The following is a 67136-nucleotide window of genomic DNA, read 5'->3' as shown; positions in this document are numbered from 1 at the left end:
GCTGTATACAGAATACATGTTGATCATACACTGTGATAGCAGCTGGCAGCTGATTAAACAACAGAGCTGACCTCTGTACATCCAAAATGTTTGCATCCATATGACCGTGGCTGGACCTCAGACAAACACAACATTCTCTGCATACACCAGCCAGCTGCATGGAGTAGAGTACTCCATAGACCCTATCTAGACCCTATCACTAACAGGATGGCTGGCATTGCCTATGGAATGCTTTTGTCTTGGTCTGCGCATTACTGTGTGTGGGAGGTCATATAAGTGACCTCCACTCATGGCCTTCCGCTTTCACTCAGTCTGCTACAATTGTGCATTTCAGCGCAAGACCGCCATACTTTGTCTTTCAGTACCAGCTCTTGGAAGGATGGTTAACCTGGTTACTTGAAAGGCTTGAGCTGGAGGTCTGGTGGGGGCAAGAGGAGTTGGACACCGGGGGTGGGATATCTTATCACAGCCATCAGAAATGTCTTGTCGGCAGCCATTCAATGGGCTTGGGGAAAATAAACCAAACTGCCCCCCCCCCACTCCCAAATGTCTGAGTTAGACAGATAACAGCAAACCAAGGGGTCCCCTCTCTCCTTTCCCCGTCTATCACTCTAGCGCTCCCATCTCTCTCTCTCTGTGGCTCTCTGGCTGGTTTTATTGGAGAGGAAACAGAAAACAGAAAGCCTCAGTGTGGGAAGCCACTTGTTATCTGAGAGTCTTGGGAATCGAGACCTCGGCAGAGGCTTCACTCAGCACACTAATGAAAGCAAGACGATTTGGCCACTTTCGTTCCCAACATAGTTAGACCCCCCATCCCCATCTTAGTGCAGGTACTCCTTCTGCTTCCATTTGCCTCCCATTCTCAGTTTCCTTCTTCCTCTTTAGCTGCTCCACACCTTGACCTCTGCTTTCCTTTTGGGTCAGAGTGACCCAGTAATCCCCCACATTGCTTTTGTATGGCAAATCTTTTGGAAAGGATCACCTGTTGCTGTAATGCCACTTGTAATATAATAAGAATAATAATTTGAATTTCATGATAAGCGAGATGGGCAGGACCTTCACTGAAAACAAGCAGTTGCATTATTTTTATGTGTGAAAATCTTGCCCAATATCAATTCATGTGATAACATTCCTAATAGCATAACACCAGTGCAGTTTCTGAAAATGTAATTTGACTGTCTCAAGCTGATCCCAGGATGAACTGTGCACAGCCTGTTTATTAGGCCTGCCCCTATAGAAAGCATGATGGACAGGTTTTTTAAAGTCACACATGGCCCCCTGAACCATAGAAAATCCTCTCTATTCAACAGTTCATTAAGACTAGAAGATTTAAGTTTCCCCAACTAAACAATGCAACAGAGATCCAATAAGTTCACCTTTGTTTGCCACATAGCTGAGGTTTACCATCCCCAGGTGAGCGACTGAGAGCTCCTCTCTGTTCTGATTCCCTCCATGCTGTGGCTCTCCCAGTGGAGCCAGGGCAGGGAGACAGCAAGGCCATGTGAATGCTGTGTAGTAAGGTAAGACTTGGCCGCCGGGCATCCGGAGAGAGGGCTCAGCTGCCTTTGTGGTGGATCCCTGACAGGTTGGGGCGAAGCACAGACCAAACCCTCCCATCCACTTTCACCTGTGATATTGTCCCAGGTGGAGGGGTGGAGGAGGAAATAGAGGGATGGGTGGAGGGGTTGCAGAGGAGGCACTGAAATGTCCCCATAGGGCATGGCTTCTGTGTAGCACGATATCCCAGTGGCTTTGCCGGCCTCCAGAGAGAGGTTAAATGAAGCCAGGGCTGTCTGATGGACAAAGGCCGCAGGTCAGCACCCAGCCCTTTGATCCATTCCTGCCCTCTTCAGACCACAGAGCCAGACCTTTTTGTTTCACCTTGCTTTTCTATCCCTAGGGCTAGCCCCCTTTTTTCCTCTCAATCTGCTCCCGACAATGGAGTCACTTACAAAGCTCTGAGCGTTGTATGGTCTGCCAGTCACCAGAGGGGAGAGGTTTCAAAGGGAAGGTAGTGGGGCTCAGTGTCTCCCAGGTCCCCAGTGAGGAGATAGATACTGGCTTTTTCAGTCCCCAGCACTGGGCCACAACCCCACAGCTGCACCCAGCACTTTAGAGGCCTTGTCCAACAAAGGCACAGAGAGGGGAGTTCATTTATGGGGGTAAACAGTGGAAAAAAAGAAGCAGGGAAATTCAGTGACACATGCTTCACTCCACCTCTGCACCTTACTGAGAGAGGATCTGTAAATTTTTTTAAACTTCAGTTGGAAGTGTACGATAATGACAAGCAGACCTAGGGCAAATATACAAAAGTATTACGAGGGTTATAACTTTGCAATTTCACTGCCAAAAACAGCTTACTGAAATATGACTTTCAGTTTTGTGTTTTTTTTCATTTCTCTCTAATGGTCAAAAGGGGGAGGAAAGGATTTATCTTGGAGCGGCACATGCTCTTCAGCAGATGTAGAAAGACAGAGTAGGGCTAACATGTTTGGAGTTTGTCTCCAGCCTGTTCTTCGGCCAAAACACTCAGGTGGAGCCCTGTTCAGAGACCACAGTAGTATAAAAGCCCAGAAGTAGCTGACACTTCCCCCCTCCTCTGCCTGTCCCACTGTGCCTGAAGACCTTGAAGTGTCAGGACATCACCGCCTCATCGGAATGGCTGGCTTTCATGTTGGCCGGGTACCACCAAAAACAAAAAGTGAGTTCCTTCTGAATGGTAGTATTCATAGGACACAACATATTTTGATTTTTTTCAACTTTATTTTATTTCCCAGTGGTATGAGGTTGACCTTTTTCATCACACACTAATATGCTGGGTTAAGAGAGATAACAGATACTTCACCTCAGCATCTACTGCACTGTCAATCAAGAAGTATGTGACATGGAGTCAAAAATTTTTGACAAAATGACTGCTTGGCCCTTTATTGTTATTAACATTATTAAAACAATGACAGGAACTTGACATTGTAGTTCACCTTGAAGTACATTGGCAACCAATATATTAGGATATTCTCTTAAAGGTAAGTACTGATGAGGCTATGGCTAACATTTTATTATAATTTTTTGTTGTTCATGTATGTGGTAGAACATTAGCATCATTTTGGTGTCTCCCATCAAAAAAGGTATAGATGTGTGTGGCAGGGGCCCCGAGTGAGGGCCACAGGGGCAGGAATGTAAAGGCTGCCCTGGGGGCCTCTGTGGTGCTAATGGATTAACAGGCCAGCTTGGCATGCTAATGGGGATTGTCTGTGATGTAATGAGCTTCTAATTAGGTCACCTCTGAGCTTGACCCTCTTGTAATGAGGAGGGCAGAAGGGAGAGGAGGGGCCGGGGCTAGTGATAGCACCCTGACCTGCAGGTGTGAACCGGCCCGGGCTGTAAACAGGGCTGGACATTCCTGGCATTCTCAGCTCAGCATCCCCTCCCGAAACTCCCCTCCTCCTGCCTGCCAATAACCCTTCTCTAGCAATACGGGTGGATTCACACACAGAGAAACAATTGGAGCCACATTTCATGCTCCAAGGTGCTTCCCAGTTTGGCTGAAAGGAAAAAAAAAGTTCCCTCAAGTTCAGCTATTCTTTGATTGTCGGACAGTATTTTTCTTTATGATATTCCTTTCACAGGGGTGTCGCAGTATTATGCTGTGACCTGGATTCAAATGCTAAAGAGATCTGCAGGAGGGGAACTATCTAATTAAATGTAAAATAATAATCATCCTGTCTCATTCTGGCATCTCACCCCCTCCTGACTGCCCTCTGCTTGCAAGACTGTCATTAATCATTCACTCTTCGAAACCTCTTCTTCCTCAAACTGTCCCACTTGCTCTTTTTCTCTGCCTTGGCACAAAGTGGCGCACTGATACCACCACAAATTTCTTTTCTGACAGAACAAAATGCCTCTTTATTTCCAAGGAGGAGAATAATCCCTAGTGTGCAACCCATGAGCAAGTGAAGATCAATCAATCTGCAGTTATTAGAAGTGCCCTGTGAAAGGATTCCAGGACTACTGCCAGCATGTTTATTGCACTTTTATTTACAGGCATTGTATTATTATAAGTATTGCATGATAAGTCTAACAGGGATTTTACAATGTGCTCTCGAGGATGGTGTTGGATAAAGTGTAAATTAGTTATTTTTCTCTCCTTTTCTACATCTTGAATGAAGTTGAATTATTCATAAAGCAGCAAACCGAGGAGCATTTGGTTCTAATCAAGATTATAGCAGTGTGTGGTTTGTGAATGCGTGGGTATTTGTGTATGTAAATACTTGAGCACACTTACCACAGGTGGGAACGCAGGCATTTGCACGTGCATGTGTATGTACGTTTAGGGTGACTTTAAAAGAGCTGGTGTCAAGATGTAGCGTTTGTTGTTCTCAGAATAGAGATAGGATCAGTGTGGTTAATCAGTCATGGTGGGCGGTGACCAGCATGCATGGAGCTTGAGGGGTAGTGGCAGGACAAATGACCTACAGGAGGTCATCCCTCTGTTTCTACTGTGGGACTGCTGAGGGCCCATCCAGTCCCTTGGTTGGAATTCAGTTTTTGACTCTGGGGCAAAAAAGTGTGAGTTTTTGTGCAGGCTCTTCAGAAAATGATTAATTAAAAATGAATGTGGGATGACTTCAAGCAAGATGTGAAAATTGCAGGACCTGTTTAAGAACTTAAGCCTTAAGAAAGCAATCAGTGGTTTTGATGTGCATTTGTGATCAGAGGCTAATGTTATTTAAGTACCACGTTTATTCTACTCCTTAATTGTATTAAAGGTCACAGGGAGGTCTGAATACATTCCAACACATACACTGGGGTAAAACAGAAGCACTGCGGACAGGTCTCCAAACTCACACACTTGTGACATGAGTCTACAATCCACATAATGGTTGCTTCATTGAAATAAGGGACTTCTACCACAGGATGAGCAAATTCCACACAGATGGCATTGTTAATAAAAAACAGAATCTTCCCATTGGGAGCCAACAGTGCTAACCGAGGTAGACAAAGCTTTTAGGACAAATAAATTGACTTTTGATTTGTAAAATGTAATTTCTGACTATGCTCTGTTTGGACTGGTCACCATGGCTGTGTGATTTTTATGAAGATTGTGAATTTTTTGACTAGAGCTCTGAGGGCAGGGAGTTGCAGAGACAGGAACCCCAAAGTAGTAAGTGGACACTCTCTTTATCAGTCCCTCGTTCTCTCTCTTCTTTTAGTGGCCTAGACTCATTAAGCCGTCTATAAATGGTCCAGTCTTAATGAGGAGGCTTTTATAGGGTTCTCCCTGGGCCTCCAGGGGATAATCAGACTCCAGTAGGAAGTCGTCTGTCTTGATAGCCTGCCCCTTTTCCAGCATACAGTCACACCGCCCATCAACCTCCATCTCAATTTCTTTCTCTCTTTTTCTCTCTCTCTCTCATTCTCTGTCTTTGCCATTGCCCGAGAATGTACGTAGTTATTTCATGACGATAAAAATCAGATAGTGCCCAGCGCTCAGGCCACTTGCAGGTCTTTTAATTGCCTCCTTCCTCCCCCTTGGCCTAGCCGGCTGTGGGTCTTTTACGAGGCCCAGGCCCCGGACCCACCGGCTGCTACTCACCCCTTCAAGGGTCTTCCTTTTCTCCCAAGGGATGTCCTTCTGTCTCCTGAGGCACAAAGAATCCTATTGTCTCAATTTTCAGACGATACCAATAGAACTGTACCAACACGAGATTGAGGACAGATAGAGGAAGTGATAGTTGCTGATGTGGTTAGAAGTGATGAAGAGGAGTTTGTCCTGAAATATACTGGGACGAAGTTTGACACTCAACGTCGCCCCAGACTCTTAGTATAAGAACTCTGTGTAAACCCAGTAAATGGATTAGAGAATTCACAAAAACTGATCATAAACTTTAAATTTCTGCTTAGTTTGTGTCAATTAAGCTTGCTTGTACAGCTTTACTTGTGGTTCTGGTACTCACAAGTCAGCAGTGTTTACTTAGTTGCTTAAGTAGATAATGAAGATTTATTTTATGTGTTGTTTTTGGTGATTAAAAGCGTATTCATCAATGCCATATCAGGCAGTGTTCGAATGAGGGTGAAAGCCTATCCCTGAACAGATGTTTACCACATAGGTCAGAGAGCATGCTGTGTTTACATCAGCGGGTTTAGGACAGACATGTTTAGAATTGGAAATGCTGCTGTAGGCAGCGACTTTAATCAAATTACCTTTTTCCTTTCCTCATCCTTTCCCCTTCACTCTATAGTTGCTCTTAAGAACTTTCTTTTTGTCTTACAAGATTCAAAACAACTGCTGCCTAGCGTCATTGAGTGTATGTCACTTCCTGCCTTAGGGTGAGTGTGGCCTCTCCACTTCCTTCATTATTCATTCCAGAGGAGGGCTCTGAAATGCTGCTCCATCTGAGCGAGGAGAGGGCCTTGTTTCAGCCTCGGGGCTCTCAAAAAGGCATGCAGTTTGTGATTTTGAATAAGATATGTAAATCTGGATTGGCCTTTAGTATGTTTCTGAGAGGAAAGTTACTCAGCAGCTGCTTTTTGTAACTGTGTCTAAAGTCATTCCTTTTAATTCTTGGCAAGAGATACAAAGAGGGGCTGCGAAAAGAGGAGGGAGAGGCATGGCTTATGGGAAATGGAATGATAGCTCAGACCAAAACAAATTGTTTCTGGTTTCACTTGGACCCGACCCTATTATCAGGCTGAGTGTCAGATCAGACAACTGCTGGAGCAGAGACAGTCCAGATGGAGGAGAGAGAAAAAAAAGACCACTTGGAGCCTGTTTGCACTTGTGTAAGTGGTAATGCTGTTTTAAATTTTAAATACAGATACTTATAGTCTGTGTGTGTGTGTGTGTGTTTGTGTGTGTACTGTGGAGGGCCAGTAGGTTGAAGGTCAGGTCTAAGGCCACGGCCCTCACTGGGGGGGAGGCCGCCATTACCTATGAGTTGCGGACATGAGGGAAAAGTGAAATCCACTCTAAGATCCTAATGATGTTTTCTTTTGGAGTGAAAAATCTAAACATGTCCATTGCTCAGTAATGTGACCCAATGTGGGGTCGCAGTCTGGTCACTGCAGGAAAGGCTTGTGTTTCAATTACTGAAGCTTGAAAGAACACATTTGCTGGGTTAAATAAAAAGAACATGCATGTGTCCATATGTAGGCAGAGAGGTGAGGAAGACTTGAGAAGCCTCTACCTCTATCTAAAAATCACTAGATCAGAGGTTATAGAGCTACAGTTAAAAATAAAAGATAAAAAATGTATCCAAGTTCAGTGCCAGTGTGTTGGGTCCGGATGAAAAGAGTAGCTGTGTTTACAGGGATGAGCGGGGCTTACAAGCAGTAAGTCATGTCAAACACCAGCCAATGATGTTAATTTATCGCATTTTAATTGAGGGGTGAACGGGTGTGTGGGATCCCTCTCCAAAAAAACCCATGTGGTTGTAAGTGATACTTAAGTGAGAAAAGGAACCACTTTTTTCTGTCTTACTCTGTTCCTCCCCTCTCCTGTTTTACTCCTGTAATTGCATCATCACACCATGTCTTCGCTTCCTTCTTCTTGGTTCTCTGGTGACACCTCTGCCTGACTTACAGTGATACCTATGTGGTGTTATTATGGCTACTGAGCAGAGCATTTGGGTGAGGCCCACTCTTTGTTGTTGACAGGATAGTGGTGATTAACGTGCCTTCTCCTGACCCCAGCTGCAGCCTGCTCCCTCAGCCCTCCTTCTCGGTCCCTGCTGCTCCTGATGCCTGAATCTATGGCCCTAGAGACAACCTACTCTGTGTGTGTGTGTGTGTGTGTGTGTGTGTGTGTGTATGTGTGTGCTTGTGTTATGTTTGGGAGGCAGTAATGATGTGTGAGAACATGGGGGGGGGGGTTGTTTAGGTTGCTTAATTATCAGCTAATCGCTTCCTATAACTTTATAGTGTTTCCACTGTTTTATGGAGAATAGCTTCAGCCGTTCCTTTTTTTCTTTCATATGGAATTTGCCTAAATGGTGTGATGTCACCCTTCTCCACCCTCATCCAACCCACCTTGGGGCACCATAGACAAGGAAAATTAGAGGGTAACTTTCACATATAAGACGAAGGCTGGTTTCAAATTGAATTGGGCGATGCAAAGGAGAACAGTTATTCACCAGCCAGATTAATTTCTGCTGCTCAGTAGCGACAAATTCAGTTTTAATTACAGAAAAAACATCCTGGAAGTCATTTCATTTTCCTGCCAGGCGCTGTAATCAATTTCTCTTCAGTGTGGCTTGGTGGAATGGTAGTTGACCACAAAGCCTGCAAGCTAGGACTTGGGGGAGCTCCCCATACTGGCCGTGAAACCACCCACTGTTTCTTGTGTAGTTCAACTGTATGTGGGTGGAGATGTGCATGTAAGGTGTGTGTGCGCAGACGTGTCTTGACATTGAATGTCTACGTCTGTGTATGCAAGCTTACGCAAAACCGCCACTGCCCAGACCGAAATCCTTACTCACCACTACAGGCTGTGAGCCTTCTTGCTTTTCCGTCAACCCCTCTCTTCGCTGTTTGCCCGAACACAACCTGAGCTTTATTTCATGACAGAAAACAAATATTAAGTGCAGAGCTTTCTGCTTTACTTCTGCTACTGTGTATCTGCCTGGCTCTCGCTTGCTTCTGTTCCTTCACGTCCCAGATATAATTATAGCTGTCCAAGGGATGATTATATGTTTACTCTGGAAGCTGGCCGACTGCCTGTCCCCAGTCCCTGAGGAGCTGCCTCTCAAAGGGATTCCTCTTGAAAAGCACCACAAAAGTGGCTTCAGCAGTGCTCATACACATAAGGGAGCAGATAGAACGACTCAAGACGGAGAGGAAGGGACAGCAACAGAATGAGGGAGAGAGAAAGTGGCGGTGCCTTTATGTTATAAAATCTATTTGAACTGGTCTATACACCACACTTGCTTCTCTGCTTCTTCACTTGAATGGAATGGTTAGAAGAGTCTGGCCAACAAGCAGCAGACGAAGGGTGGAATGGAGGTTTTGGGAGTCACGAAATGAATGCCTTTAGTAGACGACAATACATTTATATTTATACAGACAATGCATCTAGCATGCTTTGGAGTTGTATGTCATTGTTAGTGTGAGGCTAAGTGAGAGAACAATGAGCAAAAGCTTTAACAATACTGTTCATTCTCGTTTGCACAAATAGCTTTTGTTATTTTTGCATTGTTTAACATGTGGCAGCTTTTTAGTCAGCAAATTGGTCACTAAGAAGCCACGAGCAACAAACTATCTTTCATTGGGGCCTTACATGTCACTTATTTCGGGTAATCTAGATTAAACAAAATTCATGTAGATAATATTAATGGTTTATATCATAGCTTTACAGTCCACATCTAAACACTAGATGTAGTTCTGGTGTTGGCATGACCAAATGAAGTGTAATGACTTGAGACAGGATTTGCAGACCATTTGTTCATGTTGCCTAGCAATACCTATTAATCTCTCCATGGCTGCTATGCATAAAGGTCCATTTAGGCAAGGCAAAGGTCATCATTCCACACCTAATTAACCCTCCCCACACTTTACTTATGCACACACACTAACACACACACCTCATTTACACCGAATGCATTTTCTCTAAATACAATCACATAGCAGCTTGTACGAGGGTACAGTAGAATGCAGATCTGCAGCAAAGCTTGACCAAAATATGTGCTTATGTCATGCTTTGACTTGTTTACAGTTTGGTATTTCTGATGGCAGGCAGGGCTGACCTGTAACTGTTAGTTGACGGGTAATCCTTGGGAATATGCAACAGCTAATCACCTCAGCTCTCATTACATGCTCAGAACTGTGGGCCAGTTTGACAGGAATAACAGCAAAAATTGTGCACAAAGAAGCAAGAGCAGGAAATTCGGTGACTGCTATCAAGTCTTTTCCAACAGTGTATACACAAATGAATAGTTTGTTGCTGGGCACTGGGAGGACGGAAGGACAAGCCAATAGCTGACTTTGCAACATTATTTTTCTTGAGCTGTGATCATCAACATAATGTTTGCCTGAGGGGTCCACAGAGTACATGTTGGCTCCAGTAAGGTTAAAAGTTGGATGTGCACAGCTTGTATATTTGTGGATGCTTGGTTGTAAACTGCGCTTGGTTTCCAGTTACCTAATTTCCTGAATGAGAACAAATAAATAAATACACACTTGCATAAAGAGACTTTAGACGACTAAGCACACTTCGGTTTTATCGCCATAATTCTACCTCCCCTGCCTCTTTTTTTAGTGAACACACATCAGTTAGCGGATGAGCACACACGCAAGTATACACACAGATACTCCTTTTAGCTGCAGACATACCAAAGCCCACGCATCCATGCTCGCCTCAGTGCTGTCCTTGTAATGGGCGGTATCAGTGCTCCCTGAGCCCTGGAAGGACGATAAAAGCCAGGATAGCTGGGTTTTATCTGCTCTGCTGAAAGTCAGCTATTGACACCATGCACTTTAGAGGAAGTATCACTCAGTAGGAGGACCCATCTATCCTCTCATCTCCTCAGTGACAGTTAGTTCCCCTTTCTGGGACAAGATTGGAATCATATTTATTCACCAAGTACATAAAGGCAGCCATATTGACAGCTACTGCTATTGAATATTTTACTGTTTTGACAAATTTTAATATTTGGTGTGAAATTTCATTATGGACTCTTGGAGTTGATCAGTAACTCTACTTTGCTGTGTCTGTCCGACAGATATTGAAGGAAAATTCTGGTTTCATGCAACCAAGTTCTTATATTTGTCATTCACATTGATAAAAATGCTATTGTACTTGAGAAGTTAAAAGGTGAGATCTGGGTACTCAGTGACATTGCCAGAAAGAAATCTGGGGTAAGGAACATGAGTATCAGATGGTCATGCAGGTTTTAAATCGCCAACTTAGTCAAACTTATGTGGAGTTGAAAATAAAGGCAAAAGCTGAAATGAATACCCAGACTGTCTGTTGTAAACATCCACTACAGTTTACAGACCAACTTTCTCTGTCAAATCTGGCTTTTTTGTACTTACTGTCATTGATGAGTGTACAGTTTTTCAGCACAAATTAGCTCCAGACTGCTGCCTTTAACAGAGCGACTCTAAATGATGTGGGAGGTGTAGCGAGTTTGAATTCTGCATTGACAGGATAGTGTGTGAAATCAAAATGTGTCTACTGTACGGTGTCCACATTGGCTCACTTAAAGCTAACAATGACTCAGTGCCTCCCATTTAGGCTATTTATCCATCCAAACTGGTTGTTTTTTGTTAGAATTGCACTGAATTTAATTCTTTAGCAATCTCCCACTTCACCAACGGCAACCTCAACAAAACAGTGGATCACCGACAGCGCCTATTTTTTACCGACAGACAAAGGGAACAAAACCGGAGTCGGTGGGTTTGTCCACCATAATTTGATTGCTGACAAGTGAGGGGAAAAAGGTCTGTCAGCTTAGCGACGATACCCAACAAAGGCCAATCTCATTGTAAACGTTGTAGCACTCAATTGCTGGATGATGGGGCGCTGGACAATGGAACAGCAGGCAGCACTGGGCATGGCGAGGGCCCTTCCTGCTGCGCTCGACTGCAGTAATGACAGCCTAAGTGCCAACAGCAGGTGTCTTCCATTCAAGGCTAGGCAGGTTAATAAAGTTTCTCCCTGAAAGTCAATAAACAAGAGGTTGTTCACACACTGGCTAATTGTACTTGTTCTCGTCCGTGCTCTCTCTATCTCTCCCTCTTGCACTGCTTTCAGTCTCGATCCATCTCACGTCCTCTCCCTGGACGTCTTCCTTTGTGTGGAGAGGAAAGACATGAAACAAAATAACAATATAGAGAAGTGAAGAGAACCTTGACCATCCAGGTTCAATTCCAGGAGTAAGTACCCAGTAAAAAACCAGGGCCGTTACCTATTTCAATCATAACTGTTACAGCATGACCTCGTATGTCATGTGGTTCACTTCATTTAACTGTGTAAAATGCATTGTTATTCAATGTTAATGTTTTAGCAGCCTTTTCCCAACACCATTTCCCAGAAGGCCCGGACTGTTGCAGGTTAAACATCACTGGCTGACACAGAAGCCAGTCACTGCACTTTTTGTTTCTTTCAAATCCAGCATCATCTTTGCATCAGAAATGGTTTGTAAATGGGGAATATGAGTGTAGGGGTTTGCCTATGTGTGAGTGTGAGAGTAAGGCAGACAGTGATGATCAGCGATGCATTCACAGTTCCAGGTGTTAGGTGATTGGGTTGTTGGATGGGAATGTACTGGATAAGAACTGTGACCAGAAAACAGTGGTTGCCTTTTTTTCATAACACAATCTTTCCCTGACCTTTCCCAAGTTTTCCAGTTTGCTAACCTTAACTGTAATTAATCTGCCATAACCACAATATTTCCCTGACTTTAACCATACCCTATAGTTGACTTGATCAGATATTGTATTTAAGTATTAAGGCTTTGTTTGGAAGCCGGTGGTAGTGAAAGTAATATAGTAACGTAACAAGTAACCTAACTAGTTACTTTTATCACCCTGTAATAAGTAAAGTAATATTATTACTTATTATTAAGGAGTAATAAGTAACCAGTAACTTATTGCCAACCTGTCAAACCTATTTGTAATCCTCTTTGCGTACACTGATCGTCCTCTGTATTATGGATATCAGTCACTTACATTTTGTTGCCATTCTTTCTCTGCATCACCCTAACTAACTCAAGTTTTAGTCTTGTATTCATCCATAACAAGAGCCAAGTAAACAACTCCTTATGTTGGGGGGGGGGGGGGGGGTGATGAGTGGAGCAGCCAGGAAAGTCAGTGGAAAAGCTTTCACAGGGAGAAAGAAAGAGAGAAAGGAGGGATGGAAGAAAAAAAAAAGAAACTCCCACACCACAACCATGCAGCAAATTGGTTCACTGCAGTGAACCTGTGTTCTAATGTTTGGGCAGGCAATAAGCAAAAACGGGGGAACATGAAATGATATCTCAGCGCATTTATCTTGATAAGAGCAGAGGATGTTGAGGCGTAATAGGAACAACATGGCTGGTAATGAGAGGAACAAGGCTTGATGGAGGAGTAGACATGGATTACCAGCATTCCTCTTGATGGGGTTTTATGGAGAAAAAAAAAAGAATTGAGCTCCCTCGTTTATTTGATTTTGGAGGTTGTGGTTGGGGAGAAAAAGCTAGATAAATGCATGTTTCATCAGGGCTAAATATTTCCACCCTGTGAAAAAATGCCGGAAAGCAAACACAAGCCAGATTGTGGACTAGTGGTAGGACGATTGTGGGTATTTGTTTACATGTTGCTCTGTGTGTGTGTGTGTGTGTGTGTGTCCTTTTACAAATAAATACCAAGCCTAACCGCTCACCATGGCATAGCAGGTGCTTCTAAAACAATGGTAGCTTAATGTTACTGTTTACCAAAACGGCGCCCACTACTTTTACTGTGAAGTGTTTAACAAATAAAAGAGGGGAGGGATGAGCCAGACGATTGATTTACAAGTATTCAAGACCTGGGAAGGAGAGGGGTGGACTGCTTGAGCATGAAGTGAACACATTCGTCACTGACAGGTTTGCTAAAAGGCTTCCATCAAAGTGAAATATTTTTTCATTATCTTCCCTGTCTCTTCACATGCCAAAAAATTGATAGCTCCCTCTGTTCTGTGTTTGCTACTCGTAACTGCAGATTCTCAGCAGTAATCTCAGATCTCTAACTTTCTTTCACTTTCAGCATCATCTTTGCATCAGATATGTTTTGTAAATGAAAATACATGAGTGTGTGTGCGTGTGTGTGTGTGTGTGTGTGTGTGTGTGTGTGTGTGTGTGTGTGTGTGTGTTTGAAGTCAGACAGGCACAATGATGCAGCTCAGTGGTGTGTTCACAGTTCCCGGTGTTAGGTTTAGTCAATCTCCTGTTGTATCCACAAAGCAAGCAGCTCCCTCGCATTTCTGGAATGACTCACATTTCTTCTCTCTCTGCCCTCTTTTTAATTATTGCTGATCTGCTTATGGGTTCCAAAGCCAAGAAGCCCCCCACCACCTCCCTTCTTCCCTCCTGGCTCGTCCTTTCTGCCCTGTCACTGTCAGAAACTGAGGTGAGTTCAAGAGAAAGCAAATCCACCGAGCTGTGGGGAAGAATACTCCCGTTTCAGTCATCTGGGCTCCATTTTGTTTCCTTTAGATGTTATCTTTTTGTCATAGCGCTTTGCAATGAAACAATAAAGTGGCAAGATTAGGGAAAAGAAACCTGTCATGTGAGTGGATTAAAGTGTTTAAAATAAACAGGATTTGTAAGATGAGAACTATTAATTTTCTCAACGCTACACCACCAGTGCCAAGTCTTTATTTCATAAACAATATTAAATACCACTTGAAACATGTTTTTCCCATGCCCTCTGACAGCAGTGCTGGTATACAAAAACAGATTCATGTCCAGAAAGTGGAGAGGGGAGATTTTATCCCACTGCATGTCTGAGCACAGAAGTAGTTGGTTAATTGAGCTGCATTGCTTAAGATGAAAAGAGTGGTAATGTGGTTAAAACAGATGAGGAACATCTTTTTTGTTATTAGGTTTACGTAAGTTTATTTTATGCATTAAAGCCAAATTACACATTTTAAGTCAATAGAATAAATTGTGTTTGCCATTCAATGTAAATCTAAATTTGAATAATTTCAGAGGATTTACAGGATATTAATTGAAATATTAATGGCTACAGAAATGATTGTGTTTGAAGGATATTGCTAAAGTTAAATTGCTACGTCCAACATGGCAAAAAACATGAGCGGTCAGAAAATCAGACAGGTTGTAAACAAACCAGCATGATTAGCCAGGTAAGCTACAGGGTGCATCCAACAGTTTTTGTAAATTTCTGAAACTGAAACATTTAACGAGCATGCCCATATCACACAGTGATTGGCCAGGTGTGCAGAGGTGAGAAATTATACTGGTTCAAACTTTTCTCTCAAGTTTACTCAAATGTCACTTTTGTATGAACTGGTTTGTTTGAAGCATTAAGCTCTTAACTTAGTTAGTTAGAGTTATCATGGATGAGAAAGTTTGAACGTCTACAGTTCCATGACAAGTGAGCAAAAACACAATGTGATACAGTCGAAAGCTCCAGACCAAGCTAGTAAATGGACCTTGAGTTGAGACTGCTTTGTCAAAGTTTTAATGAACCCTACTTATCCTTTGAATTCTTTAACTGCACATCATCTGTAATGTTCTTGGTTTTTTGGTTAGTATAACTTATATCACAATTGAAGACTGCTACTGTGGCCTGTCATCTACCATTATCCATTATCTGGCTAAAGCTTAGATCTGAGTATCTCAGCTAATGCAGGAATGTATCGTTCGCAGCAGAGGCCGATTAGCTGGAATCTCACCGGCACATTTATTTTCTGTGAGCTGAAAGTTGGGTGACAGAAAGTAACTCAATACTAATGCACATTATTCTTATCACCCCAGATTCAGTTAAATCACCACCCTAATGGCTGCCATGTTTTCCAAGCTCACCACCATCAGTTATTTCTTTCTCTCTTCTCTCCTCTGTCCATCGCCCCCTTCTTCCTGTGTCTCCAAGTCAATGTTTTTTTTCTCTTCTTTTTCCTTGATTTCCTCCAATCTGCCCCACGGAGACTGAGCCAGAGCACCTGCAAGTGCTCACTTTGAAAGATGTTGCAGGCCCAAGAATGCGCCCAGTAAACACATGAGCGCTGTATTTATAATAAATCAGCTTTATGGCCCTCTGATGGAGGTGATATCAGTGAAATTTATGCTAAGAGACCTCGCCGTCCTGAGCAAAACAGCTGCGAGATAGCACTACACCCCCCATCACCACCACCGTCACCCCCTCCCTCCCTCCCTGTTACCCATCCTGCCCCACCCCAGCGAATAGCCCGGTCTGACTGGGGTTAGAGAGCCCAACACAGTCCTCTCTATGTGGTGGGGCCTGCGGTCCCTGGAACGGTAAAGTCCAGACTGAAATAGAGTGTGGGCAGGGTGGCGGTAGTGGGTAACAGTGTGTGTGTGTGTGTGTGTGTGTGTGTGTGTGTGTGTCTGTGGTTGTGTGTATGTGCAGACATACATGTATTTAATGTAGGCTGGGTTGCACAAATAGCAGAAGCATCGTGGAAGAGCCCGGACGAGTCTTAAGGTAGATCATCGCTCAGTGACTCCAGACCCGTGTTATCTTTGTGTTTGGTGAACTCGACATTCACCCAGAACATTAAAGCTCAAAGTTAAAAGTGGGCTAAACAGCTTCGTCCCAGAACGATCATCTTAAAACCTTACAAAGGAACCCAGTATACAATGTTAAGTAAAAGTGGGCTTAACAAATTCACACATACTGTACTGTATATGCTAACACAAGCACAGATACACACACACACACACACACACACACACACACGCAAACTGCTACTCCCTCGATCATCCAGCCTTCTCCAACCGACCCATATGGTTTCTGTCACTGCTAGTGAGTGGACAGAAAACAAATCGAAAAGCAATGAAGTCACAGTCATGTCTGCGTTGTAAGGTTTCACCTTACAGAACCCATTCCCATCATTCCATGATGAAAGGTGACCACCCGCCATTATTTGGTTTTCAACAGATGCCGGCAGTAATAACAACGGTTGAAGCCCCGATAGTTAGAAGTGTTCTTAAAGCCTCTAAAACACTGTGGAGTTACACATAATCAAGCCCCAAAATAAACCATGTAAACAGTGAATTACTGTGTTTTCCTCTGATGTCATCTCCTGCTCATCTTGCCAAGAAGGGTGCAGCAGCTTCTGTAAATGTTTGTTGTCCTTTTGTCAACAACCCCTCTTGAGAAGCCCTCATTCAAACATGTTTGCCAATTTGGTATTATGCCGAAATGACATAAAGGTGGATGAGCAAAATATGAGAGTGAGTCACCACAGCCAGCATTATGCTATACTCATTACATAGTGGAAGAGTGTTTAATCCTCACTGGGGAAAATAGCCACATTTGTTGGTCTCTCCCATCCTTTAGCAACCACTGTTTAAGTGCCTTTTAGCATGGCACCAACTAATAATTGCTCAGTAGTTGGCAGCAAAAAATGGAGCAGCACGCAAAACCTCCAGGTGTGAATGACTCTGAATGAATGTAAGCAGGACATTACAGGAAAAGGTCACATATTCTAGCTTTAAAAAAATGAAATGGAGGTCATGTCCTCTGTAATATTTCTGGGAAAATGGGGGTTTTCATGACATGAGGAGTTTACATTCTCCCATCACACAAATATTGCATATATTGTTTTTTCAAGACAAATTCTGATGGTTTTTAAAAAAATAAAAATATCATAAAATTTGACTGTTTTGGTGACCTGACTGAAATTACTGAGAAGGCTGTGTTCAGTCTGAATATGGCCTTAAAGTTTGTGTATCATGTGGGATAAATAAATAACAGCTAACTAGAAGTTCTGTGATGAGAGAACAGGAAATCCTGGAGAACTGTGGTGTGACTTTAGCAGCATAAGGAGGGATGAGGATCTCTGAGTAGTCACTGGGTTGCCCTCTTTCCCCTCTTCTCGTTTTCCTCTCCTCCTGCCCACCCTCCCTCTCTACTCAGTGTTCTCACCTCCTCTCCCCTGCCGCGACCCAGGCTCCCTGTGGGTGAGGTAAAGTACTGGAGGGGAAACCGGTGGAGCAACGCAACAAATTTGGCAGTTAACCCAACACCAACCACAGTCATGCTTGAGCAGTTGCCATGGTGATTGTCGGCCTCCCGCAGCGGGGATCGGGCTTCCCGTTTTTCACACCTACGGATCCCGAGGAGCGAAAGCAGCTTGGGATGGAAGGTGTTTGTTACAGGAACAAAGAGGATGGAGGGAGGGAAAGAGGTTCACATGCACTGTTTTTTTTGTTCTGTTTTGTTTGTTCTGGTTAAGATCAAACTCAGGATAATATGTTTATTCATATTCTTTTTAGATCCTGCTCCCGGATATCCCCACGCATATAAATAAACAAAACATTTCAAATGAGCCCTCTGATACCATTTAAAGTGAGCCAAACCACTAAAGACAACAATAACTGGAATAACATGGACACATGCATCATTGTCCTGGCTAATATCACTAAAACTGTGGTATTTCTATTTAACTTTTCCCCCCAATAAGCTTTTTATTTCATGACTTGGATATAAGTTTATTTGGATTTTTGTGAAAAGGATACGATGTTTGCATGCGTCAACACAGAAATGCTGTTTCCTGAATGATAAAGGGATATTGATGTGCATATAAACACACAGTCATTATGAATTAGATTTTTCCAATGGGGAGAACTTTACTGTGAGACTAGAAAGGAAATCCAAACGTTTACTGTTAGCAGTATCATTCTGTGCTCTAACCCAGCAGGCCCCTCGAGGGCTTGGCCCCATCAACGCTATAGTCTGTGTGTGTGTGTGTGTGATCTCTAGCTGCAGCCCTCAAGAATGCTCTTGCAGTAAAAAAAGCACAACCACTCTTAATGCTCCTGACTCATTTTGGAATCACCAACCCTTTGTTTATTTATTTATTTATTTTATTGTCAGCGGAAAATTTGTGTCATGTCAACTGGCCCCAGGGACCAGTGGTGAAGCATAGAGAGGAAATGTGGCTTCAGTTAGTTTGATGCCTTTCCATGTCTCTGACTACAGCAGATAAATCGTACTGCTTTTTCCAGCTTTATTTTTGTTTAAACCATGTTTGTTTGTAGTGATTGGAGCACCTTTTACTACACAACCATAGTAATAATACTCGCATACTCCATTATACTGGCATTACAGACTCTCTTCTCTGAGGCAGGCTTTCAACAAGAAGCTTGATTTGATGTGGAATTACAGGTAATATGACTAAGCATGCTTTTAAGAGCTTCCCAGAAGTCAACAACTCAAGGTACATCTGGCCTCGTAACTATCTGATTTAGGATCGGCACTAGCCCACCAGAAGAGCAGACTGTAACTTTAACTACAGAGAATTAAAATAGGCCTGCAGATTCATACACTGACCAGAAGATTCATCTCAGCACTGATATGAAATGAAAGCATAATTCTGATGATAATCTATATTTTTCTTATTAACAACAAATCACATGAAAAGACCACAACCGAAAATGAATGGATCCTATTAACAAGTCTCTTTGCCATAGACCACAGTTGTCCTAAAATTATTAATAACACATCAACGAGCCGCACCGCTGTACTGTCATGTTACTTTAGTACGATGAAAATGGGTACTGTGTTTTGAGTCGACCCCACACACACCGTCCTGCTACCGTAAATACTCACTAGCACCACGCCTGAGAAAAGTTTACTATTTACTCCAGTTTGAGTAGTATTTGCTAAAACCTTGCATAACCCCTTTGGGAAATAGCATAAAAAATAATGTATATTTTTGACCTGTTACTTACGTCTTTAGTAGGAAGAAATGGACTTGGGGCAGATCCTCGGACAGGCTGGGGAAGTCGGAAAGTAGGAAGAGACAAAATAACAATTAATTGGCTGATATTTTCGCAGGATTTGTTGACAATAGGAAAAATACAGAATACCCACGGCTATATCATTTAACAGGATGACCCCTGGTCACACATGCATGTGTGCATGTCTGTGCATGCACATACAATACAGCATGTTGGGTTAGCGTGCCTGTGTAAGTGTATGTGGGGTAAACTCTATCCCACCCCTGAGCTTTCAGCTCTCAAATCAAGGCCCTGAAAGTAAACAGTGCACTGCCAGAGGACCTTGTTTATCAAATCTGCAATTGCACTCATAGAGCAAAATGACCTACAATTACAAGCCCAGCTAGAAATTAAGTTTTCAGTCAGCCATCCAGAAAAAGATCATAGGATATCCTGCAAAAGGGAATTCTTTACTAGTCCTCTTCTTCTCCTAGTACCTTTCCCCCCCTAGAATGCCATACTGTTGTGGCTGTTGAAGTGTCTTGCTTCTTAAATACGTTCCTCAGTTTTTCTGAGGGTTTATATAGCTACCATGTACACTAACACATGGTGATTGAGTGTGTATATGTCACATCATGGTCATATTTGTAGAATGCCCTCCCAAAACAACCACAACAGACTCATACGTCTAAGCACGAGAGCTTTGTTGCTACCGGCTTCGCCAAGATATTCCGACCACTCCTAAAACGTCAAGCGTTCCAGCAAAAGCAATCACATGCCCCTGCCCTGAAAGCAAGTGGAGAGGTTCTCTCTTTTAAGTGTGTAAAATTCCCTCCTAGTTTAATTATGTGGTGCTGGGTGGAACCTAGAGGTTACCCTCTCCAATCTGCTCTAGCTCACTCCATGCATTTTTCATGGCACAAGCATGCAGCATATCGGTTCCCACAGAGAGATCGGAAGCACGGCAGATCCCAAAACCTGGGTTACAGCATTCCTGGATCTCTGAGCAGTGTGGTGACCTAATCGCCTGACCACCTACTGCTCCGTGCCAAATCCCAAGCAGCAGGCCAGACACCCCTGAGAGTAACATCCGACTGCACCATGAAATATTACGTCAGGAGTGAGTCATTGGATACTGAGCCTTGGTTAGAACAGCGTTACATACACACAAACACAGGAGCTTTACTCAGACTGGATTAAGCTGGTGAATAAAGCGTGTCACTGAAAGGAAACTTGTCATTTCTGGCAGTCATATTATTCCATTTATAATGTTATAGTACATTTAATGGACACTGTTAAAGACACTGTTAAATATGCAAGTTTATGGTTATGCACTGAGTGAAAGAATTTCAAAATCAGTTTCATGTGCCACATTGAGGTACAGACATGTGTACTGACACCCGTAAGTCAATCACAAATATATTTCTTTGACTAGCTGCACTGTCAGAAATTTCTCCCTTCCATTCTGCATACAGCTGTAGTGAAGTGTTGACTTTACAAACAAATTCACTCTGACAAATATCCAAGCTGGAGACCCCGAGTTTGATAAACAAATCGGTCTCTCCTAATAAATCAATTCATGTTGCTTTTATTAGTGTTTTGACGTATCAGTCAAGCACATAATCAGTCAGTGAGTTGATTGTCCAGCACGTGTAGATAACCCACAAAGCAAGCAAGACTATGACTATTGACCAGTAGTCCTGACCAAGGGTCATTCTGATTATTTTCAAGCTTCTGATTAAAATGTGCTTGCATTTCCCCTACATTCAACTCAAGTCAGTTTTTGGAATCCTGTCTAACACAGCCCATAAACAGACAAACCAAAAACGAGCACCTAACCTCAGAAGATCAGAATTGACAATTTGCTAAACCCCTCCCCTGAACAGATATTATCCAATCGTAGCTTGGGAACTGTAACTAAGGATGGCATTGTCAAGCACTCTTCATTTAAAGAGGGTGGTGTTGGTTTTTGAGCTTGTAAGGAAGACATTACACAGTAGTTAGCATTTTCGGCTAGCTACTACAGTAAGGCCAAAGGGCTAGTTTTTGGGTTACAGGGTATGTTAAAAACAAGCCTTTTCACAACTATCATATACACTGTGCAATATTTCCTCACTGTGTGAAAGCTAGGGCTGGGTGCTTTCAGAGTTTAGCATAACAAAAACAGTCTGATCTTGTGTTTTTCCTTATCATTCTTACAATATTGGGACAATCTAGCTCTACACTGCAATACAAGAAGGATTCTGTTTCTTTATTTCCATGTCTTCTACATTGATTATTAACTGGTGATGATGCATACTTGTAGCTTGGACCATGCTACGCAGAGGCTACGTCGTCGATTTGCCGCATAAATAAATTGCACTTTAGCCTCATTCGTTTAGCACAATACCCATTTAAGCCATCAAGTGCATGTGTTAAGACTCATTAGAAGGTGGTGGCTTAAGAAAGCTTAAGAAACTGTTGATTCTCTATGATGGCAAAAAACATTCAAATCAGAGCCAGGTTCAAAAGAATATCACTGAATATATTTGATTTTCATACCTCAAGTATTTTGTCTGTTTCAACACTCTCCTTGCCTCTCCTGTTGCCCATGGTTCGCCCACACAGGGATGTTAGCATATTCCAACTGCTTGGAATTCCTTTGTGCCGTCTAAGGAGCACACACTGCATTTTAAAACTTGTCGGGCCCTTTCAAGTTTTATTTGAAAGTATGTAATTACATTCCTGAAGGAATAACAGGTCAGTGGAGTGATTTACATGCTGTATTAAATATCATGGTTCGAAAAGATGCTGTTGTCTTGATATCCTCAAATGATAAGACAGCTTTGGACAATAGAGATGCAGTGAAAATACAACATAGATGGGTGGTTTGGAAACAAGGGCAGAGGCTTTGACTGTGCTTCACCATTGTAAAGTCTTGTTGATGTCTTACAGTGGTTTGTTGGGATGGATGTGGCTGGTCTGTAGTCCATTTATGATTTATCAGGTAAAACCCTTTGCCTCTGATAGAAATAAGAACTTCAGTGTATGTGTAACTTTTTGAACTTTTTGTCAGGGTCAGATAGGGTGGATTTGAAACATTTTGGAAAATGTCTACCTTTATACTTTTCTTTCTAGTGAAGGTAGAATAATACAGATGGTTTTTGGAGAACAGCAGCTTTATACAGTAACTTCATAACCTGATTTTGAGAATACTACAAACTTTGATTTGCTCAAAAGGGATTCCAGGTATTCAATTTTGCAGGACCCTGCATCAGAGCTGCATTTTAATTATGATCTATTCTGGTCAATTTCCATCTATTCAAGTCGAATCTATTCTAGTGTTTTCTCCCAAACACCAGGACACAACACTTGTGAGGTTCTCTATCACAAAGCAGCGTCATCGCAGGAGAATTGATTTGGGTGCCTCTTAGCTTGGCCTCTTAGGCGCTGTGGTGTGGGCAAAGTCAATTCCCCTCTCAGATTAAAGGAGTGTCTTCAAGTGCCAATCCAAATGGTGATAAAAAAGCTTTTTAATCCATTGAGAAAGTTTCCTGGTTTAACCCCCAAGAGTACCAGCATCAGGCGTTGCCCCACTCAGGCTGCGTCTGGACAGTGTTGAAGCCCGAGTGTGTCTCCCTGCGCCCTGACAGAGGGAGAGAAAGGCCTAAAAAAGGCCCCCTCCGCCACTCACTTGACCAGCTCCCTTTGATAACATCTGGCAGGGGCAGGTTTGCACCAGCGACAGCAGGAGATGGAGGGACATTAAAGCCCTGTCACTCACTTGGCAGGAAGGCAGTCAGTAACTCCACATCATTTGGCAGACCGAACCTCAATCGCTTACGGCGGAGTGTCACTGATGATCTCTCTTTCTAATGGGTCTGATGATATTCTCCAGCAAGAGTGTTATATGAGATGATGGCTTGGCATGGCTGCTTTTTATTCTGAAGTCAAATCCCTTTATCTTATCATTAAAATAACTGAGACAGCTGATACCCTCTTAGCTGTTCAGGCCAATCATTTCTTTCCAAATCTATTTTTGACCACAGAACAAGACCAAAACCTGAAGAAAATCTGCACTTGAAACCTAAAAATTCTTTGTAGAAGCAAACGTATAGTGTTTATCTAAACAGTGATGTCTGTTGAAGGGGATGAGCCGGAAAAAACTTGGACATATCTTTGTTCTGGTGAAGGGGGAGTTTGCAAGCAAGTTTAGAGGGGGCTAAATGTGAGTTTCAACACTGCTCCCCAGAAAGGTTCAGGCCAATTCAACATCCATCCCTCTCAATTTTCTTTCTGTTTACTTCTAGGTTCATGAGTTTACATGTCAATTCCATTACAGGGATTAAAATAGTTTGTCCAGTCCATTCTCAAACTCTTCTTCCCTTGTCCTTCTCCCTCCTTTAACCCCACACACCACTTACAGGCTTTCAGGTCCCAGGGCTGGGTTAGGGGATTACAGGACAAGCGCGCTGCAGCCAGAGCACCCAAAGAAACACAAGGCGGCTGTGTTGAAGAATGTTCCAATGAGATGTTCGAGCATTAGTGAAAGCTAAGGTTTGATCAATGACTGTGGCGCGTGTCTGCACAAGTGAGCACTTCACAGAGTGTCTGACATAGAAGAAAGAGAAAATGAAGGTGTGTTGTGACATGGGTTTAGGCGGCTGGGTCACTTTGAGCTGCTGCTGATTAAGGGCTGGCGTTCACAGGTGAGCGGCTCCGAGCAAGATTTTGTGATTTAGTGCACAGAGGTGAAATCACCCTAACGTCAAAGAAGCAAAGTAGTTCTGGACACCCCCCACCCCCATCCCACCCAAATGGCCAAAGGCAAATGTCAGAAGATAAGTGAGCTCCGTGAAGAAAGTGATGGTATAGGCAAACTTTTTAAAGTTTAATGTTTTTAAGTCACTTTTCAAACATGTAATGTACACAAAAAAGGCAAAAGAAACAAAATTACATGTAGATGGTAAGAGGCATGTAATACTTCTGGTCAGGTATTTTTGAAATCTTTTCTCATCTACACACACAGAGTCCCAGACTGTGAGATCAGAGGTTCATATCACAAGTAGTGAAAGTCAGTCGCTGCCTGTGGGTCCAAGCCACCCACAGTTGGTAATCTCCTTTGGAACTGGAGAGGCTCAAAAGGGCTAAGCCTGGGCAGCACCTAGGAAGGGACATCCACACAGTATATCTTCACTGCTCCCAGCAGCCTGGCTGAGGCTTCCTGTTTGGAAGGAACTCAGCAAGGCTCTTATGCCGTTACGTGATGTATTTTGTATGAAATGGTTATGACCCCTTTTATACCCGTTTCCAACAAGATTATATTTACACTAAATATTGCTTCAGTATACATTTTTATTTGTTTTTATTCTAATACTTCGTAACATTTTGTTTGTGTGGCATTGTCACCCTAAAACAAACTGAATTTTATGTTCAGAAGTGTCTGAATATACATATTCCAATTTTTTTTTTTGTAATACAAAAAGTGTCAACCATTCTTACCAAACAATAACCTGTAGCTACATCACATTTGACAGGTGAGATGGTGTACATTAGATGTTTCTTTGCTTCTTCAAACTACCATCTTCCATCACATAAGGTACATGTAGTACAGGTTGATGTTGGTCTTATCTGTCCAAAACAAATTGCTCCATAACTCTTGTTGTTTTGTTGTTTTTTTACGTAACTGAAGCTTATCTGTGGTTTGCATCTTGTGGCCAAAGGTGATGCTGGCATAGTCTTGCTGGGTTGCCTTTGACACATCTACAGATTACCTACATCACAATGACGTAACATTGCAATATCTCACACATCTCAATAACTCAACAACATCCTGTGAAATATAACATGTTATTTTGTTTGGTCACTTAAATTTGGTCGTTAATTTCCCTAATACAGACATTATAGATTATATTATAATTTCTCTGTTACAGTGCAGCAATGTCCTGTCACACATTTTATGCACTGTGATAGTGCAACAAAGGGAATTAAATGAAGCAAAGCAATACAACATCACATGAACAAAAACTTTGCAAATGTTTTAAATTAACAAAAAAATGACAACATCTCAGTGATGTTAAGCTACAGACAAATTCAAAGAATGCGATATGTCATATTAACAGTGTTGCCATCAATGGAGATTATTAAATGACCTACATTGAAAAACACAACCTTGAAACCAATTCCAGTATTTTTTGACAATAGTTCTCCAATGTTAGCAGTAATTTCATAAAAGTAATATTGTAAATATTATGCATAAACATCACATCTAATTTTTAGTATCAAGTGCCAGTGAGCTGGGCTGCTGTTTTAGAACCTTCAGCTGTATTCAATAAGAAATTGTAGCTCCAAGCTCTTATGATATCAAAAGGCAATGAGGCTTACAAAAAGGAATGTTTGATGCAACATCAGGTCATCAGCATGATTAGTCGCAGTCATTCGAACTTGAAAGTGAATACATGAAATATGGATCCCACAAGAAAGGCTGCAAGTTTGACCAAAATTAAATTGTCCATGACAAGGTCGCCATCAAAGAGACAAGATACAAATGGTTTTAGTAATACTGTGGAAATTAAACAATCACAGCTTGAGATCCAGCTTCAAGAGTCATGCAGAAGGTCTGAAGGTGAGGAATATTAAGTGGCCTCCTGAGTCACAAAGAACATCCCAAATGCCACACACAGATAAACTCGCATGAAAGCACACACACACACACACACACACACACACACACACACACACACACACACACACACACAGCTTTGCAGCTTTTGCTAAACTTTTTGCACTTTAAGGCCCAGCATTCATGAGCTAAATGGGGCAAATTCTTTGCAACCAAGGTAGGGGTGACAGAGGGGATCATCAATATTGATTAACAAAATAAATTCTCTGATTCAAAGGAGCCCACAGTGTGAAACATAAACTAAAGATACCATGACAAACTTTATTATTTTTGCATCCCAGATCTCCTGATCGGCGTAGGCCATTGTTCAGTCCACATGACCTCACAACACACAAAGGGTTTATCTCAGGGTTCTTACACAATTCAGCAATCCAAAGCAGATTTAAAGCATGAAAGGATCATTGGAGCCAATTTATCTCCATGTGTCAGCAGTAAATAACAGAGTGTCATACCTATAATCCTTCTTTAGGACTATTTTATAGTCAGAAGCTGTCATCAAGTGAATAACATTCATACAGTAATATCATGAAGCATTTATGCAGAAAAATCATTTGTCTTTTTAGTATGATCAGTAAAATAGCAGTCTATCTCTCAAAGACAATAAATGGTGGTAACAGGTGTCAGATTAAGTGTTCTAATGTCTGCAGAAGAGAAGACTGCAAACAACACCAAACATAGCTTCAATTATTTTCAAGTAGTAAAATGTTGTAATGTGTTTGGCTGTTAGATGGTCCGACATCACTAGCAGCAGAAAGTAATGGTTCAATTTTTGTTTAGGGAAAACAGATTTCTTTCTGTCAAACAATAATTGAATCAAACAGGAACTTATCTGAGAAATGTTTTTGAAAAATATAAACAATATTAAAGATGCAATTTTGAAGCAACTTTCAAGGTGAATGTGTATGATTATTATGTGTATGTGTGATTTCCAATATATGACAACATATTTACATGAATTATTATTGAATTAATTGATTGAAGTGTGTGTGTGTGTGTGTGTGTGTGTGTCTTCACTGCTCCCAGCAGCCTGGCTGAGGCTTCCTGTTTGGAAGGAACTCAGCAAGGCTCTTATGCCGTTATGTGATGTATTTTGTATGAAATGGTTATGACCCCTTTTATACCCGTTTCCAACAAGATTATATTTACACTAAATATTGCTTCAGTATACATTTTTATTTGTTTTTATTCTAATACTTCGTAACATTTTGTTTGTGTGGCATTGTCACCCTAAAACAAACTGAATTTTATGTTCAGAAGTGTCTGAATATACATATTCCAATTTTTTTTTTTGTAATACAAAAAGTGTCAACCATTCTTACCAAACAATAACCTGTAGCTACATCACATTTGACAGGTGAGATGGTGTACATTAGATGTTTCTTTGCTTCTTCAAACTACCATCTTCCATCACATAAGGTACATGTAGTACAGGTTGATGTTGGTCTTATCTGTCCAAAACAAATTGCTCCATAACTCTTGTTGTTTTGTTGTTTTTTACGTAACTGAAGCTTATCTGTGGTTTGCATCTTGTGGCCAAAGGTGATGCTGGCATAGTCTTGCTGGGTTGCCTTTGACACATCTACAGATTACCTACATCACAATGACGTAACATTGCAATATCTCACACATCTCAATAACTCAACAACATCCTGTGAAATATTATATTTATAAAAAAATATAAACAATATTAAAGATGCAATTTTGAAGCAACTTTCAAGGTGAATGTGTATGATTATTATGTGTATGTGTGATTTCCAATATATGACAACATATTTACATGAATTATTATTGAATTAATTGATTGAAGTGTGTGTGTGTGTGTGTGTGTGTGTCTTTTTTTGTGTGTCTTTTTTTTTTGAAGAGCTGTCCAATGAAGTTTCAAATAAAGGCCTTCTTTTACAGCTCTACATGTACAATAGGAATCATTCTAAATAGATTCTAGCACGTTGGTTTTCTATGGGATTAGGGGACCATTGACGGTCATGTTTTTGGGGCGGAAGCAATCGATAATTTGCCCCCCAAAATGTGACTTTGACTTTATTTCAGGGCCAATGCCAAACGGAAACTAATGACTGAGATTAGCATCAGCTCAACATCAATTTATTGCAGAACCGCACAGGGATCATTATTTACAGCAAAATTCATCAAGTGTTATTTTTTCAATTGAGTATTAAATTTTTTATAAATCATTTGCTTGTTTACTGCGTACATCTTAAAAGCTCAATTCTTAAACTTGGATATAGCCAATTAACCAATTGTTTACATGTAGGCACATGGGTCTTTTTATTTAGAGTACCACGACGTGATCGTGCAACAATAGGTTACTGCCTGGATCCCAGCATTTAAATGCAAATTCAGTCAATTGAGCATTTGCCCCATTGGCCGTTATTCACAGTCAAATCACAAATCTCACATAATTTAAAAGAAAATACTGCGCGCAATGAGCTGTCTTTATTTAACGTGGAGGAGGAGAGAAGGGGGGTTATCCAAGGTGTTTGAGACGGATGAGAAAGGTGGGGGTCAGGGAGGGAGGAGGAGGCAGGGAGGGTAAATTGGGCGGACACATAAAAACTGCAAGGGGCCATAGACGCTGGATCATTTGTGAAGTCTGGTCGTCCTGCGCACCGCCCGCCCTCACGAGCTGCACTGGAGACGGATAGCAAACCCCGCTGCAGAACCCGAGCGCCGGCCTTCGCTCCGACCCCGTCTCCTCCTGAGGTGTCGCAAAAGGATTAATGAGCCAAAAGGGCACCCAACTTCTTTAAGGCTCATTTTGCCGTTTTTCGGCTTTACGCCTGGACTGCCTTACATCTTCCCTTTCGTATTCATTTCATTCTAGGATACCTACCTCTACTGATGGTAAGCGCTCATTCACACGAGATTCAACAGCGCAGCTTTTAGGAATTGAACCTGTTGAATAATACAGGAGAAATCTCGTTGACAGTTTGGGATTTCTAGTTTCGGTCTTTAGTTATTGTGCGTGTTCACTGAGAGTTTGGACAGCATTAACGCTAGAAATGTACAAGGATGTATGCCTATAAAACATTACAGTCTTCCTCACTGACAAAGAAACTGAGATAAACTGAATTAAAAGTGTTTTTGGGGAAGAATAGCGCAGAAATCCTGGTGGAGCTCTTAGCAGGTTAGAACCTTTTGTGCCGGAGAGTTGAGCACTGACAAACCAACATAGTGAGGTAATTTCCAAACAGAGCGTCCAATTTCCCTACGCGTCTCTTTCTTCAACACAATTCAAATATTTACATTAAGCCTATGTCGATTTGTAACTCTTGCCCGACGTTTGGCACAGATTTTGTCCGATTAAACACCTGTGTCTGCTCATCCCGGTATGCCCAGACGTGAAAGATGGAAATGATACAGCTCTGAGTTTAAGCCAGAATTTGAAAACAGTGTTTATTTCTGTAACTCATATTTAATTCCAATTAATTGCAGCTTTACATGCTGGTTTTCAAGAGTAATTTGTGTGTATTTGAGACAGTTTTAAAACGGCACGTTTATGTCCAGTTATGACAAAGTCTGCAAAAGCATTACAGTGGGATAACAGACATGACTCCAGCTTGAAATTGTTGAATGATATTGTAATACAAGCACTGGTTTTGTAACAAATGATTTTAAAGTGGAACTGTGTCATTTAATACTGTAAAGCTGCAGGAAAGAAAACATTCTGCGGCCTGCAGGCGCATGGCATCCTTGGCACACTCTTACTTTCCAACTCAAGTTTCTCAGCTATCATGTAATGAAACGGATTCCTAAAAACTTTTAGTGGGGAAGCGTTTTATGTTTCCATAATTACATATTTATTTGCATCTGGAAAAGATTATCAACTTCTTTTGGTCGTTTCAGGCCCAGGTGTTGACTTTTTGTTGATGCCACCTGATGTTTTGGGTTTTCACATTTAACATCTTTAACCTGTTATGCAAATCAGATGAGAGCATCTCAAAATCTCTGAAATGTCAAGCAACAGAATCTTTTAGATCAAAGTTCTTGCCTTTCAGAATATACTACAGCTAACAAAACCATTAACCTGGTTTCAGTGATCTCACTGACTGTGAATGTTCTCACTGTTGAACTGCTCAGTGGGAGCAAGTAAAATCCCAAGCTCTGCAACAAGAGACACTACAGGTCTCTGTTTCATTTTTGTCAACACAAATGAGATATTGCATTTTTGGGAGGCACACTGACTCAATGTGAAGCCACAGTTATTGTTTAAATAACTAAGCTTTAATTACAACCCACTTGATATCAGGAAGGTAAACAAACAGTGATTTTTGTCAACTTTACTTTGCAACATTTTTTTGGAGTAACCATCAGGACCTTTGATACCCACTATCTTTATGAACTGTATATGATCTAAATCTCATTAACACTAACCAGAGAAGGACATTTAACATGAAATATGGTCGCTGATTACAAAACAATTCCCACGACTATAAACGTGTTGGTAAAGTGATTACTGCTGTCTAAAATGATCAAATATGGTTGGAGATTTGGCCGTTTCTGTGGAAACCTGTTGCCCTCCTCCGTCCCTCCTTCCCGTCTTCCCTCCTACCATCACTGTCAAATTCCTCAGGAAACACATCTGAAGAGCCATGTGCATAGTCTGATCACATTATCTCTGGTCAGAGAGAGAGAGGCCAAGGGGGACTGAGCAAAGCCAAGGACAGTTGACTGCTCCGGCCTAATTTCACTCTGGTCTTCATTTGTTGTTGAAAATGTTTCTCTGTCTGTCAGTCAATTCAAATGTCTTTTGGTTGTGAAGTTTCTTTTCTTAAAACATTTTATAATCTGGGAATTCTGTTTTGCTGCCACCATTTGATCAAAAGGAGTACATATATGTGTTCACAATGTGGTGAAAAAACTTGACAAAATGAACTGAGTTTGGTGTAACTGGGCTGGAAAAAAATGTTGTTGTTTTTTTCAAACAGGCCAGCAAAATGAACGTGATGACTTTTTCCAGAGTTGAAAGTTACTCCCTGTCTGCCTTACATCTTCTTTCATCATCATCGCACCACTTTGAGTGTCTGTCTGTTTTAGCCTGCAGCTTTGTCAGTGGCTGGTTACAGTTACAAGATGTTCTGTATGGTCAGTGTTTTTGAGTGCTATGAATCCCTGTAATCATGGGAGAGGCCCTCGCTGTACAATGAACGTTTGTTGTAAGAGATGTGCACCCAACTCTCTCTCTCACACACACACACACACACACACGTTATCCCCCCACCCCATGGGTAATAGAGCTGATCATGTTCTGAACCCTCCTCTCTCTTTGCCACAGTTCTCACGAACATGCAAGCGTTGGCACACATTTATGCGTACACACGGGTACAGACACGCACACACACTGTTTAGCTCATGCACGCACGCACACACACTCCACATTACCCTTTCTTCACACACACTGGATCTAATGTCATGACCGAGAAAGGAGGGTCAGTCGGAGGTCAAAGTCTAATGCTGTTAGGAAAAAGATCCTTGATTGCATGTACAGTGAGCCATGCAGGGGCCGAGATAATGGCACAGATACAAACCCAGACATGCTCATACATGCGCGCGCACACACACACACACACACACACACACACACACAATGTTCCTGTTAATGTGCATCCTCACTGTGTAGTAATGCTTGGGTGTTCTCCAGTGGAACAGGCTCCAAATGATGACCAAAGACCTACATTCGCTACAGAGCACCGAGTAGAAATGTTTGCTTGGTAATGCTGTTGTGGTAAAAAAAAAAAACAGTAATTTTATTAGTGTGATTCAACAACATTTAACACATTTAAATGACGTGGAAAAGAATTAAATCATTAGAACCATATTGCTGTGCTTGTTAAACCTACCAGAAGAAAAAAAAGACTGTTACGGCTGAGAAAGAAATTTTTTTCTTTCTAGGTTTCTGTTGGAGAAGCTGCTTCAAAAGTATTCATATTTTAATAAAAGTAGACTTCAGGAAGATACTCGAAGAAAATGTCCTTGATGTTGTGGTTAGAGTCAAAATTAAGACCCAAATATGCCATACAAAACACACACACACACACAACAGCGCTGAATCTACAACTCTACTGATGACAGTGATGTCAAAGAGCAGAAGGCCTGTCATCAGCGTCACGACAACCTGTGTGATCCCTCAAGTGGGGGAGCGTTACTAAGAGATGAGCCCCTTTTGAAATGGATGTATTCAGTTCCATGTGTGAAGAGGGATAAAGGTTGACTGGGTTCACTTGGAGACGGTTTCTGTAAGCAAACAGCCCTCTTGTTTTGGATATAGATTTGACCACTCCTGATCAAAGTGGTTTTATCTTTTGTCTGTGTGAACATGAGAGGATAGTGTCAGACTTTTTTTCCCCGGTTAAACTTATCTATTGGTTTTTGGTCTTGGAGAATAACTTGCCATAATTGCAAAGTAGCTGCTTTTGAAACAGGCTTCTTATCAATTTCTGGAATAGATATAGTAATGTAATGAAGTGTGTTTTCTGTCTTAGGTGAGTGTAAGGCCTTAGGGATTTGCTGTCTGTGTTGTGGCACATACCTCCTTACATTCCAGTTACAGTAAATAGCCCATGAGCCAAAATGATAAGCCTTAAAGAGACACTGGGTCTCTCTCTTACCACCACCCCCCTACCCAACACACACACACACACTACACACTGACATACATGCGTTTCCTCTTCTACTTTAAATAACATGAAATCCTCAAATGTCTGTAACTGCATTCAGTTTTTAATTCCCTTGCTTTTTTTATCTGTATCTTTCAGGAACAGGGTCACTCCAACGTTCTCCTGCAGCCGCCCAACACCACCTAACATTTCTTGGAAGAACGTGTCCATTGCCTACTTCCAACAAACATGGACTGTTTTCCCATGCTTTATTTTCTGTCGGTAAGTAAGTGGACCATGCCATTTCAATTTGTGACACATGTGACACGTTGCAGCATCTAGCATTTTTTTCCTTTCCTTTCTGTCCACTGAATCACTGATTTGTGTGGCATTTCAACTGAAAGTCCCTATGGGGTGTTGGGCAAGGCAGTTGCATGCAAAAGAATTTTTTCAGTTAAATGTGTGGCACCTATTCCTTGCCCCATGGCTTGTTAGAGGAGACTGTGAGGGACCACGGCTCCTTATCGAGTTGAGAATTTGCTCTGACCCCAGGGCTGCCTCTTTTATTTATCTAATCATAGTAGAGGTGGGAGGATGGGGGAGGGTGAAGAGGAATGGCCCTCAGATTCCATTCAAAAAATTTGGGTTCTTGAACCAGCTGTTTAACTTTGGAGGATGTCGTCAAAGATAAACTGCCTGTGGTCTATCTGATTGGGGACTGCTTTACTGTAAACAAGGCAGACTAGACTATTAACACCAATTAGAGTCTGCCGTCAGTGGGAACAGTTAGAAAAGAGGGTGTACTGGAGTTGGTGAAGACATGTAGAAAAGGGAAAGACAGTTTTTACTTTAGTTAAAATGGATGCCCTTCTCTCCCTCTCATTCTTTTCCTTTCTGCCCCGTCCTAATCTTACATCTCCCTGTGCCATCTGCTGCTCCCCTCAGAGACATCATGATTCCTGGTAATCGAATGCTGATGGTCATTTTAATATGCCAAGTCCTGCTGGGAGAGAGCAACCATGCTAGTCTGATACCAGAAGAAGGGAAAAAGAAAGTACCGGGCCTGCAGGGTCGTTCGGCGGCTCAGAGCCATGAACTGCTGCGGGACTTTGAGGCCACGCTGCTGCACATGTTTGGCCTCAAGAGGCGGCCGCGGCCCAGCCGCTCGGCCACTGTGCCTCGCTACCTGCTGGACCTCTACCGGCTACAGTCGGGGGAGGCTGAGGAGGCCGGAGCGCATGACATCGCTTTTGAGTACCCAGAGAGGTTAGCTAGCCGGGCCAACACTGTAAGGGGCTTCCACCATGAAGGTAAGGGGAAAAATTAAGGATTTAGGCACCATATGTAGTAGGGGGAAATTAAAAAGCACAAAATATAAAGGCATGAATCACCAGTAGGAGGAGAGATGATAAATGCATTAGGACAAAACACAAACACCATATTCAAGTTCATTGTTGCCAGGCATTCCAATAATTTTGGTAGTAATGTATTTCATTAGCATTGGTGGAGGACTGCTAAGTATTCAAGGTAAAAAAAAAATCTCTTGAAACATGATTGTGAGGCAGCTCCACCCATCTCACCATAACCAAGGAATCTAAGGATGTGGTCACCAAACACTGTCTACAGTGGGGCAAACAATCTGCTAGAAAAGCTCTCAAGAGCCTCATTTGACAAAACTCTGCATGTTTGGTTAGCAGCTGAAGGAAAAGCATACCTTCATATTACAGACTTTAACTTCTCACCCCACCCAGCAGAACATGGCTTAAAAAAGCACAGTCTTGGCCTGAAATTGGAGTGTGCTCCTCTCTCATGACTCCAGTTTATATGGAGGGCTCTTTTAGAAGGACCTTCCTCAACGTGTAATTATCTTTAATGCTACTCTGCACGCTTCTAAATAAAGCCCCTACTGCCAACAATGTGGGTGCTGAGAGCAGACACTGCAGCTCTCTGAAGAGATGGAAAAACAGTCTCAGAAGCTGGTGTGATAGAAAGACTGGAACGTTAGAAGGGTTGCTGTTTATTGTGACTTGGGTCTGCTTAGTTTTAGCGACAAATGCAGAGGTTTCAATTACTCCAGGGTGACTGATCTGTTAAATGTAAGATGATGTTGGGAAACATGTTGGATAAGTGCTTGAAAACAATCTTTAGCAGAGAGGCAGAGCTGATGTACCAGACTTAGCAAGTTAGTAAGTAATCTTGCAGCATGGTGAGCTGAGAAAAACCGGGGAGCTTTAGGGCTACAGAACATGTCCGCCCTTAGGGGGAGGAGTGAGGAAGGAGGGATGAGTCAGCCTTAATGGGGCTCGTCAAACACACTGCTAGTGGTAGCAAACAGCAACATGCACTTACACAGCAACGTACCAAGTCTAGTCAGGAAGAAAGAGCGCTCCAGCTGGTGGAGGAACTTCTGCCCGTGATGCAATGTGTGTGTGCACGCACAACTGTGTGTGTGTATTGGTTTCTACTGCTCTCTACAGGCATTTACCCTCCTTCTCCTTTGCTAAACTATGTTAATAATACGTTTTGAGTGGGAGTGCTCGCTTTCATGGTAGCACCATTGTGCAATGGTGTGATTCAGCTGACTGATCTGTCCAAAACACAGTGAGGTATTACAATCTGCAGTAGATGTACAGTTAGGTGAGGAGAAGTGTTTACAGGCTAGGTAAACCGTGTAACCATTCATCTTGAATTTACCAAGAAAGATGTGTTTTCTAGTGGCTGCGCGTAACAGGTGACATATCCCTGTTTTTGATTAATTTCAAATGATATTGTGAATTCAACTATTAAGCAGACAGTACAGAGTACATGAGAAGGTGTATGCGGGCATAATAATTCAAATTTTGAATAAGCTTTAATTGAGGATTTGAATACGTTGCATTCCATCGCAAAACTTCCTTTCCCATGGGCTTCTGATAAATGAGATTCTACTGTATTGTTTGACTGCTTAATGATTATTCATGATGAAAATGATAAACGTCTTAAGTGAACAAACTGCAGAGCTAATCAAAAACACAGCAGGTTTTAATAATGAGAACCACCTGGGCAAGATTAGGGTCTGGGTGTGAAATAACAGGGGTGGATTGAGCAGGAAAATAGTAGACACAACATTCCTTTCCCCACCAATAGTGATCTTGCCAGAAATCTGCAGACTGAGCGTGGAACAGGGAGCCTCCACTGTGTTTATACTGTAGCTGTGGTACGTTAATCACCACCCTCCTTTTAACGCATGTTTCAGCAATGTGCTCAGAGAAAGGCATTGAGAGAAGAGCTGGATAATCCTTATAGATAGGTAAGAAAGTGTGGATGATCTTTCGATGATATTCGTGGATACCCCAAGAGGCCTTGAAAAGCATGAATGTACATTATTTTGTGTCAATTGAGCCACATAAGCGTGATGAAATCACAGCTCGGCAAAGTTGTGAGTTTGTTTTCTACACATACCATTAAGGAATTATGCAGCAAATCAAACTGCCCACATTTCTCCTTTTTCTTGTTGTCAGAGCACATGGAGAGGGTGCATGAGATAGATGATGGAGAAACCTCATCCCTTCGCTTCCTGTTCAACCTAACAAGCATTCCAGAGGACGAGCTGCTCTCTTCCGCCGAACTGAGGCTCTACCGTCATCAGATTGATGAGGCCATCGCTGACAACCTCTACGATGACCAGGGGCTTCACCGGATAAATGTGTACGAGGTGCTGAAGCCCCCACGGCCAGGGCAGCTAATCATGCAGCTCTTGGATACGCGGCTTGTGCGCCACAACATGTCACGCTGGGAGAGCTTTGATGTGAGCCCTGCAGTGCTGCGCTGGACTCAAGAGCGTCTCCCAAATTATGGGTTGGCTGTGGAGGTTCTGCACCTCAACCAGACACCACGCCACCAGGGCCGACATGTTCGCGTCAGCCGGTCACTACACCAAGAGCCTGGGGAGGACTGGGAGCAGCTACGCCCCCTCCTGGTTACGTTTGGCCATGACGGGAAGGGTCACCCGCTGACCCGCAGGACCAAGCGCAGCCCCAAGCAGCGGGGCCGTAAACGCAACCGCAACTGCCGGCGCCATGCACTGTATGTGGACTTCAGTGATGTAGGCTGGAATGACTGGATAGTGGCGCCCCCTGGTTACCAGGCCTATTACTGCCAAGGGGAATGTCCCTTTCCTCTGGCGGATCATCTGAACTCAACCAACCATGCCATTGTTCAGACACTGGTGAACTCTGTTAACAACAACATTCCCAAGGCCTGCTGTGTGCCAACAGAGCTCAGCGCCATCTCCATGCTCTACTTAGACGAACATGACAAGGTGGTCCTTAAAAACTACCAGGAAATGGTAGTGGAGGGCTGCGGCTGCCGCTAACACACAGACTAACTAGAACTTGGACTTGGACTGGCCACTTGAAAAATCGAACATTGACGCTAAAACAAATCAGAAGGTCTTTACTCCCAAAAATGTTCACTTGGACCCTTATTTATAACTTTTATGTTGAGGTGTATGTTTGTCTCACTTTTTTTGTTTCTTTGACAATACGATCATATATTTTGACAAAATATATATTTATATCTACATATTAAAAATAAATTGAGTCCTTATTTTAAACATAAAAGCTCTACAACTTGTCATAATGTACATTAGATTGTATAAGTGTTTTTTATTGAGAAAATAGTAAAAACAATCTAAAAAGTTTATTTACTGGTAATATTTATTGCTTTCATTTTATATACATTTTGGAGAAAAAAATAAAAACATGAATTGCTTCCAATGAGACATTCAAGCAGATCACAAGATGAACCCTTTATGTGTGTGTATTTGCGTAAATTAGAGCACTGCGAGAATTTGCCGCAACACTGATTTTTCTAAGGAATCAGTTGAAATAATCAGAAATGTACAGTGATTTTAATTAACCTGATTACATTAATATTAAGCTGATTTTAACAAGCCTCTTAAAACCAAATCCATGTTACCTTGTAAAATATATAATAACAATCTACTATAAGGGGGTTGTAAAAATAAAAGTTGACAGTAATCATCCATTACTGTTTTAACATGAATTTGGATTAAATTCTAAGCCTGATACTTCCTAATCCTGAGAGCCTTTCCACTGTGTTCAATTTACTTTTTAGCTAAAGAAAGATTAAAGCAGAGAAATCTTTCTGATGCTCTGTCTTTCCCAAATAAAAATTGTTTGGTTTATTATCCGGCATCTTACCAGCTTTGAATGATTACACACTACATCAAAGAAAAACAGAAGACAAATACTGGACATTTTCATTCTGCAGTTCTACATTGTCTCAATTTTCATCCTATTTTCAGTGACAGAAACTGTTACAGAAATGGTATGCCATTTCAAAGCTAGTGGGCCTTTGGGTTAGGGCCTTATTGTTCTCAAATTTCACTTTTATGTCAATTAGGCTAACATGTGGTGGTTGAACACTCACTAATCCAATTGCAGTCAGGGCGGGTTGTTGAGCCTGACTGTGAGTGAGTGATTCTATTGTTCTTGACGTCCCCACATTGGGGGCATGATTGTGGCCGATGTGTCCTGCCCTGATACAAGGCGGCTGAGTCCTCAGAAGAATCAAAGGTTAGACGCTCTGTCTCCTGCCTTTGTCTTCAGTGGCTCATGCCGGCAGAGCAAAGACGCCTGTCTCCAACCTGTGCCCCATCACACAATGGGCTTCTACATCACTTATTTACAAGCTGACGGCTGGCCCAAATTATATGATAATGTTCAGAGATGGCTGTGCTTTGTTTCACAGAGCGTGCCCTGTACACCATCATGTCTGAGTGCAAATATAAATTATTATAAGGCTGGACAGTATAATCAGCATTTAAGGGATTTTAAAAAAACACACTTTAATGTGCAGTTTCTATGTAATTTCAGGTTCACAGGTTATTGGTGTCAATGAGTGGACAAAGATAGAAAGCTCTATGTTTTTTACTTGAAATATTTCTTGACTGGAATGTTACAACATTAGGTGATTTCTTTTAATTACAAGTCAGGTTTTCTACTCGAGCATGTGCCGGCCCTCAGGCCCTCTAATGGCCACTGGGCTTCTCTTTGATGCCTGCATATCAGCGTCAAAAACGAGGGAGACAGAGAAGAATTTCATTTTGAAGTGGCTGACGGCAGAGGAGAAGGGGCTGAGGGTGGGAGGTACATATGTCTGTGTTTGGCAAGAAGGGGAGGGGGGATGTCTTTTCAGCAGCTTGACAGTGCAATTACAACATTTCAACTGATGTCCCCCCTGAAGTTGAGATAACATCGGCCAGTTATGGTAATTGCCTTGCCTGTTCATTATCCCACTACCCTACACAAAGAGAGGATGCATGTTTATTAAAAGGCCCAGAGAGAGACGTTTATATAAGCTCAACACGGCCATTGAGCCTACTATTTAGTCTACCAGCCAGCCAACCTTGAGTCGAGCCCTTAAAGTTTGTGTTTGGAGGCGGACAAGCTCAAATGTCCAGTAGCATCATGCATCAAGTCCCAAATGCTTCACTGAGTGTCATAAGCCACGTAATTCTTAAGAACTTCAGGAGATAAATAGATAAATGTAAGAGCGAGTGTGTGTGAAGGGAGGTTGGGGTCAATTAAAGAATGAGTCCTTAAAAACTGATTGAGGGCTGTGTCATTCCTATGTTACGTGCCACTCAGTCTCCTGTAAGTGCCCATTCTCACGCAGTTACAGGTGAGTCATTATGCAGCAGGTCTATTGACACTGCTCGACTAATTGACTGGGTAAAGTCTTCAAAAAGCTTTTTATTTGGACGTTCCACCATAAAAGCAGAGTGTTTAAAGACAGTAAACTTCCCCGCAGGAACAAAGGAAGATGATCCTCACTTGCATTGCCTTATTTGAGTGGGTGCACTCCATACTTCTATCGCTGAAATCTTCCTTTTTTCCCCCCTCAGAGTTACCAGATGTTAGAGATCTGAATGTGTATGTGAGTGTGTCCATAAATCTGGCGTGCGGGTAAGTCATGTGACACAAAAACCCATTAGAAACTTTACCTATGAAAATTAGATTTTTGTGTGTCAGTAAAGTTAAGGGGATAGTTCAGTTTTTGACACAAGGTGACTGTAAATCCTGTGTTCAGAGTTAGAGCCCGGTGTTGTAGCCTATAGCTGCACGTTCTCTGTTAATCAGCTCATTGGTAGTGTGAAATGCAACTGGGCAAAAAAAGGAGTTCCAACTTTCGGAGATACCGGACACAAAAATTAAACAGCACAAAGAAAATAAAGTCTCATTGCTCATTGTGTCATATGTATCTTTTGGTCAGTAAGTCCACACTATTCCTTTAATGTTTTGTGTGAACTAATGCTACATGACTTTTCGGTCTCTCCTTTAGGTCTTGTCTTTCACACTTTCCTGTTTCTAACGATGACAACCAGGGTACACAAGTTGGCAGTTTTGTACTTTGACTGAGGCCGTGTCTACTATGACTATAGCTACTGTTTTCATTATCAATTAATCTGTCCATCATTTTTTCAATTAATCGTTTATTAAATTAATGTAAAAATCAAAAGCTCTGAAAGCACAAGGTGATATCTTCTTGTTTTACTGATCAACTGCCCAACACTCAAACATATTCAATTTACAATAATATAAAACAGGCACAAACAACAAATATTAGAGATGCTGGACACAGCAGATATCAATATATATGTAATACTATATTAATAATTACTCGACTAATTATTCCAGCTGTAATTCAAATACATTTGGAAAGGTCTCTTTTTCTCTCCAGTTTGGCCTTCCTCTCATATTAAACCATAACATTTTTTAAATGTTGAACATGGAGCTGGAAAATCCTTTTGTGAGTGTCTAAATTGTAAAACAGCTATCTCATGTTGTAGTTTTATACCCACAGAATATGTTCCAAAGAAGACTGTCCAGACCGAGGTCTTGGGATTACCCTGGGTAGCTGGGGCAAGTTTCTGCAAACTCCTACTGACCTTGAAATGTTCAAATATAATTTTCAAATGCAGTGAGCACCACAAAGAAAATTCTGCTCACCTCCATCATATTAGGGTGTTGGCAGGGATAGATGCCATGAGATAAACATAGTTTTTTGTGGTTTGGGTGAACTGACCCTTAAAGAAAAACAATACAGCAGTGATACAAGAACAAGTGTTTATGGACCATGTGTTGGGGACAGGATGCGTCACTCTGTGCCAGACTGGAAAGAGTTAGTCGATCCTCTCTTGTTCAGCTCTCTCTGTTTGGTAGAGAATCCGGAGGGGCTATTGTGATGATAGCTCATGTCATTGTTGCTTGAGGTCACGGCCTCTTGTTTCACTCTCCCACTCATACTTCCACACACATGCATAGACACACACACACACACACACACACACACACACACACACACACACACACAAACACACACGTTCTTTCTTATACTCTTTTCAGGGTATATCATTTTTACACAAAGACACGCACACACACATTCACGCACAGGTCTGAAACCTTAGACCCTTCCCGCTGTCCATCTGTAGGGTTATCTGTGTGACACCTCCTCTCACCCCTGTCTGTGACTCATCTCCACTCATCACGCACACCTCAGCGCTAGCACATGGCAGCCGGGACACTCCACGGTGCATTTAAGGGGATAAGGCTGTCATCGATGGAACACTTTGACCTAAGGGTCACAAGCAAAAATGCCTGCACATACACACATACACACATGGTGTGTACAGTGTAGATAGTAACAGGTAATAGTAGAGAAGGTTCAGACACAGGTGATCACAAAAGCAAGTGCATTGCTTCAGCGCTGAAACACTTAGCTGACAAAAAACAATTTTACAATCATTTTAATGAGTTATTAAAACCCCTTTACAATCATCTGTCTCAGTATATATTATTTGGGATGGCATCTGGATGGCATTTTAAGACCCCTAATGCAGAAACTGATGACGTACTTTGTAGCAGCAGCGCAAGTAAAACAGAACAGCAAAATAAAAGGCGAGAGAAAAACATTTTTGACCATGTTTGTGCCTCTGTAAGTTTTATTCAGTATCACTCATAGTAATTCTGATTAATTTTGATGGTGACTCCATTCGATTCAAAAATTGGAGGAGACCAGGACAGTGACTGTAATGAAAAGGGCTTGAGAACAGAAACCATCTAAGGTTGGCAGTTAGGTTGTTTTAGGGGTTGTGCACAAAAAGGCTCTGTTTGTCGGCGTTATTGTGCGTCATTTATCAAGCAAAAATGGCAAACATTTGCTAGTCAGCTGAATAGAATATAGTTTGTTTCTGGGCTGTAAGAAGATTTTGTTATGGGCATTGTATAGCTAAATGATTAAATGATAAGGTGAAATAATAATCAACAGATTAATCAATACAGCTCTACATTGTTTCTTTAGGTGACCTTTTTTACATTAAGGACAAAGAAAACACTGTTGTTGCTAGTTAAAAGACATAAACTAAAAACACTGTGATTTTGATTGACAGCTAGTTCACTCCAAGCCTTCATTAACTCACAGTGTGTGTGTGTGTGTGTGTGTGTGTGTGTGTGTGTGTGTGTGTGTGTGTGTGTGTGTGCATGCATTCCTTCACATGCACACTAAAGTACGTGTTACAAATCTGCAGTTGCTCGCTCCGTTCAGGCAGTTAGCTCCTCTGGTGTCTGTCAGTGGTGTTAGAAGAAAAACAATGAAGGCCTCTCAAAGAAAGCTTAATAACAGTAATTGCTGCCTGAGTGATTAGAAAGAGTATCAGATATTTCCATCTTGACAACTGTTCCCAAACAAAGCGCACAGAGACAGAGAGTTGGGGGCATAGAATGTGTGTGTGTGTGTGTGTGTGTGTAGTGGGGGTTACACACTCACTGCATGATTAAACCCCCTCGACACTTGTTTCGCTCACCAAGCCACCCCGACTGGGAAAGGATCGCAGTGGAAATTTCCACTTGTCGAAGAAACAACCTGCGGGTTTAAAATTTGGTGTCAAGTGCCAGTGTCGCTGTGTGGACGGAATGCTTCTTTTGTGGGCGAGTCTCTGGTGTAATTTCGGGCAGGGCAGGGTGTCCCTGCAGTAGGCCTTTCTTCCTCGGGCCCTGTGCAGTTTCATTAGATACGGCTAATGAAAAGATGGCTGCTGGACAGCCCGACCCCCCGATGCTCCTCTGGCCTGTATTTAGAGCCCCCGCCTTGCATCTCCTACTGAACAGGTGTGCTGGCTGGCCCTCCAGTACTACACCCACTCGCTGAAAACACTTTTCATCCTCATCTCTTTAACAGGCCACGGAGAGTTCATTTTACAACATTATTTTCATTTAAAGCAACTTGTTAATTTCCATTAGTTTGTTTTTCTTTTTATAACTTTAGTTTTTATTATGTAAACACAAAAGTAGGTACCTCCTTCTGTTTCCTGTTAGAATAAAGGTACTTATTTACTATTCATACTGAAACCACAAGGTCTGAACCAAGAATATAAAATAAAACATAAATGTATTTATATTTCTTTATGGCACATCTTTTTGTTGATACGCTTGATTTCCTGGTGTAATGTATGATCTATTAACATTTCTTTTCATGTAGCTTGCAATTGTCTTTTTGAAATATTTTTGAAATTTTTGCCATTTCTGATGTATTACTTTCTTTGTAGTCATATTCTGAATTAGTTTTCATTGTATATTACTTGGAGCGTTAATCATTTTTAGATGTTTATCACTCTGGGCTGGTTGGATGGTTAACCATATCAGCCTATTGGTATAAATATGGATGTGGTAACTATTTCTAAACCTGATGAAGATCCAAGTGGGATCAAAACGTGATCTATTTTTAAAAAAGTGTGGTTTTGGAGTATAACCACATTTCCACAAAACAGCATTCATATACACAATCCACTCCAATATACAAATTTGAGAAAGAAGTTGAAATATATGGATGTAGCAGCCATTTCAAAAATTCTTCTTTCATATGAATGTTCATTGCCCTGCACACACTTTGTTTTCTTGCGGCTAGTAAAAACAAGTGGTAAAATAAAGTGTCACATATTCTTCTCACATCCTTGTCTTTATTTACACATATGGCAGGAAATTAAAGACAGTGAGTAAAGTGAGTATCCCTCATTTAACAATCTCCACCACTCTGAAGCCTCTGGCAAACTGACGTTGTAAAAAGTCTCCTGTAATTAGACAAAGCTGTTTATGTACAACTGTTCCTTCTCATTGCCCCATTCGCTTCCCTATGAAACACTAATTTGCCTTTCAGCGTAATAATAGTTGATATACAGTATGGTGTCATCTGGTGACAGCTCATTGTTTTGCTCTGGTTAGTTACAGAAGCATATTTCAGCTAGTGGCAACTTCTCCCTTTTCAGGTGCATAAATATCTCAGAAGAGAACTGGTATTTGGCATGGAGTGCGGCCGAAGTTAGATCTCAGTGTTTATTTGCTAACAGACTACCCCTGTGTTCATCTGCTGGCCCTTTGTGTGGCTCCCTGAGAGGCAGGTGGATTGTGCCTCTGGCTTGCGAGCTACAGTTTGAAAGCAACAACGTGAAACCGGAGCTGTAACACGACCCTGAGGCAATTAGGCCCACAATGAGGACGTTTTTTTCCGCATTCACTCCTTTTGTGTTGCTAAATACTATTTAAGCACAAATAAAATGAGGAACCTTGGGGTGCTTTGGCAGAGACGCTGAGGAAAATGTCCAAGGTAGCAAATCAGCAACAGATTACGCTTTTTGTGCCTGAGCAATGGCTGCTTGTTGTACACAAGTTGTGGGAGTTGCTCCAATGCATGTCTCTCCTTTGAAGTTGCCCTACCTTTTTTGTTCTGCATTTTCTTAAGTGTGTGTATACGCAGGGGGGGGGGGGGGTGTGGGTGGGGTGGATGGGATTGGAGGATGCAAGACTAATGGAGTCCATTTGGGGGGAGTTTTAGCACTGCAGACCCTTTCCCATGTCCACAAACAGACTGTGGAAGCGGGAAAGGTGCAAGGAGCACTGGAAGAGAGAGAGACCCTGCAGCTCCTTCCCTCCTCCTTCTCTCCCTCCTCTCTTCCGTTGCTATATAGCCTTCTCTGAATGGAGTGTGTCTACCGGATCTGCCCAGGATGAAATGTCATATCTTAGACTGATCCTTATCTCTTAATCGCTTCCTTTGTCTCCCATGATTCCCCAGACCCTCCCTGACTTCCCTCCTCGGACACAGCCCTTTGATGTGTCAGCCACGGTTAGGGATGCTGGGGGTGGGATATTTGTGGTGTGTGCATGTGTGTGTGTGTCGTTGTGTTTTAAAGTGGCGGTCTGGTTCTGCTCTGAGCTAACAAGAGCCCCAGAGGTTATCTAGATTCGATGTTGGAGGAGACTACTGGAAATGGTTGGTGCTTTGCGTCTCTTGTGGCTTTGCAAAGTTAGATGCAAAGAGATGGTGTGTGTCATTGCGTGTAAATGTGTGTATGTTCCTGGGTATCTACAAATGTGTGGAGGGCAGGAGTAATGTGTAACATGGACAGTAATGTGTTCCTGTGTGTGTGTTTATGCATTTGTATGGCTCTATTTGGGGTAAAACCCTAAGCTGATGACACATCAGCCTCACAAACTTTCTCTAGGGCCACAAGCAGACATTTGCATGGGTCACAGACAGTCAAACGTAAAACAAATGCTTGAAAGATCAAAGAAATTGTCTAAAAAGTATGGAAACTAACAAAACAGGAATACAGAGTAATTCAAAAAGCCCCTGGATATCACAGACTCATTTTTACAATTGAGTCTCGGAAAGCAGGGAAGTTACTAATAACAGGTCATTTGCATCCTGCCTAAAATAAGATTTCCTACTCTAACCACTTATTTCACATCTTTTTTAGCCATGCTAGTTGCATGGCTCCATGGACAGCAAGGTCAGGCAGTCTGTCAACCACTTTTGTCCAGACTGACATATCTCAACAACTATTGTAGAGATTTCCATGAATTAGATACAGACAAATGGTCCCCAGATGATGAATACTGTCTCACGATACTGAGTTTGGTGATCCCCTGACTTTTTCCCCCTGGTTTTTGTGAAATGTCTCAACTTAACTATTGGATGGATTGCCATGAATTTCGTACAGATGTTTGGTGATACTTTTACTTTTTCATTTAGCGCAATCAGATCAAAACATTATTTGTCCAATAATTTGTTTTCTGACTAAATTATGCAAAACATTTTCTGCATCCTCAGCTGTGTGATTAGTGCTAATTAAGTGTTAAGATGCTAACATGTTAAACTAAGATGGTGAATATGGGCAGCATTATACATGCTAAACATCAACATGTTGCTGGCATTGGGATTTAGCTCAAATCACTGCTGTGCCTAAGCAATATAGTTATGTTTGTGTAATTCAGAGATGGGCATTTGTACACAGGCATGCATAAATGGATATAATTGAATTAGCAACATATAGAACATTACTGAGAATAGGGCAGCCCCCTAATAGTTGACTAAACCGTAATGAAGAGTCTTAGTCAACAAACATTTCATTAATCCGGTAGTCACAGAAAAAAAAAATTGGGAACTGCGCTTTGTCACTGGGAGGAAATTAAAGGGAACTGTTGCAACACAGATATTTTCTCACTTTCTAGGACAGCAGCGTCAAGCAGGAGAAGAGCGAGCATGCAGCTAGTTAATTTGTAAAGGGCAGCCCTAACTGAGATACTGTGAACGTTTCCACAACCGCAAAGATGTTCCTCAGTCCATTTGGCTAAACAGAAGACATACATCTTACACAGAATGTGTCAAAAAAATGTGTCTCCAGATAAGCTTATTTTAACATTATAAAGTTTCAGAAAACATATTGCACAGAATGTGTCAAAAAAATGTGTCTCCAGATAAGCTTATTTTAACATTATAAGGTTTCAGAAAACATATCCGGACAGATCATTGTTATCTTTTGCCATTGTTAGCATTAGCTTTGAGCTAACACCACTGCTGTTCTTGTTGTAATGTCAGATATGTTGGCTAGGCTCATTAATTTCCAAATAGTTCTTCACTGTATATTTGATTTCACTGGGCAAGCAGGAATTTTAGACTTAGAAAAATATTGTGCAGTTCCCTCAGGCCCTGGACATAGTGTACTCGCTGAAGTTTCCATATTTATATGCAGGTTTAAATAATTAAACAAAAGAGAAGATAGGGTGGCCTGTGGTCTAATCTAACACACAACAGAGCCAATATTGTTAACCTCCCTACCTCCTGTTGATCCAGTATCCACTGCTCTAATGAACTTTCTATGTTTATCTGCAGGTTTGAATAATTCCACAAAGACAGCTAAAGTGACCGTTGACAGTTTAACTCAGTGTTTGGCCCAATTCACTAAAATTATTGTTTAAAGTGCAGCTTTAACTTGAAAACATAAGTTAAGCTGAATTCAACATTTATTTGTATTCATTTTGAAATTGTGTGTTCTGTAAAAAACATTTCAGGCACATTCTGTTGTTATCACACTGATGTAGAATAAAATAATAGCAGCTAATGCAGCTGAGGTAGACATGTGTTCTGCAACTGCACAGTGCAACAGAGCAGTATATGGAGCAGAAGACAGGAGTGAATAGAGGCATCAAAACTAGCAAAAGGAGGGAAATGGATTGTACAGAACAGTACTTATAAATAGTTCCGATAAAACAAAATGTATGCACAACTTGCATCTGAGTCCTTTGATATTTTATATAGCTATGGATATATAAAATATCCATATCTTTGATATTTTATATATGCAGTCATAGAAACTTACTTGTTTACAGGAAGATTTGTCACTTTTGGGATATTATTGCACTCCTTAAGATACTTTTTATGCTGGCAAGGGAGACACGTATCTTATTCTACTTCTACATTTTAGTTGGTCAGTGTAATGGAATCAGGTAACAGAACCAAGATTAAATGTAAATACAACAGGAGTGGAACGAAATAGAAAGACAAGGCTGAGGGAGTACAGCCAAACCTTTTGGGTTTCATCTGGGGTGGCTGGAGGATGGCTGCATCAGGATTGTCAAAAATGTGCTGCTTCTGCTTTCCCAAATATCCAGTGGGAAGGTGTATGTGTGTGTTATTAGTGTGTGAATGTGTGTGTGTGTGTGTGTGTGTGTATGAGAGAGAGGGAGCAAGAGAGCAAAAGAAACTGGCCGTGAGAAAAAGAAGAAGACAAAGACAGGGAGAGCTTGTTTGAAAAGGCTTGTATCTTCCGACCCATCTATGAGCAGATATATGCTGTTATATCTATAAACGTATGACTGTGTATGAGTGGAAAATCTACACGTGTATCCTATCACAGCTCATTATTGTCTGGTTGGCTCATTTTGCCGATCCAGCATCCGGAGGCTCATTCTTCGTTCCCTAAAGGAATCTCGGGCTGAAGCCAGGGGTGATGGGGGCACATTGTCTGCACCCTCTGGTGGCAGGACGCAACAGCACAACCTGCCCCTGTGTGTGTCTGTGTGTATCTGTGTGTGTGCACAAAGGGTGTTTGTGCATCTATGTGTTAATCTGGAGTCAGTAAAAGAACGTGCTTCCTCAGGTGAGAGCACAATACTGTGTGTTTGTGTGGGGAGGCCACCCAGCATCAGCTGCATATCCTGACAAAGATAGGAGACCTGGCTTACAATTAGAGGTTTTTGCTTCAGCCAAAAGCAACATTGTTCATTTCAGTGAAAGAGCGGGGCCCTCACTGGGTCCTGAGCCACCTGGAGATGAAGGAGGGCGGAGGCCAGTGGAAAGTAGAGAGAAGAATAACAGCATTAGTGTCAGAAAGAAAATGTCACCATAAGAACAGATTCATCAACATGCAGTGGTAAGGCTATTATTATCGTCTCGTATGCAGCCTGGCGTTTTCAAACCCTGGGTGAATTTTCAAAAAACGGACCAGCATTGTTTCACGCACTGGTGCATCTGTGTGTATTTGCACATCCAAGCTAGTGTAGAGAGAAAATAAGCCAGCACTTTCCCCCAGATTTAGGTCTAAGCTTGAATAAACTCTGACACTCCCTCCTTTGTGAGTGATTGTCAAGCAGTGGTGTAGTCTACGTGATACGCAGGTATACTAGTGATGGGAAAAGTCACTGAAAGACACGAGTCACCAAATCTCATTCATTAAAATGAACTAATGTTTTTTTGTGTCATTTCGTTCATTTTCGTTCATTTTAACTAGGCTGGTTATTGCGGAGCTGCAGCCCTCTGGTGGGCAATTTTTAAAAAAACAGCGCAGTTCTCAAACACAGAAGGCTGCCTGGCTTGCTCTAATTGAAGTATAATGCACAAATTCACCTCTTGATCTTTCTCTATCATGGTTCTATAAAGCCCCATGGAGCCACAACCAAATTCAAACCATGTAAAAACCACAGAAATATGTTGTCAATATTCAATTAAGCCACTACTCCGGCTAAATCCGTCCATTTTCACAATCTTCCTAAGTATACAACCAGACCAGCCATATATATATGTGTGTGTGTGTATATGTATATATATATACATATACACACATACACACACACACACACACATATATATATATATATATATATATACAATTACTATTACTATATCTCTAAAGTGCTCATTCATACAGTAGCCTAACGCCTATCCATGAGTAAAATCTATATATTAACATCAGATTTACAGGGATATTGAAGTAATTGACAAACTGGATGAATAAAACACACTCTTATTAAAATCAAATAACAAATTTAATAATAATCTCAAACACTGCAGGTTGTTCACCAGTGAGGAGCGGGGAAACAACAGCATGGCTCTGTCGATAAATAAAAACTAAAGGTTAAGTTGCGTTCTCTGGCGGACCCGGATCAGCTGTAAACACATCACAGGGCTAACGCTGCTATGTGGCTTTTAATGTTTTAATGAGCCGGTCCGTTTGTTTTGGAGAGGAGACGACCTCTGTGGTAATTCAGCTCCCGGGAGAACTCTGTCAGGGCTCTGAAGTGGAGCGGACCCAGAACAACTCTCATCAGCTGTTAGCTGTAAACACTAGCAGGACTAAAGTTACGGTGCAGCTGTGTTAAAACTATAACTGCGCCGTAATAACGTTATGCTTTATTAAATGTCACAAAATTATCAAAATAGATATTAGATATATGTCAGTCCAGTGACTGTTACCTGACAACAGACTTGCCTCTCATTCCCCAGTACTGGCAGTAAGTCAGCCTGCCAAGTGAAGACAGACTCCCAGGAGGATCCATGTGAGCGCTGAACGATTAGTTCATTCCTGCTCCACAATAGCCGAGATGTCACGTGAAAAATGAACGACTCAAACCCAGAGACCCACAGTCTCCCATGAGTCCTGAACTAATCAATTCTGTTTCCTGTGCTGCCTTCTTACCACAGCCCTGTAGCCAGCTGTCACGTGACAAATAAAGGACTGAAACCCAGAGAACCAGTTGAGAGTCTTGAACTAACGTTAATCAATTCTGTTTCCTGTGCTGACAGAGACCACACACCTGCTGTGTAACGAGTGAAGACTATTCACGCACGCGTGTAAATGAACGAATTACTCACTGAGACAAACCGTTCCTCCTGAATCACATGCAAGATTAGGTCAAATGAACGAAACGTTCTTTGAACGCCACAACACTAAGGTATACGCCGTATACCCACTAGGAACGGTCAAAGATTTCCGTATGCCCACTTAAAATAGCGAGATGATACGTAACAACATCGTTTTGCGACTTTCACACGTTCATTCATAAATTCACCCCGTTAGTGTTGCGAAGCTCTCAACTGACGTTTGGGGCTTCCGTGGCCTGTGACCGGGATCTGACGTCACCTACCAAACAACAACACCAGCTGCGTGGCGGTCACTCAGCGCACGTTTTCACGTATTTCTGTGAGATCAGGTTGCTGAAGGATTTGTGAAACTACACTCTTTTAGTGTTTTCGTAAGCCTGCAGCTAAAGCTGCTGCCACTCCGGGTGACACCGCAGCTGCAGCAGGTGACACGAACGTTAAAGTTACTGAAACACAGAAAACGATCCAGATGAGGCTGATGCTGTCGTAACGTTACCTGGTGAGTGAAAATAGCATATAGGCCTATGTTATCATGTCTATTGACGAGTGAGTATGAGGCTGGGAGGGAAAAATCACAGTATACTCACTAGAAAAAACTAGACTACACCACTGTTGTCAAGAGGCTGTTTGTTGCTCTTGGCATGAACGTACACAACTGTATACATTTTGCTGTGGGTGCTGGGGTATTTAAGAGTGAGATCATTAACATTTGGGCTGACCAGTTAAGGCCCGTAGCCGTGAATACTGATCATATTCTGAAGTTATCATTATCTACTTGTGTGGAAAAGGCTTGTTCACTAGGTACTTAAATCAGAAATTGAGCAGGTGATAGACAAGCAAACAAATCAGGCAACATGCATTTGCATTGCATTTCCTAAGAAAATAAAAAGATTTCAGGCTCTATCACAAGGACCTAAACTTTGTATTCATGCTTGAATGATCAGATTTCATGGCCTGGATTTCTACTGATATGTTGGGCTTATATGGATGATAATAATAGCTTTAATTGGTTTATTGATATGACTTTTATCTATGCAATGTTAAAAAAACTTCCAAGTTTGCCCATGATAGTGTTTAGTGATTACCCTTTTTTTATTAGGAGTTTGTTGCGCTAAACATAACCCAAAGACTTGTAAAAGAGGGAACTGTGAAAGCACACAATTAAACATTTCAGCCAGTAATAAAAAAAGGGAAAAAGAGTCACACCAAACAAACAGCCTGTTGCCATGGTAATGGACAAAGCCCCTGCTGAGTTTGTGCATATGGGCCCTCCAGACTGTCAGAAGGAGGTATTAAAAAATGAGCTATACATAAACTAGAGGGCCACTAGAAGAATGAGCTGGAACAGTTTACAGACAGGAGTAGAAGAAGAGAATCATCTTTTTGTGTTGGTTCTAGTGTCCTGCAAGAATCTGAGGAAAAGGTAGAGAAGAAGAAGAAGAATAGCATCCTAATGAAGACCAGGCTATCCCGGAGGAGGATCTCTATTGGATACAGCGAGGGGGTTTCCAAAACACTCGCATTCATTTGTCCTTTACATTTGGGAGACATGCTGCAGTGTGTCATGGGTTCACACAAGCTCGTGCCACATGTTAGCCTTTCTGATGCTTATTGCCACGTTCCAGCAAGCCAAGATATTTTAATGATATATGAGAGAAGATGGAGCTGAAAGATGGAGGTTCTGGTTGTGGTATGATGAGTTTACTTTAAAAGGGCCAGGTAGAAAACATTGCGACAGTTTTGGTGCTGGATGGGACAGACACATGAGTAAGGCACTCCGTTTGACTGGTCAACACGTGGTGTATGTGTGTCTGTATTTTTTTGTGTGTTTTTGTGAGGCTCGCGGCCACAGCCGTGCCCGGAAAGGCTTGGAGCACAACCAGTCATTAGGAAGTCAGGCCGTCTGGAGTGCATTATGGGTTGGGTACTGTAACTCTTACAAGCACAGGCTGCTATCAAATCAGGGATGAGGGGAAGAAGGAGGGAATGAGAGACTAAGGGAGAAAGAAGGAAAAAAACATCATACCTGTGTGAGATAAAAGATACAAGTAACTTTAGTGACTTCCTTTAACTTACTTGTTTGTCATGAGGGGCAGAAGTACACATTTACAGATTTTACTGGAAAGTATTTAAATGTTAGTTTGGTAAAATTGCCCTGCTGCAGGTGCTTAAAGCAGGATTAAACACATTTTACGACCCCTAATTGTTGTTTGGCTCAGGTCTGGTTAAAATACAGGTGACAGCTTGGAAAAAGAGAGGTAAAGAATGGAATGAATGAGGAGTTAATAGCAGAGGCAAGGAAAAAGTGAGAACAGCTGATGAGCAAGGGCCAACATGAGATTGTTAAAGCATTTCAGCCATCCAAAAGAAGGGAGGAAGCACTGGATTGATGGATGAATGAATGGATGGACAGTGAGACAGTTCCCAGGCTGCTGCGATATTAGCCACAGCTGAAGTTTTGACTGCAGCTCTCAACAGTTTGACCAATTTTGGTGCTTCACGTCAAATTAGTGCTTACAGCCAATGGATATGATTCACTCCAGACCATACAAAGAGAGTCAAACTGAAGTGAAATGTAAGGGGAAGATGAATGTAACGTACAGGCAGAAGACAGTGGGATGAAGAAAAAGAAATGAGAGAGGAGTCGACACGAGGAAGAGATACCTGAGTGGGACAGAAACATAGCTGACATAAACAAAAGTAAATATTGCAGGCTTTCTTAGCTGTTTGGTCACCATGATAATAAGGATTAGGACCTGATTTAGGAAAAATGCCTTTACAGATTAACAGTTCCTAAATCAGTGTTCCTGTCCTAACTTAAGATAGGAAAAGTGTATTACACAAGCATCCTAAACTCGTAAAATCTTAAATAAACTCTCCTAACATTAGGATAACTGTTAAAGGTTCAGTGTGTAATATTTCTGAGAATCTATTGACAGAAATGCAATTTAATATCCATAACTATGTTTTCAGTGGTGTATAAAGACCTTACATATTGAACCATTATGTTTTTATTACCTTTAGAATGAGCCATTTTTATCTGCATAACCGTGGGCATCCCCTTCTACGGAGGTCGCTGTATTTTGTCGTCATGTTTCTACTATAGCCGACAACGAACAAACAGTGCTACAGAGCGCGTTTCTTCATCACGGCATTCTTCTTCTGCTTGTATAATTCTGGCAGTGTAGATGCTGTCACTACACTGAATACATCCATAGAAGAAGAAGGGGGAATAATAATAATAATACTAATACTACTACTACTAATAATAATATACAGTCTCTGAGTAGTCTTCAGGTTTATTAGAAGTAAAAAGAGAAGTGACATTTGGACAAATGAACGAGCACACTTTGTTTTTAGCACGAGAGCCGACAGTCCGTGGATCTTTATACCATGAAGCCAGAGGAGTCGGGACAGATACAAACAGCTGACGGCAATCACGGATGTTGTGGATTTTATAATATTCTATAATGTGGGACAGATGTTTTCAAAGCGGTGCTTAAGTTGTCTGCTGGCCAGGTAATTAATTTAAGTTTGTCATACTTTAGCGATGCAAATGAAAGCTGTTGTTTGATAGTTTTAACTTGAAGCTGGCCATAATCACAGAGAGACATGACATGATTCCCCTGTCAGTGGTGTGAAATATGTAGTTGCATTAATTTCATGTCGCCTACTTATTCTCCAGCCTGTGGGTTGGCTTTACCGGTTACATTAGCAAGACAGCTGATCAGTAACGTTAATTGGCAATAAAACCATAACGTTAGCTTAGAGCATGGAAGCATCAGCCAGCTAAACTTTTACTGCCCTGGTAGAAAAATCATGTAAGGTTAGTTGCATTGGTTTATTCTCCAGCGCTTTTTGTGGTGTAAAATATGTAGTTGGATTAATTTCATGTAGTTACTCTCTCTCCAGCACTATGTTTTGGCTTTGTATGTTACGTTGGTGAAACAATCAGCTCATCACTAATTGGCAATAAAACGGCTGGAAGCTCAGATCAGCCAGCTAAACTTTTACTGTGCTGGTAGAAAAAATATGTAGTTGGATTGTAATTTCATGTAGTTATTCTCCAGCACTCTGTTATAGCTTTGTTACGTGGACAGTGAATGCGCAATTACCTTCCTGAGACAAACAGCTGATGAATATTATTGGCAATAAGGTAACAGCAGGGAAGCTCAGATCAGCAGCTGAACATAACATTTTACTGCCCTGGTGGAAAACATATATTTCTTTTTACTGCTAATAGTGATATGTAAGAAGACCGTGTGCCTCTCAAGTGACCAATAATAAATACTTTCCGAATTTGCATTTAAAAAAAACTTGGTTTTTGGATATTGCTTCCCCACTGCACACAAATGTGTAATTTGTACTTTCACATGCTAAATGCCCCTTAAAAACGTTGCGCCGTTTTACCACAAGCTGAAATTATGGCTGTCAGAAAATAAATAAAATAAATAATAAAAATAATAAAAAAATAAGACATTTTGGTAAGATTTGCATGCTTATCTAATTAAGCGAGGTGAGAGGAGCCTTGATCCTCACCAGCCAATGCCTTTGTAAACTTCTTGGATTATGTGGTTTATAATGGTTTGTGGTGCAGAAGCAGTGAGCTTACATTGTCTGTCTGTCAGTGGTCATACTTGATACACTAGATGTGATAGTTTTTGAGATGTTCTTCATTTACTTTGGTATGTTAGTCCAGATGAGACAAACCCTCCCAAGTTGTAAAATACTGTATTACAGGAGAATGAGACATCATGTAGCACTTAATTTCTTGATGTTGGCTGTTCAAAAAAAAAAATGGTTTTACTGAATAATTAAGCAAATATAAAACCTGATTTCTTGACTGGCAACTCTCTACTATGTCATAGATGACATCTTTGTCCTGTCTCAGGCACCGTAGCTATACCAAGCTTTACTAGGCACTTTGTAACTTGTTTTTGAAAAGCGCTCTACAAATAAAGATTATTATTATTATTATTATTATTATTACTACTTGCTTGGATAGGGGAGGGGGGATGCAATTCGCAACCTTCACCTCTAGATGTCACTAAAACTTACACACTGAACCTTTAAGCTGTCCTAACTTACTTTTCCACCAGGTATTGTTTGCTAACTCATTTAATCCACATGGCTGCTCTTTCATTACTTTTACAAAATCAACAAAATGTTAACAGGTGGAACTTGTGGATGCTTGTGGAAATTCATTGATCCTACCGATGTGTTTGATGACAAAACACTCGTGAGTAGAAAGGCTGTAGATTACGTAACACTAGATAATGTCTCATTATATAAAACAAAGGAAAAGGCTTAATGTTGGCTAACAAAAGTATTCAAATGCAAGTCTTTCATAGGAGGAGGTCGTTGAAGAGAAGAAAATCATGAAAAACATGATAACGTTAGCTTGCAGCCTTTATTACCTTCATTATTAACTTTCCCGAGAAGACCCACAATACGGGTTTTTGCCACTGTCAGTGAGGAAGCGCCACTGGTTTTCCTCTGCTCTTTGGGCACTTGAGTTGCCTTTCTCTTTGTATCACTTGTCAGTGGTGGTCTACTTATTTTCTTTTTGATAGCATCAATGCTCCATGATATCAATGCTAGCTGTATGCTAGGGGAGACCGTGTGTCCGTCCAATCTCTATCTTTAATCTCACGAGTTAAGCGTTGATGTGAATTTGGATATCTCGACGGAGGTTACCAACACCTCTAAGTCATCTGTTTTGAACTTCAGTGATAGTTGTTGTTTTGGCTCCATTTTTCAGTGTGTTTCATTAAAAAAAAAAAACTACCAAAAAAACAATGGTTAAAAGCTGTTAAATTCAGTGAGATGAGAAAAGTGCAAAAAGTAACAGACATAAAAGTGTTGTTGGATTAAGTATTTAGGATTTCCTAACCTGCTATAAGATAGGATTAAGTAAGATAAAATAGGATTCCTAAAGTTAGTGAGGATTTGCTTCTTTAATACTAAATTGGGAAAAATCCTATCTTAGGCTCTTCCTATCTTAACTTAAGACTTAAAATAAGAACTTTCTGTAATACGGGCCCGGGTGAGTACCTCAGAATAGGTTGTAACGATTTTAGCAGAAAGTCTTGTTCTAACATGTCTCTGAGGCTTAGCCAATATGGTGCTGTGCAAATAACAGTACTCAACAACATGATCAGTAAAGGTCTGCACAGGACTGGCCTACATGCTGGCAGTGCATTTTCTTTGTCCAGGGCTGTGGGCAGACATGCTGTAATGTGTCTATGATCAGGCATGGAGCTTGGATGGTCTTCCATAGCTTTCCATACTTGCACGCCCAAATAACTTATCGGGAATTTGGGAAAACTTTCAAAATCATAGCTTGATATGTCTTCATGACAATAAGACATTATATATAGGATAGTGATAGAAAATAATTTGCTGAAATGTAATAATACGACTTCAAACTGTGGGCTAATAGGTCATCTTGGTACAAATACTGTAGATTGTAGCAGGTGGCTGTGGCAGAAAATGTTGTGGGTGCAGGTAGTTGTGGTCTTAAAAAGCAATTGCCATGCAGATTCCTATCAAGTATGGGCAGCAGTATCTCAGTCAATGGGGACTTGGCTTAGGAGCTAGATGGTTGCCGGTTTGAGTCCAGCACGGACCAGTCACACCAGTCAAACTGATCACCGACACCAGATTTATTAGATTTTACTGCTGACTCTGTTCATGCAGTGTCCCAGTGACCAGTGAAAATGCAGTAATGGCTCTCTCCCCATTCATTCAGATAGAGGCCTGGTCTTCCATCCATCGCCAACCGCTTATCCTGTTTACAGGGTCGCGGGGGGCTGGAGCCAATCCCAGCTGACATCGGGCGAAAGGCGTACACCCTGGACATTTCGCCAATCCATCGCAGGGCCACACACAGACAAACAACCACTCACGCTCACACCTAAGGACGATTTTAGAGACACCAATTAACCTAGCCTGCTTGTCTTTGGATGGTGGGAGGAAGTCGGAGCACCCGGAGAGAACCCACGCGGACATGGAGAGAACATGGAAACTCCACACAGAAGGTCGGGGCAACCGGGGTTTGTACCCACGGCCTTCTTGCTGTATGGCGACAGCGCTAACCACTGAACCACCGTGCCGACCGGGCCTGGTCTTGTTAGTCCAAAATAACTGCCCAGAGGCTTTGCCAAGATGGCTGCAGAGTGGCAGGACAATAAGGACTTTGCCGATACTGATCACTATCAGTACAAGTTTGGTAAGTATGGAAATCCCCAAAGTGGTTGGTATCTTCAGAGGTGGTTGCCACCAAATATTTTTAAGTTCAGTAAAAGAGAAATCAATCTCTTCACAGTCAGTCTGAGTATGTATGGGAAGTGCCTTTGAGAAAACATGTCAGCAACGCCCATGCTTACTGACTCAAATATTGCAGACATATAGAGACTGTTTTTCTACAAAATAATTATGACCATATTAGTTGGTAATGTACAGAAGCAATGAGTAAGCAATATTCTGAGAAGTTCTATTTTTAGACTTTGGAAAGTGAGAAGCTCAATTTGCTGGAGGCAGAGTGGATATACACTACTGCAGACTTGTTTCAGTCTCCAGAATGAATCCATATAAAAGACTGTCATGCTTATTTACCGAACACTAGAAGTCAATTTCCAAACACCACAGCTGGGAGGTCACAGTTCACCACCATGGTCATCCCACCAGACAAACTTTTTTCAGGCCTCGTGACCTTTATCTATTGCTCTCTGTCCACAGTGAAAATACAGCTGGGTCTGAAAAAGGCTTGTGAGTCATCGCTGTGCATCATTCAACCACAAAAATACAAACAGATTTTGTTGCTTGGTGAGTTTGGTGAGGAGGCGGTCAGTGGATTTGCAGAGTCAAACCTTTGCAGAAGGGCAACAAACTGTCAGATTTTGTGGTAGCTACTTAGTACAAAGAGTAGTCTGCTGATTTATTAGTTTAATTTTTGCATTTTGGCTCTGTGCTTATGGGACAATCAGAGCTGGAGGCTGCCATTTAAGGCATCGTCTTTGACATCTTGACTTCATCCTGGTCTTCTGCTTTTTGATTTAGTGTCAGGGGAGGAAAGGAATTGCCTGGCAAGCATCTGGCCTTCATGTTACAGCATTCGACATATTGAAACACCTGTTTTGATTTATTGTGTTTGGGTAGTTGGCAGTGGATGGATTCCAGCTCCTAACTCTTTGCACATGCACTGCCAAGAAGACACACATGTCCACAACACAACTCTGTCTAATACACTGACACACACACACGGACAAATAAACACAAAAAAATACATATTTGTAGAGCCCAACACACATACTTCGGTTGGAGGATCAATCATGAAAGCAGACTTTCTGGAAGTCTGCGTTAATACCTCTTTTTTTCTGAGACCCCCCCCCCCGCTAAGCACATAAGAAGAATCAAGAGATGAAGAGAACAGCACAGTCTAACAGAGAAGAGTGGTGGAACAGAGAAGACCATATGTCAGTCTGCCCTGAGATCACCTTTGACATGTTCCCACCTATCAGCATGGACCTGAATCAAGACCTTTTTCTCTCAACCCAAGTGCATTAAACTCCGAGAGCAAATTCACTGCACAGCCTTTTTGGTGTTGTGACAAAGTTCCTCGTTCCTCGTCGGCCTGCATCTATCTATCTGGTGCATAGACTAGAGTTACAGAGGAGCAAATAGATACGCCATCTGGCAGTTGTCTGGCCTTAGCTGTCTGTGGGACATATGATGGATTCTATCGGGAAAAGACGCCAAAACACAAAATAGCTGAGGTCAGTAAGTTTAGGAAATCCCAAAAGCGGGAGAGGGCTGCAGATCTTTGTTGTTTGAATGTTGAAGAGGGTTCTCGTGCTGTGGATTTGGATGCTATACAGGTTAGTGTCTTATATCACACTTTAAATCACAAGAAGTGTCACCTTTTCTATGGTTTTTATGTATTATACTGAACCACAAACAGAAAAAACTGAATGTCTCCATCTTTCGATTCTCTTGAGAGACCAGCTGGCATCAGCTCCACCCGTTCTGGTGGTTCATGGTTGTCGTCACGTTGACGCATGTATACGCTATCCTAATTAGATGGTTGGGGGACTTAGACAAACTTTTGCCAAGGCCAGACGGGGCTCTTCCCTTTCCTCTGTGTCACAGTATGACATCACAGTCTGGGTGTCAGGACACCCTATCATTGATATGATCGGGCAGGACATGATGTGTTTGGGGAGTGACTGAGCCAACCTCAGAGTCCTGTCACAGTCCCAGTCCACCACGCAGACCAGTCTTAGGAGGAAGTAGCCCATGTGCCAAGGAAGTGTGGGCTGTGCCACTTCAGTCCAGGAATTCTTATTGTGTTGACGTTTCAAAAGGGATGCGGCACACGGTGCGGTTCAGTCTGCAGCTGGGACAACAAAGTGATGAATGGAATGGCTAGTGAGGAAGGGATATGCCCACACACTCACCTTTTCCCTCTCTATTTCTCCCTTTACGCCCTCAATCAATTCTCTCACACACACACACACACACACACACATGCGCGTACATACACACACCGGTCTCAAATCCTGTGGTAGCCATCCAGGTGGAGAAATTTGCGAGCTGTGGGGCTCTCCACAGCCACTCTCCAGGGCCGTGGCCATAAAACAAAAGCGCTTGTAACATGAAAGAATTCCTGCAATTTACAAGAGGAAGTGGAACATCTGAGAGACGATGTTTGAATTCTCAGTGTGCTCTTCTGGGCGAAGTGTCAAAGCTGGGGAGGCTGCTGCTGGCTGATGTTTCCCTCTTCCACCACTGCCGCCACCCCCACAATTCAAACCACCCTCCATCCCGCCACCCTTATGCACTTCTTTCAATGCTAAATTTACTTCCTGTTCCCCATTACACTGCCGTGACCAGTGATACCTATATAAAACACATCCACCCTGAGTGCAGGCACCCACCGTGCACTGCTTAGGGGCCGTCAAGGGCTTCACTTTGAACCTGGCAGCTCCAGGGAACATTCCTGCCTTGAAAGGTTTATTTGGTTATCTCTCCAAATGTCCTGAGGTGAAATATACTGTTAAGTAAACTTAGCTGATACAAACCAGTTGTAGACATGCAATAGTAAACAGATTGTCACTGCTCATGAAATGGTTGTTGCCTGCATTGGAGCAGTGTGCTGCACACTGTCTGCCTCTAACTTTAGATGGACTTTTGCCTCAAGGCAATGTGGGGTCAGAACGTGTCCAGGTTCTCTGGTTTTGGCTCTTATTATTGTCTCAGCCACATTGTGCTTTTATGACAAGACTTGATACATATCAATTATTCACAATTCTTAAATCTTACAGAGACAAGAGGCTTTGTATTTTTAAAAGATGTGCAAAGGTACAACCATTCTTTGCAGAACGGTGCGTAGTGAGCGTGTAACCTGTATGTGTGTTTGCAGTTTTCCAGAATTTGGTCTGCATTCATGTGGATAATTATAACTTTATGGAGATTTTTTCCCCTCCCTTCCTTAAGACCACATCTGCAGCAGAGGCAAATAGTAGAGGAAGGGTGGAGGCCAAACATTCTGGTTCTCTCTCTTTCTCCTCTCTCTGTTTCTGTCTCTCTCTTTCTCACTGTTGCCTGCCTGCCTCCTCTCTCTGTCGCTCATCTTCCTCCCTGGCCCGGACCACCTACATTTGGAGCCTTGGGTGGACCCAGAACCATTGCTATCAGCGCAAGTGTACTCAAACGTCCCATAATGACTTCCACTTAGAGCCAGTCCATAAACACTCTCAGATGCGCAGACACACACTCTCAGGGCTCAGGCAGACCGGCTGCATGCTTTTCTCCTCCACAGAGGCTGCAGTCACTTAGCTAGTTTCCTTAATTCCTTTCTTAATAGGAATCTGTTTGTTTGTTTGTGCATTGGTTCAGTGCTGTTTATGTGGCTGCCTGTTTTATGATATTTAGGAAAGTCCTTCAAGCCACCCTAGGAGCTGTGCTAACCGTGTGTGTGTGTGTGTGTGGCAACATTCACATATTAAACTTGAAGCTTTTTACAGTAATTCATTGAGTTTTCCGGCAGTGGTTAGACCTGTGGTGAGGTTACCTCCACGAGGAGTTGCCTGTTTGAACGGCTTCATGACTTTGTACGATCCCCAAAGCTATAAGTCCCACGCCTGTGGACAATGATGTCACGCTATATTGTGTAATTATGTTTTGCTTTATGTTAAATACCATAAAACTCATGTACACTGCAAGGGTGGAGCTGACATATTCCTTTAACTCAATGAATTACCTCAAGCTAATTTAACTGCAGTGGAACACTGTGATTGGTTCAGTACAACTCTGAAAAGGATGTTGTGTGATTAAAAATGTCACTTGGTTCTATGTTATTTGTTTGTGTCCTCACAAATGTCACTTTTAATCTAAGCCAGAAGTAAATTGAAGAATGAATAGTAAAAAGAAAACATATTCTGACAGTTATGTCATTATGTGAACAGCACTTAAAAGATTATTCACTTGGGTCTTACTTTTGTAGTCTTGGCAATAGTTCCAATCGGTAATAATAATTTCTTTCCTACCACGTTAATTGCTGAGATCTGGGATTGCAGAAACATTGCGTAAAAGAAGCCAGATGGGGCAAGATACACAAGCAGTCAGAAGATCGTAAAGGTTTTAAATAAAGCCCCAGCTAAACCAAACTTGTTTGAAAGAGGAAATAAAGGTAAAATGATATTATTGCCCAAGCTGGAAAACATTAGTATAAGAGCCATAGTTAGAAAAGTAGTATTGGGATATGTGTAGTGACATAATACAATATTAATATAGCATTTGAAAATAACTTACTGTGAATGCTTAAGTAAAATTATTATGTTTCAGGAAAATTAGAGGCACTTAATATACTCATATTAACGTTGTGGTAGACCAAAAGAGAATGGATCGTGTTAACTTGTAACTTTTCATTTTTCAAGTACCTTCATGGGTACAATGTGTAAGAATTGAGACCACCTGTCAAAAGCATATTCCCAAATAATCGGGGGCAGCATATCACATATAAGGTCATAACTGCTAACTGCCATCGGCTAGTTAGCTCCGTTAAGGCTCGTGCAGACTACGTGACTTTCAGCGTCGTCCGATGGCCGTGCTGTTAACACTACACAACTTGCGACGGGAGTCTTGAAGTCGTTGTGGCGTTCACACTACGGTGACAGGGGGTCACACACTACGCGAGCTGACAACGACTCTGTCACCTGATGCTGGTCTCCAAACCACGTTTTGTCAAGAAAACACACGTGAAATGTGAAACGGGAAATGACACAAACCTACACATGAAACAGCTGTAGTTTGTTATTATAAAGATAGCAATAAAAAAGACAAATAATATGGGTGAAAGAATGGATTAGCACACGCAGGTAGCACGGATCGTCTGTGCTACAGAGAGAGCTGGAGGTGGGTAAAAAGTTTTTTGCGGTGAAAAGTAGCTGCCTGCTCTGCCAGCTGCCTGCTCTCGTTGGCTTGATGTGGATGTCGAGTTGGCCGACTCTTCCAGATATTTGGCACACTAGATATCTGGCAGACATCGGCGATGTGTCAGAAATGTTTCGGGGAACTGTTATGATGCCTCCTTAAGTAATTCACACATAACGATTGGCGACCGCCGATTGATCACAGCCTGACGATCACCGAGCTCGCCGACCGGCAAATCGGGCTTAAAATCGTGCAGTGTGAACTAGGCTTAGCGGTTCTTTTAGCTGTCTGAGTCTGGAATGAACCAGAGCAAGCAATCAGGGAAAACAGTGCCAACTGCTGGCCAGGTTTCTGACTTTGTAGAAGACGAAGACAGGATGGGTTCAGTTGGGGACAGGAGAGGCATCAAGCGGGAGAGGTGCGGGAGAGGAGCGAGAGAGAGAGCAATTTTAATGAACTATCACTATAAGCAGTATTGCAACACAGGATGGGCCGGGGCTAGCTGGTTAGCATGCTAACTCAGTAGATATATCTGCAACAGAATACATAGACATCTTTGACACGACGATAGAATCAACACATCCTCATACCTAAACAACAAAATAGATCGATAATCAGTTTTCCCAAAACAACATATGATCGTTGGAAAGAACAATGACATATATGACTGTTCCCCAAAAATACATGTATATTGGAAAGTACTATGTCGCTCTTTATACTTCGTCACGTTACTTCTTCTTTTGCTACGGTCATATGGCCACTAGAGGTCGCGGCCCAACAATAAACATAAATATGGGCTTCTGCACAATAGACCTATACGGACGTTTTTCTGGTGAGGAGGGGCAGTCAGAACTATTACTTCTTCAGATTGTGTTGATAATGTTAGTTAAGATTTTGAATTTCAAGCTGAAATTTTTGCCATACATTACACATTGTACCTTGAAAGACCGTTAGACTTTAACTCATTATTGTTAAATACGAAGAGAAAAGAGTGCTGCTACATCACAATCAGATTACAGCCCAACGTCCTTGTCCAACTTTGACCAACTGTACTTGCCGTAGCAAGTTCCTGTGCAACAAGGAATTTTTAACCACATTTTGTGTATGCTCATATCAGTTTTACCTCCAAATAACGTGGTATATACTTATACAGAATTATAATTATACAGAAAAACTGGTGATATCTAGTTTTTTGATGTTGTCAAGAAATCCAATCAAAAGTCCAAATCCAACGATGCATTCATGATGATGAAGGAACATGACACTCATTATTCATTGTTGTAGTTCATTTGTGTGTTTTTAAAAGTTTTGGACACAGTGCTGGTCTTTCAGACTTTGTCTCTTTTTGATGCGATTTATTTGATGATAAGACAAATACAGAATACTACCAGACATATCATTTAAGGAAGTCATACATTAGCACTTAAGCTGACAAAATCTCTCATGTGATACACCATCCTGACACCTGTAGACACTAACTTGAACTTGATCGTGACAGAGGAATGTTAGAAAAGTCCAGTGACACCATCTGTATGTAGAGTTTATCTACCAGCGAGATAAACACAAATATTCACACATCATTCTACGCAACCCTACTAAACACATCACACACTCCCTGTTGAGATTAGGATGGCTATCTCCTGCCTGCTCTGACAGGATAAGAGAGCTAGGCCTTTGGAAATGACATTTTTGCCAGCAGACTGTAAAGACTGTTACGTGACAACAGAGCATCTCCTGAAGGTTGGAAAAAGAGGAGAGGAGAGAAAAGGGAAGATTGAGATCAGACTCTCGGCTGTTCTGCTCCCATCTTCTATCAGTGTTTGAGTGTTTTATATCATGTCAGAATGTGGTTTTGAAAATGTGCCACTGACATTGTGGCTCTGAAGCTGTGGAAAACAGATTTGTCTGAGGTCTTTTTGACTGTTTAGGATTCCAAAATCAAACATAACCCTGATATTCTATATAAATGACAAGCATGTGCATGTGCTCATGTTCACCAAAAGAAATCAAAGCCAGTAAGATAAAAACATCCAATAGCTTCTTTCATCAGGTTTGTTTAGAATTTTTCCATCTCGTGTTTATCCCTTGAGTAAAACTATGCATCTTGTTTTGCAATCAGCTCGCCTTTAATCTGTTTGGGACATTGTCTCCCTTTCTATCAGTACACAGGTGAGTTATCGCTGCAGCTCTGCATCCTGCCAAGCGTGGGTTTTCACAGCTCAGGGGCCACTATCTGGACTCGTACTGAACAGCTATTTCCACATGTGGGCTAGAGGGCGGACATGTCCACAGCTCACAAGATCAGACACGGCACTGAGCCCTGCCATGATATGCCTGCTCTAAGGTGATGTTGCAAACCTCAGGAGATTACAGATGAGTCGATTCAAGATATCAAACATGCGATGGGGCAGCAGGTGGGTGCAAAATGAAAATGAGATGATCTGCTTTGAATCAGAACATAATTTGTGTTTTAAGTAACTGAGAAAAGATGCTTTTACTTAATGCTCCGTTTCAAACTCCAAACCTGGAATTTAAAAAATCCTATGAAGACCAAACACGAGCACATAAAATCATTCAACGTATGACATGTTAATCAGAGAAATGTATTTATAACCTCAGTTGAAGTGCAGCATAAAACTGCCTGCAAAATATGTGTTTTTTAGCTGTTGGGGGAACTTTTGTTGCATGTCATCCCCCTCTTTATTTCTTTACCCATGTTCACTGCCACCCTTTACAGTCAACTGTCAAATAACATGCAAAAAGCACAAAAATAATAGTCTCAAGGGTTCATTCTTGACTTTAGAAATTAGCTTTTTTGCCTTTTATTTAGCTTTTTCTAAAGCTTTCTGCCAGATCTCTTTGCCCTCCGAAGTGTAGTGATTTTACTCATTTTCATGGAGATGGTTTGTTGTTATCTCATGCCTTAACTGTGGAATTATACAAAGTACAAAGTAGATGTATTTATCATTTTACAGCACAAAGTTATAGTTGCCTTTTTGCTGCTGGTCTATGGATAGTAACCATGGCAACGGCTTATGTGCGCTACACAGCTGTAGCCTATTTAAATTAAGTTAAAATTATAGGCTACATAACTGATAGGCCTTCACCTAGTTTTGCGGGGATGCTCTGCCGTGCAAATTCCCTCCTGTTGATGGACTATTTAGTAATCAGTCTCTCTTCTAATTATTTGTGCTCCGCGTTGCGTACAAAAAGTTCAACTTCGGACAAGACAGTTCAACTGTTTATGCTGCTCTCTGATTAAAAAAAAAAGTTTCTGCTGATACCTGTTCAGAGAAAAAAAACAAGAAAACAGATTTATATATGTTAACCTTTTGCTCAGAAGGTGCCTGTTATGATGTTGGCTCTGGACTCTAACTTGTTTTAACAAGCTAGATAAAAAGGTAATGTCCTGGCGGTGGCAAATAGCTTTGGTTGTAAATTTGATTTTATTACATTAATGTTTAAGTTGAGATTTACAATAAATATTATATTGCTACTGTGTAAAGGGAATACTGCTGGTAAAAAGCACCTTATTTGTTTAAAGTGTTTGCAAATAGCAGTACATTTAAATTAAAAGTGTGCAATACACTACTTCATTATTCATTATTTAATTTTGTTCATAATTATGCGATTAATCAAAATTAATTGCAGAAAATTAGGCGATTAATCATGCTTAAAAATTGTGATCGTAACCCAGCACTAGTTAATACTAATCAATACTAATCAACTAGCTATTTGGCAAGTGCTTTTAGTACACAGTTTTACTTACTTTTTTAGCTTATCTAGTAACTTGGCCAAGCACATGATGTGATTTCTCCACTTTCCTTGGTACCAGCTTTCAGTCTTCATAGAACCCTCGCCTCTTCAACCAGGCTATCTGGTTTTTGGATTTTATTGTCTTTGTGATCACCACATTATCAACACATTTGCTGATGTATGGTGTCACTGATGCTGTCACTCGATCAGAATTTCATACTCAATCTAACCAGGAAGGCAATGAGATGTGGCTGAAAGTTTTAGAAAAAAAAAGTTCCACCTTGTGATGAGAATTTGTCGAAATAAACTAATCCTAGATAGGTTGCTCATCATTGCGACTCTTTATCCATAAATGTGTTACGGATCCGGTATGATATTTACAAAAACCTGCCTTCATTTAAAAACACCTTGCTACCGTGAGACAAGTTATTACATTGGCATGTGGTAGAGACTTATCTCTCAGGGTCATGCAGAGTTCCTCAGAGGGTGAGTCAGGTACAATTGCGAGTGAGTCAATTAGCGCTTATGACTCACTCTGTGGGTCCATTTTCTCCGTGAGTCACCTAGACAAGCCATTGCGTTTCCCGCAACTCAAAAAGACTTTCTCTGTTTTTTAGGTACCCACTGTTTGGACAGAATAGCTCCCTTATTTGACACACTTTGATGCTCCCAGTTAAAAGTTTTGTCCCCTGCCCCCGTAATGAACACAACTTGGCGGGGGATTGTTATAGTGTGGTCTCCGACGGAGTGTTTCCCCCAATATAAGTGCTAGCCTTTTTTTTTAAACTTGTG

At 41.7% G+C, this 67136-nt stretch overlaps 1 protein-coding gene across 1 annotated transcript; it reads left to right on the top strand.

The window, feature by feature from the left end:
- The first annotated feature begins 28629 nt into the window (after nucleotides 1-28629).
- bmp4 (bone morphogenetic protein 4) lies at nucleotides 28630-37845 on the top strand. Its single transcript, XM_038729021.1, has 4 exons — nucleotides 28630-28902; nucleotides 32814-32936; nucleotides 33600-33964; nucleotides 36155-37845. Exons 3-4 carry the CDS (start codon nucleotides 33607-33609, stop codon nucleotides 37006-37008), a joined length of 1212 nt encoding a protein of 403 aa, XP_038584949.1. The 5' UTR covers nucleotides 28630-28902; nucleotides 32814-32936; nucleotides 33600-33606; the 3' UTR covers nucleotides 37009-37845.
- Nucleotides 37846-67136: the final 29291 nt, after the last annotated feature.

This window comes from Micropterus salmoides, unplaced genomic scaffold, assembly GCF_014851395.1.
Source record: "Micropterus salmoides isolate LMB-PRFRI ecotype aquatic unplaced genomic scaffold, ASM1485139v1 Ms_hic_scaffold_19, whole genome shotgun sequence".
Lineage (NCBI taxonomy): Eukaryota > Metazoa > Chordata > Actinopteri > Centrarchiformes > Centrarchidae > Micropterus > Micropterus salmoides.
Note: the sequence above shows the minus strand (reverse complement) of the source record. Positions and strands in the feature narration are given on the sequence as shown.

Bases quoted from the DNA above. Each gene is read 5' to 3' on its own strand.
- bmp4 (XM_038729021.1), top strand. From the start codon at position 33,607: ATGATTCCTGGTAATCGAATGCTGATGGTCATTTTAATATGCCAAGTC. The intron at 33,965-36,154 runs GTAAGGGGAAAA...TCTTGTTGTCAG, and splicing joins AAGGGGCTTCCACCATGAAG to AGCACATGGAGAGGGTGCAT.